The following is a 70806-nucleotide window of genomic DNA, read 5'->3' on the forward strand; positions in this document are numbered from 1 at the left end:
CACTGTGGACACCCTGCGTGGATGAGATGCGGGTGAAGGTGGCTGCATCTCTCACCTGTACCATCCCCGCAGGCTTCTCTGCTGCTGAGGGATGCCTCAGCAGGATTTGTTGTGCCTGGAGACCTCCCTGCCCTACACCAGCACCCCGGGACGTTTGCTGAGGCCTTGCATGCAATGCCTCTGCTTGGACTGATGTTCCTTGGGGCTTTAGCTCTGTGGAAGAGGTCTCCCCTTGCTCTTCTCCACCTCTTGCCAGTTTCTGTGATGAAGGGTGCTGAAACAGTGTCTGGCCAGCCATACCGACAGTGGCTTTTCTCTTGGGCAAGGTTTTGCTCCTCTGAGTCCTCCCACTGCCCGCATGCACCTCCAAGATCATCTCCAGCCCTGCCTTCAAGCTTCTGGTTGTGAGGTTGACTCCCACCCTCCTTCCTCCTTTCCTGACCATGCAGCCGTGCTGCCTTGTGCCTCCCAGCCAAGGTGCTCCCCTCCTGCCTGCACCCCAGCCTTGCCCCTGAGCTCCTTGGCACATAGCAAGGGCCCAGATTCCAGCATCGGGAGTTTCACATCAAGGAGCAGCTCGGCTGCCAGGCCAGTGAGGGGAGGCGTTGGTTTGGGAGGCTTGAGACTCTGCGAGGGGGAGGTTGATCCTGGGGTGCATGTCAGGGGCTGCTGATGCCGAGACCCCATCCCCAACTGTCCCGCGGCTGGACACCCCCACTCAGGTCTCCTGGGTGAGGTTTTCAGCCTAGTCCCCCTGCCCCACAGATGGGTGGGTGTGGGGTACAGAGGGCCAGGCACGGCCACCCCTTGGACCTGAGTATGGGCAGATGGGCTCAGCCGTCCTCAGCTCGGCACTTTTCCAGGCCACATCTGCTGGGGCAATGCCACTGGGGAGGGAAACCCTTGGATGACCGGGCACAGGGGATGGCAGCTCCCTCCCAGGACACGTGGCCCCGTCAGCTAGGAGTAAAGCAACTCTCCCAGCTCTGTTCAGGGGGTTCACTCAAAGACAGAGGAGCAACATCAACCTCCCACTTCTGAACAAATCCTTTATAACTTGCCTGCCACAGATCTTATGTCAAGATACGTGCCTCTGCCCTGGTCACCCAAGATGTCCAGTGCCCATGGAACTGCCCTTGGCTGTTGGCACCACGTCGGGTGATGGGAAGTGCTGGAGGGATGCAGGACCTGGAGGGCATGGCTGTCTGAGGCTGCAGCCATCAAACCATCCCCCTGTGTCCTCCTGCGCTGGCAGGGATGGACCTGGCAATGGAGACACTGCTTTCTGTGAGCAGGAGGGGCATCTGCAGTGTTAAACGCACCTGGGTGGATGCGAGATTCAACGGGCTTTCATCTGAGAAGAGAGCAAGGGGTGAGCCAAGGAGAGCAGAGCAATAGTAGAACATCCCTTGGGCATGCTACCCCAACTGGCCTGACCCCAAATTGGAGCTTGGGGGTGACGTGGCTCATGCTCCACTCATGGCAAAGTGGCATGGGGACAGTGGGGAGACCAGGGCAGCGAGAGCATCAGGGGGTAATGGGGACGGGGATGTCTCTAGGCTGGCTGGCCCCGCTGGCACCGTGGCTCCAGCTCTCCAGGATGAGGGTGATGATGGGGCGGATGTCAAGAGGAGCAGGGTGAGGGCAGAGTGCAGGATCCAGACCCAGAGTGGCATGGCTGGCCCTGGAAGAGAGGAGGGTCACAACATGGACAAGGCAAGTCCAGGAGGAAGGAGATGCTGGGAAGGGCTCACAAGCACTTGCTGTCCCCTGGGTGGGAGCACTGTCTGGTGCAAGAAAGAAATGCAGACCTCGTTGAGTCTCACTTTCCTGTGCTGGGACCATCCCAGACCCTGAGCAGAACCACCCCTCCAGCTAACGTCTTGCTTCATTGGACTCATGGGGAATCACCCAGCACACACAAATCTCCCCCGTTTCCCTGACTTTGGCTGGTAAAGGCAGAGGGGAGACCTCGGAGCATCCCTGGCACAGCCAGGCTCCATCAGGAGCCCCAGCTCTGCCTTTCTGTTCCTGGGCACTGCCGACACCCATGTCTGCGTCAGAGGTGGGTGCTGGAGGGACAGGGGAACCCCTTGGCAGGGGATCTCTCTCTAGAGCATACCTCGGTGGAGATGGGACGCTCAGCCGGGGTAAGGACACCAGCGCCATGCCTGGCCTGCCCCAGCACACAGCTCTGTCCTCAGCAGAGCCACGTGGTGACAAGGGCCCTGTCCCTTCTGCCCACACCACTGTGCTGTGTCTCACCTGTGACAGCCAGGTGCTATCTGCACTGAGAGCAGAACTCCTCATCCAGTTGCTCTCATTCCTGTGCTGCTACCCACACGCATACATCCCTGCGCTCCCCGGGGTGATGTTCAGCAGCACAAAGTAGCTCATCTGCCCACATTGGGCTTTCAGGCTGTGCTCCTCCACCAAATCCTTGCAGAAGACGATTCAGGTGACCCCATCAGGATGGAGCACGAGGCCAGAACTCTGTCGCCAGGCTGAGCGGAAGGTAAGTTGAGGCTCAGGTGAGGAGCAGGGAGGTTACCTGGAAGGAAGGTAGTGATGCAGGGATGCTATGGGCCAGTATTTGTGATGGCAGGGCTGCAAAGTGCTCTGGATCTGGGAGGGAAGAGTCTCTCCTCCAAGCCTTTGTACCCAGGGAACAAAACCCCTCTCCTTGCTCATCTCCACCCTGTGCACACCTTCCTTTTCTGGACCCATCCCTGTGCTCACCATCACCTGGGGAGCTGCAGATGTCCTGGGTGGTCACGCCAGCACCTGCGCCGTGGGGCAGAGAGGGTTTTCATAGAGAGGGGCAGCAACGCGCCTCATCCAGATGCCCCTGCCCAGGCTCCCACTGCTGAGTCCTTGCTGGGCGAGCACCTTCCCACCCCTGCTCCTCCATCCTCCATCTCCTCAGTCTCTTGGACACCTCGCTAAGCCCGTTTTGGGTGAGTTTGTTGTTCCGAGTGGGTCACCCAGCTCACCCACGGCCCCACAGCCTCACCGTGTCAGGCAGCGCATCTTCTGGACTCTCCCCATATTCACTAGGTGTCTTTGCTCCTTTGTCTCCACCCTCTGCCCCACCTTACCCATTTCAGAGCTCTGCACCCAGCAGCAAAGGGCCCCCAGTGGAGAGCCACCCAACGTCCCAAGTGCCACCACTCTGTCTGCACTGCTCGCAGAGCACCGCAGGCAGAAAGCTTCTGTGCACCCAACATGAGAGTCGCCACAAGGAAAGGGATTTTCATTTCAATTCAGTACGATAAAAATGACAAAGCTCTTTCCGTCCCCCCTCCCCACTCACGTGCTCAAGACCGTTTCTCTGGCTGCTCAGTAGAGAACATGAGCAGTAATTCAGTAAAAATAAGATGGAAACAAAGCAGCCGTACAGCCCCCTTCTTTTGTGTCAACGTACAGGACGTGAATACAGGATTTGCGTCTGCTAAAAGGGAACGTGGAGCTGGTGGTCTTTTCAAGCTGCTTGTCTACCCCGAAAGCTGGTTTACGCACAGCTTCTGGGCATAAAAATTAAGGTTAGGCAGGCCTGTGCACAGATCTTCCCAGAACAGCATGCAATGCAATACAATTTGAAACCTCTCTTACGACTTAAGCCAGCTCTCTGCAAAGCAAGTCCCCATGCCCCAAAGCCTGTCAGCCTCCCAGCCCTGTCCCGCAGACGTGTCCCGTTCCAACTCACCCAACAGCAGCAAGGTGACAGGGGGTATATCCGGCATGGGCACCCAACCTGCCATACCCTACAGCACCTTCCCCATCCCTGGCCGGCTGGAGCTGGCAGGCTCTGCTTTCTGAGCAGCTGAGGGAGCAGCAGAAGAGGTGTCCGCTCTGGGTTTTGCTGCACCTGGGAACAAGCTACGTGTGGCCGGACGCACCTTCCCACAAAGAGGAGCCTGAAAGTCTATTGGTGGTCCTCTGCTGACCCCTGCTCATTGTCTCGGGCTTTTCTCGCTGCCTGTCCCAGGTCGTTGGCCTGGCTGAGGGGCGGCTGAGTGCTCTGAGGTCTGCTTTTGCCATGGGATCTGGGTGGCTCACAGCAAGCATCCTCTCCTGCTCTCTCTTCCTTGGCATGGCCGACATCAGGGACCAGTCATGGACCCCGTTTCCCCATGGCTCCTCTCCCACCCAGCTCTACACATCTGACCCTGCAGATAGAGTGGACTTCTGGGTCTGGGAAGACCCAGCTCTCTAAGTTAAGAGCCTGGGAACTAGGAGGGCAGCGGAGGAACAGCATCACCAAGAGGGTTTTTTGGAGATGGAGCGCTTGGAGAACAGGTGTGATGGCCAAGTCAAGTGGTGGAGCAGGACTATGGTGGCAGCCTGTCTGTCTGCATCGAGGAGGGAGGGATTTAGCCACCGGAATGGATTTTCTGGGCCTGTGGAGACAAGCAGCAAGCCATGCGGGAGGTGCAGAGACCATCTGTAAACCCACAGTATGCCATGATGTACCAGGCTCTTACCTGTGCATTGCACATTGGCACATGTATCTGCCTAGGAGACGACAGATGGAAATTTGGGTGCCCTCTTCCAACTGAGAGGAGTTGGGAAGGAAATGACAGGCAGAAGCATGAGTGCAGAGGGACGCTCATGGCTTTTCAAGGGGTCTTCAGAATCCCAGCCTCTTGTGACTTCCCCTTAGAGGACAGTGGATCCCACCATGGAGGATGGGCTCAGCTGGGCTCAGCACCATCTCAGCTCACTCAGACCACTGCTTGCTGCAGCTGCTGGGCCTCGAGCGACCTTGCTCTAAAAAAAGCCCTCCCTTTCCCATGTCTGCTCTCTCAGCAGCGAGGTATTCACCTCCTGCTCGCTCTGCATGCTCAGAAGTTGACCACGCTACCGCTTGGCCAGACCACTCCCTTGTGCACACAGCAGTGGCTTTTGTATTTAGAAATGAGATTTCCCTCACACTCCCCAACATCAACCCAACCGCTCCTTCAGAAAGACGTGTGTCCCCATGATGCTTTGCTGGGGTTGAGCTGGGGTTGAAGCAGAATTGAAAACAGCGGCGATAGCAGCAAATCTCCAAGCCAGGGGCCATAAAAGGGTGGGGGAGGGCAGAGGGCTGGAAACTGGACCAGCTCTTTGCATGGCTATGACTCCAGTTGGCTGTGTTCTGGACTGGATGATGAAGAAGACAGGCTGCATCTTTCCACCCTTCTCAGAAAGGCATTTTCAGCACAGTCTGTGAGGCTTTGGAGTGCCAGCACCCAAACTAGCGCATCTCAAGCACCAAGCCACTGTGGACACCCTGCGTGGATGAGATGCGGGTGAAGGTGGCTGCATCTCTCACCTGTACCATCCCCGCAGGCTTCTCTGCTGCTGAGGGATGCCTCAGCAGGATTTGTTGTGCCTGGAGACCTCCCTGCCCTACACCAGCACCCTGGGACGTTTGCTGAGGCCTTGCATGCAATGCCTCTGCTTGGACTGATGTTCCTTGGGGCTTTAGCTCTGTGGAAGAGGTCTCCCCTTGCTCTTCTCCACCTCTTGCCAGTTTCTGTGATGAAGGGTGCTGAAACAGTGTCTGGCCAGCCATACCGACAGTGGCTTTTCTCTTGGGCAAGGTTTTGCTCCTCTGAGTCCTCCCACTGCCCGCATGCACCTCCAAGATCATCTCCAGCCCTGCCTTCAAGCTTCTGGTTGTGAGGTTGACTCCCACCCTCCTTCCTCCTTTCCTGACCATGCAGCCGTGCTGCCTTGTGCCTCCCAGCCAAGGTGCTCCCCTCCTGCCTGCACCCCAGCCTTGCCCCTGAGCTCCTTGGCACATAGCAAGGGCCCAGATTCCAGCATCGGGAGTTTCACATCAAGGAGCAGCTCGGCTGCCAGGCCAGTGAGGGGAGGCGTTGGTTTGGGAGGCTTGAGACTCTGCGAGGGGGAGGTTGATCCTGGGGTGCATGTCAGGGGCTGCTGATGCCGAGACCCCATCCCCAACTGTCCCGCGGCTGGACACCCCCACTCAGGTCTCCTGGGTGAGGTTTTCAGCCTAGTCCCCCTGCCCCACAGATGGGTGGGTGTGGGGTACAGAGGGCCAGGCACGGCCACCCCTTGGACCTGAGTATGGGCAGATGGGCTCAGCCGTCCTCAGCTCGGCACTTTTCCAGGCCACATCTGCTGGGGCAATGCCACTGGGGAGGGAAACCCTTGGATGACCGGGCACAGGGGATGGCAGCTCCCTCCCAGGACACGTGGCCCCGTCAGCTAGGAGTAAAGCAACTCTCCCAGCTCTGTTCAGGGGGTTCACTCAAAGACAGAGGAGCAACATCAACCTCCCACTTCTGAACAAATCCTTTATAACTTGCCTGCCACAGATCTTATGTCAAGATACGTGCCTCTGCCCTGGTCACCCAAGATGTCCAGTGCCCATGGAACTGCCCTTGGCTGTTGGCACCACGTCGGGTGATGGGAAGTGCTGGAGGGATGCAGGACCTGGAGGGCATGGCTGTCTGAGGCTGCAGCCATCAAACCATCCCCCTGTGTCCTCCTGCGCTGGCAGGGATGGACCTGGCAATGGAGACACTGCTTTCTGTGAGCAGGAGGGGCATCTGCAGTGTTAAACGCACCTGGGTGGATGCGAGATTCAACGGGCTTTCATCTGAGAAGAGAGCAAGGGGTGAGCCAAGGAGAGCAGAGCAATAGTAGAACATCCCTTGGGCATGCTACCCCAACTGGCCTGACCCCAAATTGGAGCTTGGGGGTGACGTGGCTCATGCTCCACTCATGGCAAAGTGGCATGGGGACAGTGGGGAGACCAGGGCAGCGAGAGCATCAGGGGGTAATGGGGACGGGGATGTCTCTAGGCTGGCTGGCCCCGCTGGCACAGTGGCTCCAGCTCTCCAGGATGAGGGTGATGATGGGGCGGATGTCAAGAGGAGCAGGGTGAGGGCAGAGTGCAGGATCCAGACCCAGAGTGGCATGGCTGGCCCTGGAAGAGAGGAGGGTCACAACATGGACAAGGCAAGTCCAGGAGGAAGGAGATGCTGGGAAGGGCTCACAAGCACTTGCTGTCCCCTGGGTGGGAGCATTGTCTGGTGCAAGAAAGAAATGCAGACCTCGTGAGTCTCACTTTCCTGTGCTGGGACCATCCCAGACCCTGAGCAGAACCGCCCCTCCAGCTAACGTCTTGCTTCATTGGACTCATGGGGAATCACCCAGCACACACAAATCTCCCCCGTTTCCCTGACTTTGGCTGGTAAAGGCAGAGGGGAGACCTCGGAGCATCCCTGGCACAGCCAGGCTCCATCAGGAGCCCCAGCTCTGCCTTTCTGTTCCTGGGCACTGCCGACACCCATGTCTGCGTCAGAGGTGGGTGCTGGAGGGACAGGGGAACCCCTTGGCAGGGGATCTCTCTCTAGAGCATACCTCGGTGGAGATGGGACGCTCAGCCGGGGTAAGGACACCAGCGCCATGCCTGGCCTGCCCCAGCACACAGCTCTGTCCTCAGCAGAGCCACGTGGTGACAAGGGCCCTGTCCCTTCTGCCCACACCACTGTGCTGTGTCTCACCTGTGACAGCCAGGTGCTATCTGCACTGAGAGCAGAACTCCTCATCCAGTTGCTCTCATTCCTGTGCTGCTACCCACACGCATACATCCCTGCGCTCCCCGGGGTGATGTTCAGCAGCACAAAGTAGCTCATCTGCCCACATTGGGCTTTCAGGCTGTGCTCCTCCACCAAATCCTTGCAGAAGACGATTCAGGTGACCCCATCAGGATGGAGCACGAGGCCAGAACTCTGTCGCCAGGCTGAGCGGAAGGTAAGTTGAGGCTCAGGTGAGGAGCAGGGAGGTTACCTGGAAGGAAGGTAGTGATGCAGGGATGCTATGGGCCAGTATTTGTGATGGCAGGGCTGCAAAGTGCTCTGGATCTGGGAGGGAAGAGTCTCTCCTCCAAGCCTTTGTACCCAGGGAACAAAACCCCTCTCCTTGCTCATCTCCACCCTGTGCACACCTTCCTTTTCTGGACCCATCCCTGTGCTCACCATCACCTGGGGAGCTGCAGATGTCCTGGGTGGTCACGCCAGCACCTGCGCCGTGGGGCAGAGAGGGTTTTCATAGAGAGGGGCAGCAACGCGCCTCATCCAGATGCCCCTGCCCAGGCTCCCACTGCTGAGTCCTTGCTGGGCGAGCACCCTCCCACCCCTGCGTCTCCATCCTCCATCTCCTTAGTCTCTTGGACACCTCGCTAAGCCCGTTTTGGGTGAGTTTGTTGTTCCGAGTGGGTCACCCAGCTCACCCACGGCCCCACAGCCTCACCGTGTCAGGCAGCGCATCTTCTGGACTCTCCCCATATTCACTAGGTGTCTTTGCTCCTTTGTCTCCACCCTCTGCCCCACCTTACCCATTTCAGAGCTCTGCACCCGGCAGCAAAGGGCCCCCAGTGGAGAGCCACCCAACGTCCCAAGTGCCACCACTCTGTCTGCACTGCTCGCAGAGCACCGCAGGCAGAAAGCTTCTGTGCACCCAACATGAGAGTCGCCACAAGGAAAGGGATTTTCATTTCAATTCAGTACGATAAAAATGACAAAGCTCTTTCCGTCCCCCCTCCCCACTCACGTGCTCAAGACCGTTTCTCTGGCTGCTCAGTAGAGAACATGAGCAGTAATTCAGTAAAAATAAGATGGAAACAAAGCAGCCGTACAGCCCCCTTCTTTTGTGTCAACGTACAGGACGTGAATACAGGATTTGCGTCTGCTAAAAGGGAACGTGGAGCTGGTGGTCTTTTCAAGCTGCTTGTCTACCCCGAAAGCTGGTTTACGCACAGCTGCTGGGCATAAAAATTAAGGTTAGGCAGGCCTGTGCACAGATCTTCCCAGAACAGCATGCAATGCAATACAATTTGAAACCTCTCTTACGACTTAAGCCAGCTCTCTGCAAAGCAAGTCCCCATGCCCCAAAGCCTGTCAGCCTCCCAGCCCTGTCCCGCAGACGTGTCCCGTTCCAACTCACCCAACAGCAGCAAGGTGACAGGGGGTATATCCGGCATGGGCACCCAACCTGCCATACCCTACAGCACCTTCCCCATCCCTGGCCGGCTGGAGCTGGCAGGCTCTGCTTTCTGAGCAGCTGAGGGAGCAGCAGAAGAGGTGTCCGCTCTGGGTTTTGCTGCACCTGGGAACAAGCTACGTGTGGCCGGACGCACCTTCCCACAAAGAGGAGCCTGAAAGTCTATTGGTGGTCCTCTGCTGACCCCTGCTCATTGTCTCGGGCTTTTCTCGCTGCCTGTCCCAGGTCGTTGGCCTGGCTGAGGGGCGGCTGAGTGCTCTGAGGTCTGCTTTTGCCATGGGATCTGGGTGGCTCACAGCAAGCATCCTCTCCTGCTCTCTCTTCCTCGGCATGGCCAACATCAGGGACCAGTCATGGACCCCGTTTCCCCATGGCTCCTCTCCCACCCAGCTCTACACATCTGACCCTGCAGATAGAGTGGACTTCTGGGTCTGGGAAGACCCAGCTCTCTAAGTTAAGAGCCTGGGAACTAGGAGGGCAGCGGAGGAACAGCATCACCAAGAGGGTTTTTTGGAGATGGAGCGCTTGGAGAACAGGTGTGATGGCCAAGTCAAGTGGTGGAGCAGGACTATGGTGGCAGCCTGTCTGTCTGCATCGAGGAGGGAGGGATTTAGCCACCGGAATGGATTTTCTGGGCCTGTGGAGACAAGCAGCAAGCCATGCGGGAGGTGCAGAGACCATCTGTAAACCCACAGTATGCCATGATGTACCAGGCTCTTACCTGTGCATTGCACATTGGCACATGTATCTGCCTAGGAGACGACAGATGGAAATTTGGGTGCCCTCTTCCAACTGAGAGGAGTTGGGAAGGAAATGACAGGCAGAAGCATGAGTGCAGAGGGACGCTCATGGCTTTTCAAGGGGTCTTCAGAATCCCAGCCTCTTGTGACTTCCCCTTAGAGGACAGTGGATCCCACCATGGAGGATGGGCTCAGCTGGGCTCAGCACCATCTCAGCTCACTCAGACCACTGCTTGCTGCAGCTGCTGGGCCTCAAGCGACCTTGCTCTAAAAAAAGCCCTCCCTTTCCCATGTCTGCTCTCTCAGCAGCGAGGTATTCACCTCCTGCTCGCTCTGCATGCTCAGAAGTTGACCACGCTACCGCTTGGCCAGACCACTCCCTTGTGCACACAGCAGTGGCTTTTGTATTTAGAAATGAGATTTCCCTCACACTCCCCAACATCAACCCAACCGCTCCTTCAGAAAGACGTGTGTCCCCATGATGCTTTGCTGGGGTTGAGCTGGGGTTGAAGCAGAATTGAAAACAGCGGCGATAGCAGCAAATCTCCAAGCCAGGGGCCATAAAAGGGTGGGGGAGGGCAGAGGGCTGGAAACTGGACCAGCTCTTTGCATGGCTATGACTCCAGTTGGCTGTGTTCTGGACTGGATGATGAAGAAGACAGGCTGCATCTTTCCACCCTTCTCAGAAAGGCATTTTCAGCACAGTCTGTGAGGCTTTGGAGTGCCAGCACCCAAACTAGCGCATCTCAAGCACCAAGCCACTGTGGACACCCTGCGTGGATGAGATGCGGGTGAAGGTGGCTGCATCTCTCACCTGTACCATCCCCGCAGGCTTCTCTGCTGCTGAGGGATGCCTCAGCAGGATTTGTTGTGCCTGGAGACCTCCCTGCCCTACACCAGCACCCTGGGACGTTTGCTGAGGCCTTGCATGCAATGCCTCTGCTTGGACTGATGTTCCTTGGGGCTTTAGCTCTGTGGAAGAGGTCTCCCCTTGCTCTTCTCCACCTCTTGCCAGTTTCTGTGATGAAGGGTGCTGAAACAGTGTCTGGCCAGCCATACCGACAGTGGCTTTTCTCTTGGGCAAGGTTTTGCTCCTCTGAGTCCTCCCACTGCCCGCATGCACCTCCAAGATCATCTCCAGCCCTGCCTTCAAGCTTCTGGTTGTGAGGTTGACTCCCACCCTCCTTCCTCCTTTCCTGACCATGCAGCCGTGCTGCCTTGTGCCTCCCAGCCAAGGTGCTCCCCTCCTGCCTGCACCCCAGCCTTGCCCCTGAGCTCCTTGGCACATAGCAAGGGCCCAGATTCCAGCATCGGGAGTTTCACATCAAGGAGCAGCTCGGCTGCCAGGCCAGTGAGGGGAGGCGTTGGTTTGGGAGGCTTGAGACTCTGCGAGGGGGAGGTTGATCCTGGGGTGCATGTCAGGGGCTGCTGATGCCGAGACCCCATCCCCAACTGTCCCGCGGCTGGACACCCCCACTCAGGTCTCCTGGGTGAGGTTTTCAGCCTAGTCCCCCTGCCCCACAGATGGGTGGGTGTGGGGTACAGAGGGCCAGGCACGGCCACCCCTTGGACCTGAGTATGGGCAGATGGGCTCAGCCGTCCTCAGCTCGGCACTTTTCCAGGCCACATCTGCTGGGGCAATGCCACTGGGGAGGGAAACCCTTGGATGACCGGGCACAGGGGATGGCAGCTCCCTCCCAGGACACGTGGCCCCGTCAGCTAGGAGTAAAGCAACTCTCCCAGCTCTGTTCAGGGGGTTCACTCAAAGACAGAGGAGCAACATCAACCTCCCACTTCTGAACAAATCCTTTATAACTTGCCTGCCACAGATCTTATGTCAAGATACGTGCCTCTGCCCTGGTCACCCAAGATGTCCAGTGCCCATGGAACTGCCCTTGGCTGTTGGCACCACGTCGGGTGATGGGAAGTGCTGGAGGGATGCAGGACCTGGAGGGCATGGCTGTCTGAGGCTGCAGCCATCAAACCATCCCCCTGTGTCCTCCTGCGCTGGCAGGGATGGACCTGGCAATGGAGACACTGCTTTCTGTGAGCAGGAGGGGCATCTGCAGTGTTAAACGCACCTGGGTGGATGCGAGATTCAACGGGCTTTCATCTGAGAAGAGAGCAAGGGGTGAGCCAAGGAGAGCAGAGCAATAGTAGAACATCCCTTGGGCATGCTACCCCAACTGGCCTGACCCCAAATTGGAGCTTGGGGGTGACGTGGCTCATGCTCCACTCATGGCAAAGTGGCATGGGGACAGTGGGGAGACCAGGGCAGCGAGAGCATCAGGGGGTAATGGGGACGGGGATGTCTCTAGGCTGGCTGGCCCCGCTGGCACAGTGGCTCCAGCTCTCCAGGATGAGGGTGATGATGGGGCGGATGTCAAGAGGAGCAGGGTGAGGGCAGAGTGCAGGATCCAGACCCAGAGTGGCATGGCTGGCCCTGGAAGAGAGGAGGGTCACAACATGGACAAGGCAAGTCCAGGAGGAAGGAGATGCTGGGAAGGGCTCACAAGCACTTGCTGTCCCCTGGGTGGGAGCACTGTCTGGTGCAAGAAAGAAATGCAGACCTCGTGAGTCTCACTTTCCTGTGCTGGGACCATCCCAGACCCTGAGCAGAACCGCCCCTCCAGCTAACGTCTTGCTTCATTGGACTCATGGGGAATCACCCAGCACACACAAATCTCCCCCGTTTCCCTGACTTTGGCTGGTAAAGGCAGAGGGGAGACCTCGGAGCATCCCTGGCACAGCCAGGCTCCATCAGGAGCCCCAGCTCTGCCTTTCTGTTCCTGGGCACTGCCGACACCCATGTCTGCGTCAGAGGTGGGTGCTGGAGGGACAGGGGAACCCCTTGGCAGGGGATCTCTCTCTAGAGCATACCTCGGTGGAGATGGGACGCTCAGCCGGGGTAAGGACACCAGCGCCATGCCTGGCCTGCCCCAGCACACAGCTCTGTCCTCAGCAGAGCCACGTGGTGACAAGGGCCCTGTCCCTTCTGCCCACACCACTGTGCTGTGTCTCACCTGTGACAGCCAGGTGCTATCTGCACTGAGAGCAGAACTCCTCATCCAGTTGCTCTCATTCCTGTGCTGCTACCCACACGCATACATCCCTGCGCTCCCCGGGGTGATGTTCAGCAGCACAAAGTAGCTCATCTGCCCACATTGGGCTTTCAGGCTGTGCTCCTCCACCAAATCCTTGCAGAAGACGATTCAGGTGACCCCATCAGGATGGAGCACGAGACCAGAACTCTGTCGCCAGGCTGAGCGGAAGGTAAGTTGAGGCTCAGGTGAGGAGCAGGGAGGTTACCTGGAAGGAAGGTAGTGATGCAGGGATGCTATGGGCCAGTATTCGTGATGGCAGGGCTGCAAAGTGCTCTGGATCTGGGAGGGAAGAGTCTCTCCTCCAAGCCTTTGTACCCAGGGAACAAAACCCCTCTCCTTGCTCATCTCCACCCTGTGCACACCTTCCTTTTCTGGACCCATCCCTGTGCTCACCATCACCTGGGGAGCTGCAGATGTCCTGGGTGGTCACGCCAGCACCTGCGCCGTGGGGCAGAGAGGGTTTTCATAGAGAGGGGCAGCAACGCGCCTCATCCAGATGCCCCTGCCCAGGCTCCCACTGCTGAGTCCTTGCTGGGCGAGCACCCTCCCACCCCTGCGTCTCCATCCTGCATCTCTACCTCCTGGCTTGACACCACCCCAAGCCCATTTTGGGTGGGTTTGTTGTTCCAGGTGGATGCCCCTGGCTCCCAAAAGCACTCCAGCATCTATCAAATCTCACACGATGACCCGAACCCCCTTAGAGGTGTTGTAAAAATATGCCCTTTGCTCAGAGCTGCGCCAGAGCTGGAGGAAGCAGTTGTCAAAGCAGCTCTGCCCCTCATTGCTGCACGGATGCTCTGCACACCCTTTTCCCATCCTCCCCTGGGCCCAGGACGTGCCCCGTCCTGCCCTGCTCGGCAGCCCTCCAGGCCTGAGCCCCAAGGCAAAGAAATCCCCCAACTCACCAAGCAGCAGGAGGAGGAAGGCAGGGCGAGAAGGAGACAGCCTGGCACATCCCACCTGCCACAGCATTTTTTGGGGGGCTGCGGCAACACCCTCTCCGTGAAGCATCTGTTTTCCTCTAAGCTGGGGACAGCGGGTCAAGTGTTGCCTGGCCCGTGGCTTGCAGTGCGCCTGGGACTGCTCCTGTTGCATTTCTGTGGCTAGTAGTGCTTTTCCCTCAACGAGAGGCTGTGACGAGTGGGGGCCCTGCCTCACCCCCCACTGCAGACGCTGCACCCGCAGAGGCCCCGCTTTCATTTCTGTGCGCTCAGACACTGGAGTACGAGTCGTGTTTGCCTGTCCCTTGGAGGCAGCATCCTCCCTGCAAAGCCTTCCTGACCCTTTGTCCCCTACCCTGCTTTGCATCGTCAGGGCCAGAGGTACCCCAGCTGCTGATGCCCTGGGCTGCATCCGGGGATGAAGGAAGTGTCATGCATGGGAATGACCCAAAAAGCCCCATTGGTGCAGGATGGCAGTGGGGCCGCAGACATTCAACACCTCTCCCTGCTCTCTCCACACTGCTCAGTGATGCTGGTAGTGCCAAGGACGCCTCTGCTAACAACCGGAGTTACTGTAAGTGCCAACAGGTGCTGCACCCTTTCCCTCCTGGCACCGGGTGCAATGTCCTTCTGCTTCAGCGTCCTTGCTTGCAATACAGAGCAGGTCCCATCTTCTGTGTTCTTAATAAATATTCTTTGTACTCCCGATAAATGAAATCTCAATAAATTCTACTCTCACTAAATAGTCCCAGTCCCATCCTGAGATCTACTCTTGAAACCTGGGGCTCCTCCCTTCCAGACCAGTCTTTGGATGTCTCCAGCGTCGTGCTGGTGGTTGGACACTAGCTCAGGTTCTCCCTCCAGATGCCAACACTGATGGACTGGGCAGAGTTGAGGCGAGGTCAACTCATGCAGAGGCTTTCAGGCTGTGCAAGCTCTTCTTAGCTCCAGTATGTCCTATCTTTGGGGGAGGACAAAGCCCAACCCCCAGGAGGCTGGGATTGTCCAATGACTATGATGTGGCTGTCATTGCCCTCATTCCATGGTCCCAGCCCAAGGGTCTGTGGCCATGATGGACACCAGGAGGGTGAGGCTGCTGTCTTCTGTATTTTGAAGGTCTCCAGACCAAACTGCTACGAGGCTGCACTGTATGCCAACTTATGCGAAAGTGAGAGGTGGTGCCCCCATCTTCTGGGTTATCCAACACAAGACAGGGCATTCACATGGATCCTTGCTGGCTCTCTCTCCCCTCTGTGAGGATTTGTGTTTTGGGGAAGGACCCTGGGACCCAAAACTCCATGAAGCTAGGATTTTCCCATGACCATGATGTGGCTGTCAAAAGACCTCAAACAACCCCAAGACCCCTCTCCACTAAACCACCCTGCTCCCAGCTTTGCGAAGATTATCTTGTGCAGGCAGCAGAGGCATCCACACAACTTCTCTGAGAGAGGCAGAGACAAATGGGGAAAGCACGGAAGATCTGTGAGCTGTAAATAAAAGCATGAAGTTGCACCCCAAAGAGAAAGGAGCTGCTGTCACCTTATCCCAGGAGAGATGTTGGGTGAAATACACCCCCCCACCCCGAGAGCGGCTGTCTGTCTCCAGGGGTTGTAACAGAAACCTAGTGCACGGGGCTCACACGGGGACATCAAAACCCAGCCGGCTTGGAAAGCTGCAAAGCTCTTTCTAGGTAAAGCCTCAGCATTCATGCAAAGCTGTAGCTACCAACTGATGGTAATTTTGCTGCAAGACCATGATCTGCAAGAACACACGTGACCCCATGACCTTGCCTGGTATTTTAAGTCCCCAATGGCATGGGCCATTTTGGGTACGGTGAGGGCAGGAAATTACTTTTGGCTGGGATTTCAGCTTGGGAAGGAAAGCAGGGCCAAGATGAGAAAGGAGAGGCAGTAGCAGAGTGTGAACATGAAGCTTTTAGGGTCTGGTAGCTGTCTCAGCTGAGCTCAGACAGGAGATAGCTCCCTTTTCCATCCCTGTGTATCTCTATCATCCCTTTAATTCTCTGCAGCCATCCCTTTGTATCTCTACGTTTGTCTTTGGACAGCTCAATCCCGTTCCTTAAGGGACTGTATAAAGCAGCGGTGCAATTGGGGATACAAATTCATAGATGTTTATTCTTCATTTGAGGAAACCACGTCGTCATTGCACATACTTATTAACATAGACGTACGAGCACATCAGTGCATACGTAGCTGTGTACCCATATAGCCATATGTGCATCAGTGTGGGTAGACGTCAGAGCACACCCCGTGTTGTACCACGCAGTTTATGTATACACCTGTTACACTTTACATAGTGGGAGGCAGACGTCTTCACTTGGGGTACTTGCGTATACATTTACAATATAAGTAATGGATTTAATATGCATTTATGTACCATAGATTGTAACTATACGTGCAAGTGATAGACATAGACTTTTGGTGCAAGTCATCCAGAATACATTTATGACGTGTGTGGAAAGGACTGGGCACGGTGGAAGGCTTGGGTGTGGAGATGTTGGCACGGACAGGGCTTGTGGGTAATGTTGCCCTCCCAAGCCAAGCGCTAGCAATTCCCCAGCAAGAACTGGTGAAGACGAGCAAAGGGGTTAGCACACGGCAGGTTCATGGTGACGGGGACAAACCCGCTGGCAACCTGCCGGGATGCCTGAAAAACCCCATCTGCCTGGTGGGTGGAAATGGGGCTGGAAAGGGCAAGGTGGAGACCATGGTCAGCTGAGGAGCTGGGGGAGCATCACCAAGGCTCTCAACACACAGCCCTTCCCCGTGACAGCAAAGCCCAAGTAAGCCCAACCTGGACACACCAGCCCCATTTTACCAGCGCGGGAGCTCTCTGCCAGAGGGAAAAGGCCAACGTGGCCAAGCCTCCCTGTGCCCTTGCCATGCTGGAGCGCTATCTGGGCTGGCTGCGTGAGTGGCTCACCGTGGCATACATTGTGGCGGTGTTCATCTCTTGCATGCAAGGCTTTAGAGGGAAAATTAAACCATGTTATTTCACCTGCTGGCTCTGAGCGCAGTGTACACAAGCTAGGAAAAATAATAGCAGATTTGGGGCAGTACTGTGTTTCTAGGCGGGCCCTTATTTCTTCTTTGTTGTTGTTTTCCCAAGGCTGGTTTTTTTCCTCTCAAAAAGCCCCCAAATTTTACATCAGGCATTTAGGCATGAATCATTTTTTCGGCTTGTGAGAGTAAACCTTACAATTTTGACAGCAGCAGCTGCAATTCTTCGAGATGAGGAAAAGCGTTTTCTCAAGATACTAAGGAAAAGAAATTTCTGGGTGGAAAAAAAATATCTCACTGTTGGAGAAGCGTCACCCATAAAGGGGAATCGCGTGAGGCACGATGTGGGCAGGTGACCACAGAAATAAATGTCTCTTTCTCCGAGTGCATCGCTTGGGTTCTTGGTGTGAACGGCCCTGTGGGACTCCCCAGCCCAACCCACCGGCGCAGACGCTGACCGGCACATCCCGTCCCTGGGGCCCCCACTCCCTGGTTTGGACCAAAGCTGTGCCAGGACTCACCCTGTTACGTCCAAGGTGGGCGATGGTGGAGTCTGGTGGGGGGCAAAAACCATGCTGTTAGCCCTTGCTTCCCGTTGTGGGGAGGGATGAGACCCACCCTGTCTTTGAACAGCAGATCCCCTGGGGTCAGGACTGAATCCCCTGCCCTGTTTCCTCCTCATTTTACCCCGCTCTGGGCAGCAGAGCAAGCTGCCCTTCCATCTGTGGATGCAGAGCAGGGATGCTGGGGTTTGGCTGCATTTCCCCCACCCCACGACATTGTCTCTCTTTGCCCAACCAGCAGACCTTTATCTGTCACTCGGCACCCGCATGTGAAACCAAAGTCAACCTGCAAATAGACTGAGGCGCCCGTACGGTGGGGCGATAACCCCCTTCCCCCACCCACAGCGCACCCTCTTTGCTGCAGCCTGTGGTTTCAGAGTTCGCAAGGAGCTGTTTTCCCCGCCAGCACCCATAAATGGACCCCATGTCCTCGGGTTCTGCGCTCTGCTTTGAAGCAGAAATCATGGTGAAGTGAAAGGGTAGAAGGGGAAAAACGCCAAGCCCAGAAGGGTTGGGTTGCAGCCTGGGGCCAGAGCGTGTAGGGAAAGACCCTGCCAGCAAATGGGCTTGGTCACCTTGAGCGTTGGGATGCTGTCACCTTTCTTCTGCAGGCAGAAGCTGGACTGTGCATACAAGGAAGAAGCGGGCTGCAACGCAGCTGGGAGAAATCTGCCCTTGTTCAACGGGCATTTTTTCTGCATATCCCACGGGGAAATTAATTGCTGGGACTGCACATGGAATTGGGCAAGGTCCTGCGTGGCAGTGCAATGAGGGGAGGGGATGGAGAGTGGGGAAAGTGGGTTTGGGGCACGTCCCTGCAACTCTGTGCAGCTACTGAGACCGCAGCAGGGCCAGTCGATGGGCACATGGTTGCTGGCGGTGCCGGAGGGCAGCCAGCCCACAAGAAGAGGGTCCCCACAGAGAGAGGAGTCCATGGCTCAACAGGAGGGAGAAGGTGGTACTCACACTGTATTGCGTTGTAGTCGGTTGCCTCGTGGCTGGGAGCGTGCTGCTGCCTGGAGAGGAGGGAGGAAGGGTTTTGGGGTCTGTATCCAGTTGTGATGGGGCCATTTGGGTCATTTCCCTGGATGATGCTTTCTTGCATCAGGTCCACAGCTGGAGTCAAGCCCAGGGCAAGCCCTGGTCCTCCCTGCCTCCACCCCGGGGGAATCCAGCCACGGACACAGACCACCCTGCCCCTGGCCAAGGACCACCCCAGGGTGCCCAGGATGCCCCTGTCTCCATCATCCCCCAACCCCACAGCCAGGAGGGATTGCTGCTCATCTTTGGCATCTCCCTCTGCAGGCTGCTGCAAGGAAAAGAAAGGGAGAGGCGGGGAGGCAGAGTCACTGCCCAGCCCTGCCTTTCCATGCTCTGGGCTGCACAATGATGATGGGCTGAACCTCCACAGCTCACTCAGGAAGGGACGTTTCCAGGCCAGCCTATGGAACTGTGCGTCCCTTTTCCCAGACTGGCTTCTCCCAAGCTGTCAGCAGCTGTGGACAGCCCAAGTGTTGAGGAGCTGTGCTTGCTCCGCGCAGGCCAGCTCAGAGACTCCCTTCTTGTGCCCAGAGGGCTGGGAGCAAATGTCTGCCTGGTGTAGGGATGCATTTGGTCTTCCCCATGTCAGCGTCTTTGCCCTGCCCCCCCCTCCACCCCCTCCCAGGTGATAAAGGAAAGGCCTGAGAGGCTCAGCTTCCTGTGAAATGGGGGTAAGGAACCGGCCATCCTAAACTGGCACTGATTGTTTTAACTCGCCTCTGGGTTTCACCTCGTGTTTTACCCTCAGTTCCCCAAATTGCTCACCTTTCTTCATGACACAGTAGCTGGCTGCAGCCAGGAGGAGGAGGAGGGAGATGGCTGCCACTCCCAGCACCGTTCCTGTGAGGAAGTGGTGGATATGGGGACGGGGAGCTGGGGGGACAGAAGCTATTGGGAAAAGGGGGGCATCATGGGGAGAATCAGAGAGCAGGACATGCCCTTAAAGCCAGGCCAGATCCTGGCTGCTGAACCTCCCTGTGTCCTGGTGTCAGCAGCCCAGCATCCCTTGGCCTGATGCTGGGTGACACTGGGTGTGCGGGGAGGGAATCACTCACCTGTGGTCGATGGCCCTGCCTGGGAGCTGGACTTGCTGCCTGGGAGGAAAAAGGGACAGGGTGAGAGTCTCCAGCTCTCCCAGGTACTGCACAGACTAAGGAACTGTGGGGACCCCCTGATCCACCACCTGTCAATCTTTGTGATAAATAAAATCAATGCATTGCACAGCTGTGGCTCTGGATTAGAGCTGGCACCACCACACTCCCCTTTCCATGGTGCTGGGGCAGGAGAGGACCAGGATGCTTTCCTGTGACTGGGAGGAGTTGCCCTGGTGGCAAAGGCTGAGCTGAAATTCACGTTGACCCCAGCATCCCAACCGCCCAGGGACATGTCATGGGGCACGGCAGGGTTCCCAACCTCCTCTGGGGTCTGTGGGGTTCTGGAGCGGTGGCTGCTCATGCCCCAGTGCCATGTCTCACCTGTGACAGTCAGATTCCGAGGAGTACTGAGGGCAGAGTTCCTCGCTTGGTTGAACTCATTCCTGTGCTGGTATCCACACGTGTATGTTCCTGCCCTCCCCATTGTCATGGTCAAGGGGTAGTCCAGCTGTCCCGAGCCTGCTTTTTGGCTGAACACCTCCACCCCATCCTTGCAGAAGACGATTCGGGTAGCAGGGGACTGCCTGTCAGTGCAGCAGTAAAACAAAACCTCTTCTCCTTCCTGAGCGTTGTAGGTGTTCAGGAAGAGCTGAGGAGCTGGGAGGTCACCTGGGAACATGGCACAGGATTGCCCCGGGCCAGCGTTAGTGTTGTCGGAGCTGCAAAACTCCTTGGATCTGGGAGAGGAAGAGTCTCCTCTCCAGGGGTTCACACATGGGGAACAACACCCCCCACCCCAATTCCCATCTGCACCCCCGCACACCTCCCTTGTCTGGCCCATGCCTGTGCTCACCAATACCTGGGGAGCTGCAGATGTCCTGAGCGGTCATGCCAGCACCTGCGCCGTGGGGCAGAGAGGGTTTTGGTTAAAGGGGCAGCGAACCGGCTCTTCCGTATACCCCTGCCCAGATCTCCACTGCTGAGTCCTTGCTGGGCGAGCACCCTCCCACCCCTGCGTCTCCATCCTGCATCTCCATTGTCTCCTGGCTTGACACCACCCCAAGCCCATTTTGGGTGGGTTTGTTGTTCCAGGTGGATGCCCCTGGCTCCCAAAAGCACTCCAGCCTCTATCAAATCTCACACGATGACCCGAACCCCCTTAGAGGTGTTGGAAAAATACGCCCTTTGCTCAGAGCTGCGCCAGAGCTGGAGGAAGCAATCGTCTTCCTCCCCTCATCAGAGCAACTCTGCCCCTCATTGCTGCATGGTTGCTCTGCACACCCTTTTCCCATCTTCCCCTGGGCCCAGGACGTGCCCCGTCCTGCCCTGCTCGGCAGCCCTCCAGGCCTGAGCCCCAAGGCAAAGAAATCCCCCAACTCACCAAGCAGCAGGAGGAGGAAGGCAGGGCGAGGAGACAGCCTGGCACATCCCACCTGCCACAGCATTTTTTGGGGGGCTGCGGCAACACCCTCTCCATGAAGCATCTGCTTTGGTCTGAGCTGGGGACAGCAGGTCAAGTGTTGCCTGGCCTGTGGCTTGCAGTGTGCCTAGGACTGCTCCTGTTGCATTTCTGTGGCTAGCAGTGCCTTTCCCTCAACGAGAGGCTGTGACGAGTGGGGGCCCCGCCTCAGCCCCCACTGTGGACGCTGCACCTGCAGAGTCCCCGCTTTCATTTCTGTGCGCTCAGACACCGGAGCACGAGCCGTGTTTGCCTGTCCCTTGGAGGCAGCATCCTCCCTGCAAAGCCCTCCTGCCCCTTGTCCCCAACTCTTCTTTACCCTTTTCTGACTGCTACTCCCAGCTGTTCTTCCATGTGGATGCAGGTGATTCTGCCAGGGGAAACCCGGGCATGGTCAAAAGTGACTACAGAGCTCTGGGTGTGGTAGTCAAGGGCAAGGGGGACCAGGTGGTGTTCTCCTCAATCCTGCTGTTGAGGTCTGAAAGGGTATGAGGAGGAGGGTACTGATACTATAGGTCAATAATTGGCTGTGAAGCTGGTTTTAGCAACAGGGTTTTGGGACCTATGACCAATGGACCCTATTTGCAGATTGTACTCCACTGGGGAGAGATGGGACCAACCTCACCAAGCAGGGCAAAGCTGCTTTTGCCAATGGGACGGCTGACCTCGTAAGGAGGCCTCTAAACGGAGAATGATGGGGGAAGGCGAGACTATCTGGCAGTCCTGTGAGGGAGTGAGACAGGGTTGATGAGCAAAGGCCATGGGGTGATGTGACAGAAATGGAACACAAACTCAGCAAAATGGGGCTTAAGCACGGTCACCTCCAGCACTTGCATTTCAACAAGGAAGTGTCTACAAGGCATCATTATGGAGAAGTTCCCCAGCCCCTTTCTAGGCAGTCAACGTGCTGAGGTGCTTCTGTGAAGTGCCTGTCCACTAATACAGGCCATATGGGGAATAAACATGATGATTTAGAGACCTGGGTGCAGTTTCAGGGCTATGATCTTGTTGGGATCAAGAAGACGTGGTGGGATGGCTCCCATGACTGGAGTGTTGCAATGGAGGCACACAGGGTCTTTAGGAAGGACAGGCTGGGAAGACAAGGAGGGGGAGTTGCCCGTTATGTGAGAGAGCAGCTGGAGTGCACAGAGCTCACCTGGGGGTAGGTGAGGAGCCAATGGAGAGCTCATGGGTTAGGATGAAAGAGAGGAGAGAGATAGGTGACATTAGAGTGGAAGTCTGCTACAGGCCATCTGACCAGGAAGAACAAGTGGATGAGGCCCTTCACAGACAGACAGGAGTAGCTTCACTTTCTCAGATCCTAGTCCTTGTGGGGGGCTTCAACAACCCCGATACCTGCTGGAGGGACAACATGGCAGGACATAAGCAATCCAGGAGGTTCATGGAGTGTATTGTTGATAACTGCCTCCTCCAAGTGATAGAGGAGCCAACGAGGAGAGGGGCTCTGCTGGACCTCCTACTCTCCAACCACAAGGACCTTGCAGGAAATGTGAAGGTCAAAGGCAGCCTTGACTGCAGTGACTGTGAGATGGTGGCATTCAGGATCCTGAGGGGAGGGAGTAAGCTAAAGAGCAAGCTCACAGCCCTGGACTTCAGGAGAGCAGACTTTGGCCTCCTCAAAGATCTGCTTGGAAGAGTCCTGTGGGATAAGGCCCTGGAGGGATGAGGGGCCCAAGAAAGATGGTTAATATTCAAGGATCACCACCTCCAAGCTCAACAACAGTCCATTCCTGTGAATAGGAAGACAGGCAAAAATGCCAGGACATGTCTCTCTTGTATGCTTCCCAGTACGAAAGAGACATGGACATACTGGAGAGAGTCCAGAGAAGGACCACGAAGATGATGAAGGGACTGGAGCATCTCTCACATGAGGAAAGGTTGCGAGAATTGTGACTGTTCAGCCTGGAGAGGAGATGGCTCAGGGTGGATCTTATCAATGTGTATAAATACCTGATGGGAGGGTGCAAAGAGGATGGAGCCAGGCTCTTCTCAGTGGTGCTGGTGACAGGACAAGAGGCAATGGACACCAGCTGAAACACAGGATGGTTCCTCTGATCATCAGGAAACACTTTTTCACTGTGAGGGTGACAAGCACTGACACAGATTGCCCAGGGAGGTTGTGGAGTCTCTATCCTTAGAGATATTCAAAAGCCATCTGGACAAGGTCCTGGGCAACCGGCTCTGTGTGGCCCTACTTGAGCATGGGTGTGGGGTATAGAGGGCCAGGCATGGCCACCCCTTGGACCTGAGTATGGGAAGATGGACTCAGCCATCTTCTGCTCAGCACTTCTCCAGGACACATCTGCCATGGTGATGCCAGCGGGGAGGGAAACCCTCGGATCACCGGGTGCAAGGAACGATAGCTCCCTCCCAGGACACATGGCCCTGCAAGCCAGGAGTAAATCAGCTCTCCCAGCTCTGTTCAGGGGGTTCACTCAAAGACAGAGGAGCAACATCAACCTCCCACTTCTGAACAAATCCTTTAAAACTTGCTTCCCACAGACCCTCTGCCGACCAAGATGCCTCTACAAGGGACACTGTAATGAGCTGTCTGGTGCCCAGGGACCTACCCTTGGTTGCCAGCATATCAAGCCTAGCTTTTTTTATGTGCAACACTTTGCTCCTCTGAGTCCCGCAGCTGCCCATTTGGACCTCCAAGATGAAGGCAGGAGGCTGGTTATTGAGAAGGAGAGGGGGCTTTGTTGTGTCACCCTGCTGAGAGGTTTAGTGTACATAAGTGGAGACACACCTTTGCTGCAGATCTTGCATAGCCTGGAGCCGCAGATCGTGCACGTGTGTGTCACAGATGGGACATGAGAGTCCAGGTCTGCAGGAGCACCCTGTAGTGATTGCACTGGGAGAAGAAAGCCAGATTTGGTGCAGCCTGCGCCCATCCTTGGGGCACGAAACGGACACAGTTCAGAGCCTAGTTGCAAGTTAGTTATTGCATGGCATAGATGACCAGAGAGCAAAAGTGGCGGTGTAAAACATGGTGCAGACAGTGTTCAAAGCACCTATAATCAAAACCTGAAAGCAATTATGGGAGCTTTCGTCAGAAACGGCCTTGACTTTTTATACCTTCAGCTAGTGCAGAGATCTTCCATCTGATAACTAATCTTACACGGCGGTTTTAGAACACTTCCTCACATATTGCTATATTGTACATCCTTTACCTCCAGGCAAAATAGCTGCTTATTATTAGTCTGAGTTCAGAGGTCAGGAATATTCGTGGTTTGTAATTGATACTGTGACTTTTAACAACCAAATTAACATTAGAGCAGACTTCCCTAACCTGTCTACAGGGCGTCTCAAGCTGGATAAGCAAATCCCATTTTACATCCTGGGTTAACCACCTAAAACTGTATCAGCACACCATGACTTTATTTTTCTTTCTCTAGGCATCTCTCATTGCATCCCACTCAGTTTCCCGTTTTATTGAAAAACTTAATTTTCAGATTTGAGCACTATCTGCACTCCTCCTCTAATTTGTTTAATTTTATACCTCTCTATTTTGGGGTCTCAGTCTGTAGAAGTACAGCTGGAACTTGGTTTCAGCTCTCATAATCTTGGCAAAATTTATGGCATGACACTGATTATGGCAATAATGCAATGGCAAAAAGCAATGGCTTCTCATTTTTATTTACATTCTGCTCTTTACCCTGTAGCAACAAGGAAAAAAAAAAAACCAACAAGGAAACACAAAATAATTTAGGTTGGAAGGGACCTCTGGAGGTCATCTAGTCCAACACCCTGGTCAAAGCAGGTTTAGTTAGATAAGGATGCTCGAGCCTTGAACTCCTCCAAGGATGGAGTTTCCTCAGCTTCTTCTAATATTTGACCACCCTCATGGTAAAAAGCTGCCAAAATTTTTTTCCTTCATTTAATTGGAATTTCTCATGTTGCAGCTTGTGCCAGTTGACTCTTAGCTGACCAAAGTGCATCTCCAAGAAGATGTCATGTGGACAGAAAAATATAGCAATGACATTGAGCCCCAAACTTGTCCCTGAGACTTACAGACAATGTTACCCAGGGAGGCTGTGGAGTCTCCATCCTTGGAGATATTCAAAAGCTGTCTGGACAAGGTCCTGGGCAACCGGCTCCAGGTGGCCCTGCTTGAGCAGGGGGGTTGGACCAGAGGTCCCTTCCAACCTCAACTACTCCGTGTTTCTGTGATTCTGCACAGAGCACGTGACATCTGAAACCACAAGTTTCAAAATCTACAAAGTCAGATCGTAGCCATATATGTACCCAATTACTGTGTGTGTTTTAATTTTCACTTCCTCTCTGCTGTTTAATCATTTGCAGACATGGTGATAGAGAGTGTGTAAAAAGACGAGCTGCATGCTATAGAGGCATAGAAGACTTCCTTAGTCCTCTGAGTTGGTGAAGTATTGACCACCGAACAAAATGTCTGTCAAAAAGCAATTCTTGAGTTTTTGGAAAAAACATTATAATGTGTTGTCTGTATCACTTTATTCCATAATTCTGATTGTGGTCGAAGAAATAATGGAGATTGAATTTAGATGTCCTCAGCAGAAGTTGTTAAAGGAATTGTATGTTGCTTCCTACTTTTTCTGTCCAGCATTCATTACATTTTTCCTGAGCTTGACCTCCCACCCTGCCTGCATTCCCTGCGCTCGCCGCATTGGGAAATGCTCGTGCTGCCAGAAGAGTGAGATAATTTTTAAGGCATTACTACCTCCTCTGATTTGGTGTGTGATCCTACTGTGTGATGGCAGATACATAGACTGTGTGGCTTCAACAAATGAAGGAAACAACAATCAAAATGCAAACCAAAGAAGAGCAGCAGAATTACCTAGTGAATTCTACATAAAATCTCAGGTAAGAGGCCTAGGAATCTAGGATTTTAGGTATTTTAATATCACCTATTTTGTGTGTGTGAAGAATCTGGAATGTATAGCAATATGGAAAAAATTTCATCTGGAGAATGAAGTGTTAAGTTGCAATTATGATTTTTATTCGATATGTTTACTACATTTGCATTACCTTTTTCTTTTTTTCTGCTTCTGTTTTTAATTAATGTATATCAATACGAGTTTATAATTAGCATGTTCTTTCTGAGGCTAAAACCTGAACTTTGAACATCTTACTCCATGGTTATTCTGGAAGTTTACGCATGTGTTTTGCGTCTGGTTCTTAAAGCAAGTTTTATGAAAAGGAATTATCTTATTAGGAAATAAGATAATGTTTGAGAAAGAGACTGGTATTCCTTGTTTCAGTGAGTGTATCTCTTACCATCAGTTGTCATCCAGCCATGGCAGGAGCAAGGAATGTATTTTATAAGAAGAACTATGTGGCTCAATAACAATGCAAGGGTTTTAATATGGTAAAGTACTCCTTTCACTCAGGTGCAAAACATTCCAGGGACATCATTAGTTTTAATATTTTCTCTTCCAGGTTGCAGGGCTGTTTGTTCTTACTGCTGTCGTCATTCTTTATGGCCTGTACCACATGTACCCCTTCTGGTTCTGCTGTAACTATGAAGAAGGACATCAGAGAGAGGAGCTGGAGAGCCTATTAGAGGAAGAAGCAAGGAAACATATTGAAGTAATGAAGAAAGAGGGCACAGAGCAGATAATGGAACAGAAAGTGAAACCTTCTCTCCAGCATGGTAATACTAATTTCTGGGAAACACACACAGACAAAAAAATAAAGGAAGTTGTAGAGTCTGCTGTTACAGCTATATGGGCACCGAGACAACAGGCAGTTGAAGGGGTGCCTCTCACCTCCTGCATTGACATGACCACAGCACAACTGACTCCAGCAAGTAACACTTCGTTCTGAAGAGGTGGGCAGCTACTGTTGCCGAAAGGGCCAGAGCAGGTGCCAATGCGGCAACACCAGGATGTTCGATCTGCCCATCCTGGGCTTGCTAGGAAAAGAACCCGCCCTGCTCCCACCTCAGTCCTCCTCACCACTGAAGCAGGTCTGGCTCTTACAGTGTAGTCAGAAGAGTAAGTTGGGTTTATCGTCCTGCTCCAGCTATGGTTGTCAAGCCCACAGGTACCATCAGACAGCACCACTCACCTTATTATCCCTCTTCCTATTTCTTGGCCCTTGTTTTGTTGCTTTTTTACCTCTCTTTCTTCACCCCAGTGTCAAGTTTCTGGTCCCAATTTTGCTGTATCTGTACCCAAAACTGGTAGTTCTAATCCTGTTACTTGGACGATCTTGAGTACTCAGGCTTTGCCTTTTCATAAAGCGAGGAAGAAATAAGCAAAGAAGGAAGAAGCATCTTCAGGTCTTAAAGGGCTGAAGCAAAGTGAGCTGGTCCTTCCTGAACATTGTGCTGGTTTGCACCATTCCTGCTTGCAAGGAATTAGCTAGTGCCTAATCGCAATAAAAATTCCTGAGCACAAGTCAAGTGTCCGTACCTATATCACCATCAAAGGGTGACCGCATAAATTAAGATGCTCCATTTATCCTCAGGTGAATCAGCTTTCTGGGAGGTATGGTAGCCAGCTTTCTTGAAGGAAAAAAGCAAGTCTGGCATGTTGCTCAAAAGAGGGGAAATAGGAAATGAGCATTAACCAGCACTATGCACACTTGGCCTCTGGGTTCAGAATTCGAAACTCAATCCCATTGTGTTTTTTCCACCCCAGCGGAGCTCTGCTCCCTTCGTTGCGTGCCAGGAATTTGGAAGCTGTTGTTGTTCTTTCAAAGTTGATGAAGTCCTACAGGATGGTGGAGGGACAGTGAGCTTCCCCACCTGCTTTTTACAAAGACAGTCCATGGGTGAGGATCAATGGGACCCATGGCCTAGCATGGACATGGCTGTAATGGAACTTGAGATCAACACACCTATAACATAGGTCAGACAGGGATTCAAGGCCCAAGCCTGAGCTTAAATGGAGTTCCTGGAGCCTAAATAGAGCTCCTGAAGCTTAAATGGAGTTCCAAGGTATGTGGATGGAGGCCCCAGCCTAGGAAAGTTGCTCACTGGTCAGTTGTCAACCAGTCCTCAATCCTGCAGGATCAGAGACCACAGACTTTCCAGTGAAAACATTTTAGAGAGAGACAGTATAGCCCAAGTTCATGCTTTAGCTGCATTTCCTCGAGCACTTCTGCTCCCATCTTATTTACCAGAATGACCAAAATCTGGAACCTGGCTCAAAAATGAAGAACACTGATTGAACAGCACAGATCAGGGCATGCTTTTTACCTAAAGCCAAAATGGAAAGAGAGGCTCTTGTTGGACACACAGATGTTTCCCTTGAGGGAAGTGCTGATGCTTGCACATCTCTGGCTGGGGCCCATCCTCACTTCTGTAGTTTAGCTCTCTTGAACATGCAGACTACATGAGCACTCTCTTGGGACAGAAATCTGCCAAAAAGACAAAAGAAGAGCAGACAGGGGGTTTGCACTCTTTAGCTACCTGCTGTTGGAGGACAAGGTGGGATGGGGGCCATTACTATTTCTCTTGCACTTTGTGCTGCTGAGGATGCCGAAGCCAGAACTGCCAGACTGAGACGTGCTTCTCAAAGGTAGATGGCTCTTGTATGGGTGAAGCCCCAGAAAACCTGGGATCCGTTGTTCCTCTCCTTTTAGAGAATGTCCTAACTACACCACCAGACCTTTTCTGAGACAGAAAAGGGCTGAAGGGGGGATAACTCATACAAACCACGAGAAGAAAACTGGGAGCCAACCACAGGAAAAGAAAAGGTGTGAAGATTGAGATCTCAGGTGTGGATCGAGAGTACACTGGAGAGACAAGCAGATCAGAGGATCCCCAGCAGCACTCCCAGATGTCCAGGAGACCAGAAGTGCTCTCCTTGGAGTTGTCTGAGATGAGATCCCACCGTCTCTGGGATCTCTCCCATTAATCTTTGTCCTCTTGGTGATGTGGGTAGCCAGCTTGACCAGGGCTGAAGACCTCCTGCAACTTGTTGTGGCTTGGATGGGGACATGTAGAAAGAAGCAGGAGCTGGAGGTGAGGAGAGGGTACTCAGAGAGTATGCAGAGGGCACAGGAAGGTTTAGAGGTAAGATTCACACCAGAGCTGGTGGCAGCTGAATGACAGGGCACTTGCTTGGATACGTTTTGCATGGACGTATTTTGGCTTTACCTAATCTGGCTAATGCACTGTTTCTAATAATAAAGAGACTTTCCAGGCTGTCTCTTGGACAGCCGTCTCACCCAGTGTGCCTGCTTGTCACAGAAAGAGAAGTCCCAAGGACCACTGAGCAAACAGGAGATTCCAGTGCCGTGTCCTGGTTCTTGCCCAGCACCACATCCCTGTTCTCATCAACTGTTCTCATTCCTCTATTCCTCTGCAGCCTGCGAGGTGCCTGCAGAGCTACCAGTTGCTCTGTTAGCATGACTAATGGTGGATGGCCGAGAGCACTATCTACTGGGTGCAAAAAGTGAGAGCAGAGAAGGAGGGAAAATTGCTCCTGCTCTTTAAGGAGGGAAATACTTCAAAACAGCAGCTTTTGGATAATACCTAAACACTGTTCCTTGTCATTTCCTTGGTCAGAGCAGAGTCTCCTGGACATGGTGAGCAACAACGGTTTCTTTTCTTCCCTGCTCTGCTCCCGTCATTTGAATGCAGGGACTCAGAAACCAGTTGTGCACCAGAAGTAACCCACCAAGGGAACTTTCGGTTTCTCTGAAAGCAGTCTGCCAGCTGTTGGTTGGAGGCACTTGCTGTGGCTTCATTCTTTCCCACGCTTGCAGTAACTGCTGGGGCATGACCTTCAGCAAAGTGAGCTATGCCACAGAGAGACTGCCAGGGTCGGATGAAGACCCTGCAGAAATATTCTGGCACTTCACGGCTGCTGTGATAACTTGCTCAGCCTACAAATGCCAATCTGGAGAGGCCCAGGTCACTACCAGGATGTGTGTCATATCTGCTTGATCTGCATAAGTGTCTAAATTCAGATGTCATCATATGGCAACGTGCAGGCAACTTTATCATGTATTATACCTCTGACTAAATTGGAGTTAAAAAACCTGGCTTCAACGTAGGCAGCCATGTGACTCCTACCCTAAAAAACCCCAGTCCTGTACACGAGATTTCTAGTGGCACTTGGGTTGTCCGTGGGCGTCCAAGAGATCTGCCTAGGTCTGATAGGCATGACACAAGGCTTACAGGAGACATGCACTTTTCTGCAGCAGCTAAACATTGTGCTTGAAGCAGGAAAAGCCCTAAAGCAAGGAGGAGGGATTGACAAGATCTTGGCCAAGCCAAACAGCACAGGATTTTTCAGCTTTGTATTAATAATGCAGAGAGAGTGGATGTCCACTGCAGGCAGTAATGAGTGCCTGCTGTATCAAACGGGAGCCCTCTGCTCTACAAAGCACTTGGGGTTGCGATGAAGTTGGTCTTGGGGAACTGGAAGGAATCACTGGTCCAGTTGCCCCTCTTCTTTTGGCTTATTAGGGGAGCTGTGAGATGTGAGGCTTTCAGAAAGGAGGAGCAGAGTTGTGCGTGGGTCACCTGTAACACTAGAGGATCTGCTGCTTTCTTAGCTGAGGACATCATATACTGGGTGCAAGTGACTGGGGCAGAGAAGAGGAGGAGAGCAAGCTTTGTTGCTCACCATGGCCAGGAAGCTCTGCTCTGAGAAAGGAGATGGCAAGGAAGAGTGTTCAGGTATTACCTGAAGGCTGATGTCTTGGAGGATTTCCCTTTCACATACTCATGCCCACTTGTTCAATAACTTCCAGCAAGACCATCCGCTGTTCTCCTGATTCCTAGCAAACCAAGCATGAGGACTGACAAGGAGAGCAAAGGTGAGCAAAGTTCATACCAAATGGAGCTGCATGCCTCGGGAACCCTTGCCCCAGGGACCTGAGCCTGCCTGTCCCTCTGTCCTGACACCAGCTGAGAACAAAATGGGGAGACCAGCTGAAATTTCAAGCACACACGATTGGGCAGGGAGATTTCTAGGGGGGAGTGTGGGAAAGGCAGAACACAAGCTGATAACTGATGCAGGATCGAGATGTGAGGGTGGTGGGCAAAGAAGGAACGACCCAAAGCAATGGTGCAAGTACTTGGCGTGGCCATGACAGAGCTCCAGGAGTGCCGGTGTGCGGAGAAGTACTCCTTCCCCTCCTCTGTGAGTGCCTGAAGATCAGGGAGGAGATGCTCTGGTCTCAGCCACAGCCCCTCTGCTTCCACAGGCCTTGAACACCCATTCATGACCATGGGAACCCTTGTGCCTCTAGGGCTTGTTTCCCACAGAGCTGGCCCAGTTTCATCACGTGGAAATGCTTTGTTGTCCCTCCTTGCTTCCTGCTGTGCTGCTGAACAGCATAGAACATAGAACATAGAACATAGAACAGCAAAGACCCTCCAAGCTGCTACTGTTACCTCTGCAGACCAGAAGATGCAGAATTTTTTTTTTTTTTTTTTGTCTCTTTGATTCTTTTGCAGAAATCCCTGATCCACTGAGCTGAGTGTGCATGGTGCAGGCAAAAGGGATGTGGGAATTGCAAGGTGAAGCGTGAGGCGCCAGGTGTGTAGGACTGCTCACCTGTCCCACCCTTCTTGAATATGGGGACAGGGTCCTGCCTGCAAGAACATTACCCATGGGGACAAAGTCCACAAGAGGCAGCAGGGAGATGGGCTGGGGCACATGTCTGCTTCTGGTTGCAATGCTGCTTCTGCGGCTGCTGCAGGCAGGGAAGACGGTGGAGAGTATGCCATGTTGGCCACTTTGGAGCAATGCTAACACGGCGAAGTGGACATTGGTGTTGTTTTCTTTTCCTGTGAATCATCTGATCCTCTGTCATCACTAGTTGCAACCAGTGTCTGGACCACTGCTTGGCTGTAGTTCTCACTCTCATTGCCTCCTGATGGTGAAGAAGCTGACTCCGTAACAGATGCAAAAATGTTCTGCATTTCTTTAGTTATGCCTTCATCTTCCATAACATTTTGGAAAAAGTTTTGGAGCTGAGAAAGTAATTCTCCCTGCAGTTTCTCCTCCACTATCTCATCCTTCTTTGTTTTAATGAAGTTTTTCCATTTCTTTCTCTAGGTGGATCTTCATGGGTTTCATCTCATAATTTTTTTAGAAATATAGCCTTTTCCTTATGACTGCACCAACGTGAAAAAACAGCGTACATGAAATAAATGCCAACCGTTAATGAGGTGGTGTCCTGGTTTTGGCTGGGATAGGGTTAATTTTCTTCCTAGTAGCTGGTATAGTGCTGTGTTTTGGATTTAGGATGAGAATAATGTGGATAACACACTGATGTTTTAGTTCTTGCTAAGCAATGCTTACACTAGTCAAGGACTTTTCAGCTTCTCATGCCCTGCCAGCGAGAAGCTGGGAGGGGGCACAGCCAGGACAGCTCACCCAAACTGGCCAAAGGGATATTCCATACCATATGACATCATGCTCAGTATATAAACTGGGGGGAGTTGGCCGGGGGAGGTGGCGGCTGCTCGGGAACTGGCTGGGCTTCGGTCGGTGGGTGGTGAGCAATTGCATTGTTCATAATTTATTTTGTATATTCTTTATCATTATTATTATTTTCTCTTCCTTTTCTGTCCTATTAAACTGTCTTGATCTCAACCCACAAATTTTACTTTTTTTTTCCTGATTCTCTCTCCCCCATTCCACTGGGCGGGGGCGGGGGGAGTGAGCAAACGGCTGTGTGGTGTTTAGCTGCCTGCTGGGTTAAACCACAACAGGTGGAACACAATGCAAAAACCTAAAGAGGAAGCGATTATAAGTGGTCACTATTGATGGAATTCTTTAAAATTTCATTGCACCTACTGAAAGATAGGGGAACTTTTAAAATTTCACAATGACTGAGGTCTATTTACAAACTAAGATATCCTCAGTAATCATTGTCATGATGGGATTTTGTAATGAAGATGTAAACCCATGCTTAACACATGAGCGCCTCAGTAATTTTCTCTGATATTGACCTAAAAATGATTTTTGGAAACTCTTTTTTGGGAGTAAATCTCAAGATTTCAGAACTGAAGCAGGAGAGGTTCTGCCTGCATTGAAGGAAAAATTTTATGAGGCCAGTGAAGCAGGAACAGGACACTGGGAAACAGGTAGCCAGTGAAACTGTGCAGTCATTGCTAGGGACAGAAGCAGAAGAAAAGTCACACCTTGGCCTCTTAACCGTATCTTTCCATTCTGTGGGTTTGTTGATTGTGCACCACACAATTGAAAAAAACCCCGAACTTGACAGGGCTCTATGAGGAGTGTTTTGCTCAAAGCAAAACCAGAGACAAACAAGGCCATTCCCTTTCAGGAAGCACTGCTTGCAAGCTGCTGAGCAGAGCACTTCCTCACTTACGTGGTTTTCCTCCCCCACGCACACGGCCTGAACAATCACAGTGAAGCAGAAAGGAAACATCTGCAAGGTGCTCATCCTCCCCGCCCCCCTCTCCCCCAAGGCAGTTGCTGCAGTCACAGACTAGTCACAGACTAGTTCAGGTTGGAGGTACCTCTGGAGATCATCTGCTCCAATGCCACTGCTCAAGTAGGGCCAATTGGAGCTGGTTGCCTAGAACCATGTAAGCCCAATGCAGCTACCTAGGCCAAAAATAAAGTTCTGGGTATGCATCTGTCAATCAGAGATGCTGGAAGACATCAGCAAATCCCCATCATCCCTAGGAGCTAGGTCTGTTCTCGCGTCAGAAAGATGAGGGTGAAGTGATGAGCCAACTGGACATGGGTCTGCTTTGACCTGAAGAGCTTTGGCTCACACATTTAGCAAAGTCATCATAGCAAGAAGTTCCTGTGAGCATGCAAACTCTATGCCTCAATTTGCTGCTGAATCTCTCAACCTCCTTGAAATCTTCCCAGCGTAGATAAAAAATATGATTTCATTGGAACATGCTCACCCTAAGGGAAGTTTCCAAGGGCTTGATTTGATTCTCCAAATGTGCCTTAGGGCGATTCATCTGACCTATAATTTGTGCTCCAAAATGCTTGCAGGGCAATTTAGCATCTTAAAGTAGAAATGTCCTGGCTAACCAACCTGAAAAACATCTTAAACTCCAGTGACCGCAAACACGTGGGTGGGGCAGGTTTCATGTGGAGGAGACCTGTACCCTTCTGGGGGTGCATGGAGTGGCAGCCCGGGGCATTGGTAATGTCACTAGAGGTTTGCATGTGAGCAGCTGAGTCAAGACCCTGGTGTCCTTGTCATAAACTCAGTACCAGCACAGAAGATTAGGGTTAGGATTAAAACATCTTAACATTTTCACTTTCAGGTTAAACCACACTTACTCAACACATTTATTTTTTGGGGTGGTTTTCCCCTCCCATGATGTTCCCCTTATCAGCTGTGCACTGGGGATAGAGGAAAGGCTCTGGTCATTGTTAGTTGCAGCAGAATGGCTTTTCACTTGAAACACAAAAATTATTATAGCTGGGCTATGATCAGAGCTGTTTGGCACTCCCATGATGTTTGGTCCTTCCCCCTGAGAGAGCCTAATCTGATCTCACAGTTTGGAGAAGCTACACCGATGAGAAAATAAGCCATGCAAACCACAACTCTTCCAAGAATACAAGCTCATACAGCTGTGGTTAAACTGCACAGCCATATAACTTCCTCCCTGAGGACACTTGCTGAAAAAACCTGTGAGAACACAGCAGGATGTTCATTCATGGCCTGAGCAGCCAGATAGGTCCAGTAGCCATCTCAAACCTCCCACAAAGTGGCACCCTGGTTTGACCTAATGGCTGCATGTCCCCCAAAGTGGTACAGCGGGAACAACCCAAGGGGTCCGTCCGTCCTTCCCGTGTGTCTCCAGTACCTCCCATGGTGCACAGCAGGGCGGGAAGGACAGTTCAGAGCCATGGGACAAGTGCAAATCCAAATAATCTCCCTAAGAGACTGCTCCACGGTGGCTTTATTGCCAGCATTTGCACTCATGTCTGCATTGTGCTTGCATTGTGCTTGCCAGAACTGGGGTTGGCACCTGATATGAGGAAGTGCACTTGCATTTGTGCTGCAGAGAAATAGCAACTTCTTTTTTTTTTGTGCTGAAGATAAACAGGCACGTCAAGGGAGGAACAGGCACCCTCAAGGGAAGAACCTCAAGAGAAAAAGCAAGCAGCACATTTTTGGGGATCAGGGATCTCTAGTAAGACTGGCTCGTATGTCAAAAAGCACCAGCTAAATGCATGCAAAGGACATGGGGAGCCCCAAACACCTGCAGTCACCTTTCAGAGAAACTTTGGTATCTGGGAGTCTAAGGCAATCTGAGCAGGAAAGGATTTGGATCCCCCTACATCAGCATTTAAAATGTTACCCGCAGGCCCCAGAAGGTGAAAGTCAGCACAACATCCGAGCACTTGGCACCACAAGAAAAACTCTTTCCTATTTTATTGTCGATTTAATGAAGAGAAACATGGAGTACAAACTTGCGGGAGTGGTGAAACCAAGGAAATGGTAGCTGCAGAAGCTACGGGTACATCTCCTTCGTCCAGGTTGATAGCTCCTGGTGGCTCCCCTGGGGAGGGGATGGAGCACGTGGCATTGCAAATGTCATGCACAGGCATGCTTCTTGGTCTTGGTGAATTTCCCAGTCCAGACTTGTCTGACTCTCACTGTCAGAGTCTGGATGGAGCCAAGCAGGGCTGGCACTGCCCAGCTCTGCTGCTCTGCTGCTCTCTCCCTTCTCCCTCTCCACGGAGTCCATAAGATTTACTACAGCTCAGGTCAGTTTTTCCTGTATTGTTTAACACAAGACTGTCTGGGGGAAGTTAAAGTCTGTGTTGTGGTTGATGGTGAGGGGTTTCCCCTTCTCTCCTGCCTCACCAAGGCCTGGCCTGAGGAATGGCTACAGCTTTGTTGACCCTTCGATGCAGAATTCCAGGACATGGTCTGAAGCCCCAACGTTGTAGAAGGAGGGTGTGCTCTGCTCTAAGTCCAAGTGCAGCCCAACCACTGATAGTTGGACAGCATGACTCAGCATCTTGGCGTTGGCCTCCTCAGGCCAATACTCTCCATTCACCCTTTTCAGCGGCCAGACCCCATCCTCAGGGAGGTCCTCCCAGCTCTTCTCTTTCACCGTCCCTCTCACGGTCTCCGTCAGCACCCCCAGCTCCCAGTCTAGCCCGTCCCACACCTGTACCTCCCAGTAATGGTGCCCAGAGGCAAAGCCTTCCCTCCCCACCACAATGGGGAGCTGGTGCTCGATGACGGGCTGCTGGGCAGAGGGCTTGTGCTCGACTGTTCTCTGGTCAGAGGACACGGCAAGCTCAGAGTGTTTCCACACTTCATCCAGGGTGATGGGCACTGGGGAGAGAGAGAAGGAGCCGTTAGTGATAACCAGGTGAGAGGGCCAGGAGCAGAGATCCTCATGAGAAGAGGGACAAGGTGCCTTTTAGAGAAAACACTGAAAGGAGAGCTCCTGCTCCAGATCAGCCTGGAGTTCAAGAATGGCTTCTGTCCTGAGGGTGATGTCACTTTCCTGGCAGGCAAGGAAGGACACCTTCATTCCCAAGTGTGCTGCTCCCAGGTCTGTAGGTCTGCACTGTGGGACCTCGGCCATGGGTGTAGCAAGACCCAAGGGAGCATCCAGCCCACTTCCGTATGCCACTGCTCAGCAGAGAGCAACGTTTTGGCCAGCTTGATCCAGAAGGAACAGAGGAAACTTGCTCCCAGTGCCAATACCTTTCCTTTTCTTCCACCCCTCTGGTCTGATTCCACCTCCACAAACTTACCCATGTGGCTTCGAGCTCTTCTGAACTCTGGTAAAAAAGAAAACCCAAATCAAAAGCAAATACACTGTGTTCAGAAGCCAAAGCACCCACGCTGGGTCCACGACCCTTCCATGCTGCTGGTGCAGTGCCCCTGTGGTGCTCTAGCCTCCAAGGATGTGCATCACATGCCCCCAGCTGCACCACGGGGAAATCACAAAGCTTAGAGACAAGCTCTCTGACCCTGCAGTACTCACTTTGCTATGGGAGAAGCTGGGTCACAGTTCATGCCCATCTGGAGCCACTGATCTCTCCTCCAGCAGGAGCGAACCCAAGTTCCCCATGAGGATGGGGCAGAAGGTCATGTCTGGACTGTGCTTTGCTAGGACTGTGGGGTCAAGGGAAGACGCTGCTCCCAACCACAGACAGACTTGTATATAACGAGGCAGAGGAAAGGAAGATGCCTTGACTTACCTAGCTCTCTGGACAGTGCACCTGAAACAGAAACAGGGAGTGTTGTGGGCTGCTGTTTGGTCAGTGAGAGGGTGCTACCACTGCTGGATACAGACAGATACCCAGGGAGAAGAATAATGACCACAGAGCAGGATAGCTGGTCACAATCTATCACTAACTCCTGGATACAGCATCAGAGGAGGCTTGCACCTCTGCACTTCTGCAAAGGGCAATGCGGTTCTGTCTGTTTTCCACAATGGCAACACCCTTTCCATTTTCCACTGTAAATGGTCTCTTACCGCATCGAGTCTTCAGCTCATCATAACCTGCAACAGAAAGAGGAGAAAAACATCTTTGCTTTCCCTGTTGAGGATTTGAAGAAGGAATTTCAATGTCCCTGCATCAGATCCACATGGCAGTGTGGCAGGGCTTGAAGGGACTGTGGAGTGGTTTCCCATCTGAGGATGGTGCCCTGGAGGAGCCAGACAAGCCTGTGCCCTCTCCATTTGTGTGAGGTGAGTGCTGCTGATGGCTGCAGGTGTGGATTTTGGTCTGCAGACACCTTGTACTCAATTTCGTCAGTGTGACCTGGTTATGTGAATGAAAAAGAGGATGTGAAAGGAGAGGGCACCTTGGATGAGGGCAAGAACAATGAAGAGGAGATGCCTGGGGTGGGCGGAAGGTTACACATGACGATGGCTACAAGTGCTTGGAAGAACCCAAGTGGGACTTGCTCAATGTGGAAAGATTCATTTTACTGTACCTGTATCCAGAGTGTTTTTCTCAACTCCTGTTGAAAAAACACAAGAATTAGCCAGCCAGTAATGGCTTGGCATCCACAACACGCCCCGCAGAACCCTCTGGAGGATCGCAGCTGGTGGGAGATAGGTGGTCACAGCCCTGGCTGAGATCTGCCTTCAGGTTGCTCAATCCTTTGGTCCTGGAGACTGATAGGGTTGTTCTTAAGTCCTCACCTGACGCCCGCCCTGTCTCTTCTGTTCTGCACTAATGCAAGGAGGTGGTGGGTTCCCTCCGTGATTTTGGATGTGGTGAACTAATATGTCCTTCCCCGAACAGCTGGGTTCCTGGGAAAAGGGCACTGAGCTCTCCAGAGGGTCATGCTCCTGCAGCTTGTGATAGATGAAGGGATGAGAGCAGAGGGGATTTGAAACCACTTCACAGACGTCTCCAGGGGAAGGAATTGGCATCTTCCCTTGCTGGAGGCTAGTGAGCCAAAGGGGCTCTTAGGACTGTGTGTTTTTTCACATCTTCATAAACTCTTCAGCTGAGATAAGAGGATGAGTATCTTAGCTTTGCTCTGTGAATGCAAGGAAAGCTCTCTCCAGCTGAAGGAGGGAAGGTGCTTGTGAGTGGGCACCAAAGTGGGTACTCGGAGAAAGAGATCTGCCTTACCGTGCTCCTGTAAAGTCTTTTCTTCATGGGATTTTTTTTTTCTTAGAAGCCCTCTGTTTTGCTGTAATGATCAAAGAACCAAATGAAATAAGTACTGGAGCACAAAGAAAATACCAGGAAGGGGATACTGATGCCATATGTGGATTGGATGGGAAAAAGCATCTGAATTCAGCCGGGGCATGCCATAGCAAGTTGGGTGGTCAAGGGAAGGCTGTGAGCACCTCATGCTGGGATGGGACAGAAGATAAGAAGAACTTGTATTTAGCCCAGTCATGTTGCATTGTATGAAAAAGATGAGCTCTTTGTCCAGGCTTTGCCACTCTATCGTTGCTCCTATTGTATCACCAGCTTAGTTACTGAGTGGTGTAAGGGATATTGGACATAACCTCTTTAAATCTTGCCGTTCATGTTACATCAGTAATCTCCATTCCTCTCCTTGAACCCTGACTGGTCTGAACCCTCTAGGGTGATGGGATTGGGTTGGAGCATCCGCGACAGAGGCCACTTTGCACAGCAGTGGGACTGTGACCACGCTGACAGCTGAGTGCAGACTTCCTGCAGGTCTTGTGTCATATCTCCCCACCCTGTGTGGATATGTCCACCCCCACAGGTGGCTAGCATGGTGTGGAAGGAGGTTTGAGCTCTTTTGTCTTGTTCATTGACTCTTTCTCCTTCACGGGTAGGTTTCAATGAGGCAGATAACAAAGTCCCCTTACCTCTAAATACCATAAAAACACCAGTAGCCAATGTGAGAAGAAATAGAGTGAATAGTATCCAGAAGGCAGGGAGCCACAGAGATGCACATGGAAAAACAGCACCTTTGAAAAGAAAATATCTGAGTGTCATCTGTCAATATGCAATCTTTCCTCCAAATCTGAGTACCCACCCAAAGAGTTCCTGTAGAGACGAATGGAAAAACAGTCACAGCCCTACTTTGTCGAGCAGAGCCTGCCTTCTCTAGGGATGTGTGCAGCATCTAGGGTGTGGGGATGGGAATCTCACTAATAGACATTCCTGAGTTTGATTTTAATGAGCAAACACTGCACCACCTGGCATGACAAGGCACTTAAGCAGAAAACAATGGAGAAAGGAATGTGCAGCTGGAAGGAGAAAAACAAGATAAAGACCATGAGGGCATTTCGCATGATCAGAAAGAACGGGCCAATCTGCTAGAGCATAGATGCGCGTGAACACAAGGCTATAACCTATCTGCAAGCTGCAGGTAGCGCGTGTGTACTTCTGCTTGCTATAAAAGATGCTAACAAAGAGCAATAAAGGTCTTTGGTTGCCGTGTCTGCCGGAGTCCGTGCCGCTTTTCACCCCCACAAATGGCGCCCAACGTGGGGCGAAAATGCTGGAACAGAGCACCGGTGGGGAGCCAGCTGAACGAGTCACAGCCAGCGGGAGACAGAGCAGTCTCAGGAAAGAGCTGGAGCCGGAACTTTGAATCATCGCCTCGTCGGAGCAGAGGTGAGCAGCTGGGAAACTTAAAATGGGATCGCAACTAACTAAGGAGGAGGAATCTATACTATGTATTATTAAGAAACTGTTAGAAAAGCGTGGAGTTAAGTATGATGACCATACCCTCCGTCTATTACTTTCATGGCTAAAACGAAAGGGAATTCCCCTTGATTCGGCTACTGCTTTTAACGGCGAGCGGGAGACCCGCTACGGGGCACAGGACTTGCTCAGTTAATGGGGGAGGACCCTGTCAATACGCCGCAACTGCAGGCACGGCTGGTGCCTGAAATTTTAAGACAATCAGCAGACCTTGCGTTTCAAGCAATGGTAAAGGTCCCTGATACAGGACGACCGGTAAAATCTTTTACTAGCATTAAGCAAGGGACCAACGAACCTTATATGGATTTTATCGACAAGCTCCAAGAAGCTATTCAAAAACAAATACAAAATCCTGAAGCCAAAGAGGTATTGCTTATGAAATTGGCTATAGAGAATGCCAATGAGGACTGTAAAAGAGTCTTACAGACATTGCGAAATCCGACCATAATAGACATGCTTGACGCGTGCAATCATGTGGGTTCAATTACACATAAGAATGAGGTTTTTGCAGCCTGTTTAGCCGCTGCCTTGCGTCCCGGTAACAAAGCGTGTTTCCACTGTGGAAACTCGGGGCATTTTAAACGGCAATGTCCTGAGCATCCTGTACAGAAGGGAGGATCGGAAGGAATTCAGCAGCCCCCTGGTATTTGCCCGTGCTGCTGCAAGGGGAGGCACTATGTTAATCAATGCCGGTCGAAATACGATCTCCGCGGTCGACCCTTGTCGGGAAACGGGAAGTCGAGCGCGAGGTGGGGGCGCGCACCGACACAAATGCCACCCCAAAATCCCCAACCCCAAAACCCCATGAGACCGCTGTCTCAGCAGGCCTGGATCACCTCAAGGCCAGAACCATCGGCAGTGCCGGAGTGGATGTCTCCACAGCCACCAATCTCTCTATAAACGATCAGACTGTGCACAGGGTGCCCCTCAATGTGAGAGGCCCCCTTGGCCAGGGGCTGAGTGCCCTATTGGTGGGAAGGTCCAGTGCTACTATGCAGGGTTTGTTTGTGTTACCTGGGGTTATCGACTCTGATTATACGGGACAGCTGCAAGCGTTGCTATGGACCCCCTCTCCTCCAGTATTTATTCCAGCTGGAAGTAGGATTGCACAGCTAGTTCCTTTTAAGAGTATGGTTCGTAATCGGGATCCTATTTCCCGGGGAGCTGGTGGATTTGGGTCCACAGGTGAACCAAATATTTTTTGGACTCAGCTTGTCCAAAGAACTCAGCCCACTTTGACCTGCACTCTAAAGAATAAAGGCAGCAAACCGGAACAACTGGTAGTGAAGGGAATGATAGATACAGGGGCAGACGTTACTATCATCAGTACTGCAAAGTGGCCTGGATCATGGGAAACCATCCCGGTCAACACAGGGCTAGTGGGAATCGGAGGCCTGTCGACGTCCAGGCAGAGTGCCAACTTAATACAGATTGTAAGCCCGGAAGGACAGGTTGCAACTATTCGACCTTTTGTGGTTCCTGTGCCGTTAAACCTGTGGGGACGAGATGTCTTGAGCCCTTGGGGACTAGTGATTGGCACTGCTGATTCGCATCAACATTTTTAGTGGGGGTCACTGGCGCTCGGCCCACCGTTCGACTCACATGGCTCACCGATCAGCCAGTGTGGGTGGATCAGTGGCCCCTATCACAGGAAAAGGCCGACGCACTGCAAACGTTGGTGGACGAGCAAGTGAGTCAAGGACATCTGGTTCCCACCACCAGCGCCTGGAACACCCCAGTGTTTGTTATAAAAAAGAAAAGTGGTAAATGGAGACTTCTACATGATTTACGGCAAGTAAATGCCGTGATTCAAGATATGGGGACATTGCAGCCAGGTATGCCTTCACCGACATTGATACCTCGTCAATGGGACATTGTGATTATCGATTTGAAAGACTGCTTTTTCACGATTCCCTTAGCGCCGGAAGATGCTCCCAGATTTGCCTTCTCTCTCCCAGTTGTAAACCATCAAGGGCCTAGGTTGCGATATCATCGGACGGTGTTGCCCCAGGGCATGAAAAACAGTCCCACAATATGTCAAATGTATGTTGCGCGTGCGTTGTCGCCCATAAGAAACAAATATCCTGACTTAATTTGTTATCACTACATGGACGATATTTTAATCGCCGGACGAGACCCAAAGGAACTCGTCACAGTTATGAAAGATATGTTGCAGGGGTTAAAGACATACGGCTTGCAAATAGCTCCTGAAAAGGTGCAAGTGCAAGCCCCGTGGAAGTACTTGGGGTGGAAGATTTTAGAACATACAATACAGCCCCAACCCATAACCTTGCAATCTAACATTAAAACACTGAATGACTTGCAAAAACTAGTAGGGACTATCAATTGGGTACGCCCATTGCTGGGAATAGATAATGACATGTTAAACCCACTGTTCAAGTTGTTAAAGGGTAATCCTGAGTTGACATCTCCACGAGAATTAACGACAGAGGCCAAACAAGCGCTACAAAAAATATCACAGGCGCTTACCGAAAGGCAAGCACAACGCGTAATTGAAGGATTGGGAGTTAACTTGTATGTCCTGAATCAGTCCCGACAAGCAGTGGGCCTCTTAGGCCAATGGGACACCAAGGGTACCCAGGATCCCTTAGCCATCATTGAGTGGGTATTCCTGCTGCATCAAGCACCAAAAATGATAGTGACAAGGGTGGAAATGTTTTCGATGCTTGTGCGAAAGGGACGCGCGCGATGTTTGGAATTAACGGGCACAGATCTTAAAACAATTTATCTCCCACTGACTAAAGACCACCTTAATTGGTGTGAGGCTAATAGCCTAGAACTACAGATAGCGCTGGAAAACTTTAAGGGACAAATTCTAATTCACTATCCATCTCACAAATTATTCTCCCTTAATGAGGAAATTAGTATAATTCCTGAATCGTTGAGTAAGGAGGTACCTGTCGAAGGACCCACCTTATTCACCGATGGATCAGGACGAACAGGTAAGGCAGTTATAGTGTGGTGTGAAAAAGGGGAATGGAAACATCAAGTTCACCATGTTGTAGGAAGTCCTCAGCTGGTGGAAATATACGCAGTAATTCAGGTCTTTCGCCAATGGGAGATGCCATTAAATTTGGTTACTGATTCTCAGTACGTCGCCAACGTTGTCAGGCGCTTGGAAAAGGCTTGGCTCAAAGAAGTTGATAACGAACCAGTGTTTTTAATGTTCAAACAGGTATGGGACTTGTTGAATCGCCGTGTAAACCCGTATTACGTGCTCCACGTGAGGAGTCATACCTCCCTCCCAGGGTTTATATCAGAAGGGAATGAGTGAGCTGATCGTCTCGCTGCCCCCGTATGGACAGTCCCTGTACCAGACATTTCTACACAAGCCCGATTGTCGCATGAGTTTTTCCATCAATCTGCCCGAATGCTGCGTTGACAATTTGGGTTGACTTGGGACACGGCACGAAGTATCGTACAAATGTGTCCTGACTGTCGGCAATTAGTTCCCATACCCCAAACAGGGGTAAATCCCCGAGGAGAAAAGGCCCTACAGATTTGGTAATCCGATGTTACTCATATCGGAGAATTTGGCAAACAAAAATATGTGCATGTTTCCATCGATACATTCTCCGGAGCTCTATGGGCGACCGCAGAGACTGGAGAAAAAAGCAAAGATATTTTACGGCACTGGAAAGGGGCCTTTGCTGCTCTAGGGGTTCCACACCAGATCAAAACGGACAATGGGCCCGGGTACATAAGCGCAAAAACGCAGGCCTTTTTGGCACAATGGGGCATTCGACATATCACTGGTATCCCTTATTCCCCTCAGAGCCAGGGTATCGTTGAGCGGGCTCATCTCACTCTCAAGCAGCTACTACAAAAACAAAACGGGGGAATGCTAGGGGAATCACCGCAAGCCCGCCTCCATTAAGCAATATATGTGTTAAATCATCTTGCAATAAGGGAAGACAGGACAGCAGTTGGCAGCCCTAACACAGTAATAGCGAGACACTTTACATCTTGTAACTCGGCTTCTCCAGCAGGAGAAAGGGCTCGGGTGTGGGTCAAGTCATTGGAAAATAGCCAATGGGAAGGCCCTTATGATCTTATAACATGGGGGAGAGGATATGCTTGTGTTTCCACAGATCGTGGACCCCGGTGGATACCTGCCCGCTGCGTTCGACCGTATCTGGACAAGGAGCCCAAGGAGCCCACGGATGCATCAATGGTTTGAAGTAGATTACTGGGACTTACACAAAGTATCTCATTCGATATTTGGGGAACTACCTAGTGGACCAGGCCGTGCTGGGGTATATAGGGGACCAAGTGGGTTGCCATTAGCCGTGGACTGGGAACACCAGGCGGCAGAGAACAGTCAACTGGATAATCGAGAGGTGACAGGAATTCCCTGCCTCCAGTGTCCCGGATCAACACATCACGCATGGACTTTGTGCAAATGTGATAATTGCGAAAGAAACCGGTATTGTCACTCTCAGTTCCAGGCAGGAAGGTGCACAAGGTGTAAAGGGAATACCACCGGGAACGCCGAACCACAGAATCTACAGCTAGTGTGTGGGAGATCACATTGTGTCCCCCAGCTGTGGACTGTGTGGGAAACGGACTGGGAAAGTACCAAACGACAGTGTGACAAACGACTTGGGTGGAAACGGAACAAAAAGAGAACGTAAACCATGACGCCAGCATGGGGGGGTGTCTTGTGGCTAGTATCACTGTGTGCGGTTGCTGCGTTATGGGCACCCTCACAGCCGAAGGAAAATGTTTGGGTAACTCTGGCCAATCAGACAGGACAGGATTCCATCTGCCTGTCGATATCTTCCCCCGGAACCCCTTTTCTACCTGCCTAGTGGGGCTTCCTTTAGATAATTGGGACTTGGGCCTGATTAGTCCTTTCAAGGAGGCCTGCGGGGGGGGACGACACGCCACTGACAATTGGGATGGATGCCTACCACATCTTAATCACTTGCCAATAGAACCTCAGGAACTCGAGCTATTAGGGTCCATAAAAATGGATTGGTGTTTGTATTTCAATTATTCAGGGGCCAATGTTTCCTGAGCCTGGCCTGGCATTCCCTCTCATATTAAAGGTGGGCCGTGTTCGTTGGGAAGATTAACTCTACTAATGCCAAACACATCTATGATCCTAGACCACAGAAGGAGCACCCCTAAGACGCGCAGTAAGCGCAGAGCACATGCCTACACTTCACAATGTGATGATGCTGTCGACCTATGGAACCGGAACACTATAGCTGCGGTTGCAATCTTGGCTCCAGGTGTCGCAGCAGCAAAGAGTTTGGTCACATTAAATAAATTAGGATGTTGGCTAGCGAAACAATCAAATGCAACCTCTGAAGCACTAACGGGATTACTAATGGATGTAGATTCTATACGACATGCTACTTTGCAAAATAGAGCAGTGATAGATTTTTTGCTTTTAGCGCAAGGCCATGGGTGTGAAGAGTTGGAGGGAATGTGTTGTATGAACCTATCTGATCATTCGGAATCAATTCACCGCAGCATTCAGATGTTGAAGGAAGGAGTACAGAAGCTAAGAGTGGAAGACCCCTGGGACTGGTTGGATAAATTATTTGGGAAATGGGGTCTAAGTGGCTGGTTAAAAGGACTAGACAAGCTAGGAGGGCTATGCTTAGTAATGTTCCTTTGCATCCTGGTCTGTGTGCCGTGTCTGTTACAAGGGATGCGAAAAATGATTGAAAGATCTGTTTCAGCAGTGTTTCTAGTAAAACAAAAAGGGGGAGATGTGGGGATGGGAATCTCACTAATGGACATTCCTGAGTTTGATTTTAATGAGCAAACACTGCACCACCTGGCATGACAAGGCACTTAAGCAGAAAACAATGGAGAAAGGAATGTGCAGCTGGAAGGAGAAAAACAAGATAAAGACCATGAGGGCATTTCGCATGATCAGAAAGAACGGGCCAATCTGCTAGAGCATAGATGCGCGTGAACACAAGGCTATAACCTATCTGCAAGCTGCAGGTAGCGCGTGTACACTTCTGCTTGCTATAAAAGATGCTAACAAAGAGCAATAAAGGTCTTTGGTTGCCGTGTCTGCCGGAGTCCGTGCCGCTTTTCACCCACACACTAGGGCAGGAAGGACCCTTCTCATTTCTCACTGCAACCTGTCCTGCCTGCAGCTACACATGGTGGTCTGGGATCCACCTAGCTGGACTGGACAGCTATTGTCTTCCCTGTCACTGGAAAGGGCCTTACGGGGCTTCTAGGACAATGAGTCTACAACAAAGACTTCTTGGGACGATGTGACTCACTTGAGAGGCGTACAGTAGCTTTCTTCTCAATCTGCACCAGGGGGTTCAGGATTTGACAGGTGACTTCTCCCACTTCCTCTCCTGTAACTGTGACTCGACTCAGCACACTGAAGAGTTGCTTGCTGTCCTGGTGTACTGCAGTATCCGGAGGCAGCCTCTGCTTATTCTGAGTAACCCACTGCACAGTAGGTTTGGGGAACCATCCATGAGATCTGCAGGCAGGCTCGAGCCCTTGCCCTTGGGGGCCCAGTATTTCAAAGAATACTTCACTGCTACCTTAAAGGAAAGAGAGTTTGTTACTGGGAGAAGTGTGTTTCCACAAAAGCAGCATTCCTAAGTCAGACTCCTGAGTCCGAGCTGGATTTCATAGGAATTTTTCCTGGTCAATAGTAGGAAATGGGCACCAGCTGGAAGTTTTTTCTCTCTCCTATCCCAAAAGCTTGTCTAATCTCCTTCGGATGAGGGGATGCTGTTTTCCATCAGCGAATCCAGGCTGACCAGCTCCACCTGACATTGTAGATACCTGTACACAAATGATGCCTACTGTCCAGCTGGGAGGTGAACGGGCAGCCCAGAACATCTCCTTAGCCCAGTTGAGAAGTCACAAGAGTGAAGATAGGGCAATCACTCTCATCAGTACAACAGTCAGGGATCCTAAGTACTTGTAAGTCTATCAGGTGGTCTTACACCTACCCAGCAGTGATTAGTGCAGCTAGCCAGCCCCACGCATGTTGTAACAGGGCTCAGGCTAGGGATAAAGCCTGCAGAACATCTTTTGGCATAGGAACTCATCCCAGTCTCTTGGCAGCTTTAGCAAGCTGTTCCTGCACGTTCCTTTTCACGATGCAATGCAACGGCCTTTGAACACGCATGCTGAAATCCAGGCCCTGTCTCTCCCGGAAGATTCAGGTTTAAAGCTCCTTCCTTGCCTAAAACTACAAGGGCTACCATGACCCTCATGGGGCTGGTCAGATCACCAGTTCCCCGGGTTCCCTCCTGGGTGGTGGCATATGGATTGAGCTTTTCTTGGCTCCTCGCAGACCTCTCAATGACTTAGAATTAATGTATCACAGCCGATCAAAAGGCAGGTGCCATGTGGCCCACTGGCTGATGTGAGTGGGGAGGTGATGTGTTGGGGTCATATGAGGGGGGCATCAGCTGGGGGACAGTGCACTTTCAGATAGCTTTTTTCCCCTCTGTAAAAACTTCACCCTTCACCACCTAGACCATGAAATCTCCAACCTGCAATGCCGCGCACAGTGGCTGTATCAGCACTCCAGTCCCCGGACTTCACCAAGCAGCTGTATGTTCCTTCATCTGCTGGCTGGATGTTCTTCAATGTTAGGGACACATTCCCAGTGGCAAATCCATCTGTTGTCAATGATGTCCGCCCAAAGTATTTCTGTGTTGGTTTGCCACCAAACTGCCTGTGCATGTGGATATCCTCTATATGCCCATCTGTGATTTTCTTCCATTGTACTTCAATGTTGTCTAGTGGCTTTGTGGAAGAGACGTGGCAAGGAAGGATTGTGTCCTGGCCGACAACCCCCACTACATTCTGGGGAGAGGTGACCTCAAAATTTTCTGTGGAAACCAAACTTGAGTCAGCATCTGGCTGAAATCAATCAGAAAATGTACTAGCGTGAAGGAGACAGAGGACTGGGACAAACATTCATCCCTGTCCCAGAGAATGGGGAACAATTGAAAGTTGTAAATAGTCACTAATGACGTTGGTCCCTTCTGTTAATGCACCTGCAGGCCATGAGACAATAGATCACAACAGAAATATGCCAAACAATGAAAAAAAAAGCCCAGGAGATCTTTTGGGGAAATTGTTGGTTTGGAAAAAACTTAGGAAAGCATAATTGATGATGTGATGAAAATGGTTAACATGTTTTCTTTAGGTTTTATAAAAGATAAATTCATTTCAGTTTGGAGCATTCACTCACTCACTTTCTCCTTTTTTCTTTTCTCTGTGGCAAAATGGGAACTGGGGAAATGTTGACTGACTTGCCTGACTCGCAGAGGTGATCAGCTCTGGTGCAACCGCGTCCCGCAGAGGAGCGGCGGATTGTGGCGTACAGGGGGGTTTCCTGAGCCGGGGAAGCCACAGGGGAGTGCAGAGACCTGCCGGAAGCCGGCAGCTCTCACGAGGGCGGCTGACGAGGTGTGGGCAGGGCCAGGAGTAACGGTCTGCCACCCCCCACTCCCACTAAAGGCAGCCCCAGGGAGCGCTAGCGACCAGGAGCGCTGCGACCAGGATGGGCAAGCAGGGTGTGGCACATCAGCTAGGGCGTGGCACGGCAGTTTGCGTGGTAGATTGCGAGGGAGGGCGCGCAGGGAGGGCGCCTCTTTGAAGGAGGGGCATTCCACGGGCCGAGTGGGAGACTCGGCATGCACATAACCCAACAACTGGGCACAGGTCAAGGGAACTCATCCGACACGACCCTCAAGGCAGAATGCCGGGCACTCGTCTGAGGGTAAAGGCCGCGGCTCCAGCTGGGGGGTCTGCACCATCTACCCCAGCGGCAGCCGATGCCTCCACGCAGATGGAACTGCTGAAGGGAGAGGCTGCAGTGCAGACCTCAGGCTGCAGGAAGTGCCTGGACCTCTCTCCTGGGGTAGGGACAGGCAGCAGACCTGCCTGCAAAAGGTGTGCCCACGTCGAGGACCTCCTGCAGCGGGTGGCTGAGCTGCAGGAGGCGGTGAGAAGAAGGCGTAACATCAGGGAGGCGGAGAAGCAGCTAGATAGCTGGTTCCAAGCACAGTCTGTAGCAGACCAACAGCCCACGGCCAAACAACCAATAACTCCCCCACTGGCACGTGCAGAAGGGAGCATGGGGGCCAATAATGCAGAAGAATGGATGGTTGCAAAGGCAAGGACCAGCAGGAGGAAGAGTCTTCCCCCACCGCCTGAGGTGCCCTTGCAGAACCACTTCGCCACTCTGCAGGCCAAAGAGGAAAGTCCTGTCACACCAGGAGAAGCGCTGGAGCTGAGTAATGCAGCCCAATCTGCCCCCCGGATAACAACCAGCGCCATGAAGAAAAGGCAACAGGTGACAGCAGTAGGTGACTCTGTTCTGAGAGGTACGGAGGCACCCATTTGCTGACCGGACGCACTCTCTAGGGAGGTGTGCTGCTTACCGGGGGCTTGTGTCAGGGATGCCACCGAGAGGCTACCAAGCCTCGTAAAGTCCACTGACTATTATCCACTGCTACTGCTTCACGTGGGGACCAGTGACACAGCCAGAAGAAGTCTGAGGACTATCAAGAACGACCACAGAGCCCTGGGAGTGGTGATAAGGGACTCGGGAGTGCAGGTAGTTTTTTCCTCAATCCTGCTGGCCAAAGGGAAAGGATTTGAAAGGGCCAGTTGAATCTGGTGACATGTGAGCATAAGTTTTACGCTCCAGTTACAGACAGTAGAGAATAGGATATCAGTCTCACCTCTGTGCCTGGGAAGATCATGGAACAGATCGTCCTTTAAGCTATCCTAAGGCACATGGAGGACAGGGAGGTGATTCGACACAGCCAGCATGGCTTCACCAAGGGCAAGTCCTGCCTGACTAACCTAGTGGCCTTCTATGATGGAGTGACTACATCAGTGGACACGGGAAGGGCTACAGATGTCGTCTATCTGGACCTCTGTAGGGCCTTTGACACGGTCCCCCACAACATCCTTCTCTCTAAACTGGAGAGGTATGGATTTGATGGGTGGACTGTCCGGTGGGTGAGGAATTGGTTAGATGGTCGCATCCAGAGGGTAGTGGTCAACAGCTCAATGTCCAGATGGAGATTGGTGATGAGTGGCATCCCGCAGGGATCCATATTGGGACCAGTACTGTTTAATATCTTCATCAATGACATAGTGGGATCGAGTGCATGCTCAGCAAGTTTGCAGGTGACACCAAGCTGAGTGGTGCAGTTGACATGCCAGAGGGACGGGATGCTGTCCAGAGGGACCTGGACAAGCTCCAGAAGTGGGCCCGTGTGAACCTCATGAGGTTCAACAAGGCCAAGTGCAAGGTCCTGCACCTGGGTCGGGGCAACCCCCGGTATCAATACAGGCTGGGGGATGAAGGGATTGAAAGCAGCCCTGCCGAGAAGGACTTGGGGGTACTGGTGGATGAAAAGCTGCACATGAGCCAGCAATGCGCACTCGCAGCCCATAAGGCCAATCGTATCCTGGGCTGCATCAAAAGCAGCGTGGCCAGCAGGTCGAGGGAGGGGATTCTGCCCCTCTACTCTGCTCTGGTGAGACCCCACCTGGAGCACTGTTTCCAGCTCTGGAGCCCTCAGCATAAGAAAGACACGGATGTGTTGGAGCGGGTCCAGAAGAGGGCCACAAAAATGATCAGTGGGATAGAACAGCTCTCCTATGAAGAAAGGCTGAGAGAGTTGGGGTTGTTCAGCCTGGAGAAGAGAAGGCTTTGGGGAGACCTTATTGCAGCCCTTCAGTACTTCAAGGGGGCTTATAAAAAAGATAGTGGCAGACTTTTTAGCAGGGCCTGTTGTGACAGGACAAGGGGGAATGGCTTTAAACTAAAGGGGGAAAGATTTAGACTAGATATAAGGAAGAAATTTTTTACGCTGAGGGTGTTGAAACACTGGAAGAGGTTGCCCAGAGAGGTGGTGGATGCCCCATCCCTGGAAACATTCAAGGTCAGGTTGGACGGGGCTCTGAGCAACCTGATCTAGTTGAAGATGTCCCTGCCCACGGCAGGGGGCTTGGACTAGATGACCTTTAAAGGTCCCTTCCAACCCAAACTATTCTATTATTCTATGATTCTATGAACATCTGGCATGCAATGTGTCATTGCAAAGGGAAGCAGGGTTTTGGAGGTCTATCCCTCTGAACAAGTTATCTGCAGAACCACTTGCAGTTCATAGCAGAAGGCATGGCCTTCAGGGTGGGGTGAGTTTAGTTAGGGGGTGTACCTCTTTGACAAGAGTCACATCCTAGCCTAGCACAGGGTATTGCTCATGGTTGATAGAGGAAGGCTTTCCAAGGACAGGCTCAGGTGAAGCTGCTGAGGGATTAGGACATCACTTCTGGGATTCCTTTTCACTCTTTGACTGCCAGGGGCGATTTGTCACCCTCTTGTGGGATTACTGTCTGAGTAGTAGGGCAAAACACCAAGTGGGTTCTGACTCTGGCCCACGGAAGGAATAAACATTCTTCACTCTGAATTCTGTTGCAGGCAGTAGCTTTTCATCTCCTCAGCAGTCATCCACAGGCAGAAGGGAGATTCCTCCCCATGCAGGTTAGAGCCTGGTTTGACCATGCCATGATGGCTGACTAACACTCAAGGAACGACCACCATGAACATCCAAGGGAAGGAAGAACTCTAGCTCATGAAGCTGTGGCAGATGGGGTCGGGGTTCAGACATCGGCTTAGACAGGTGTACTCTGGCTTAGACAGGTGTACTCTTTGCTGGGTCAAAAACTGGCTGGACAGCCGGGCCCAGAGAGTTGTGGTGAATGGAGTTACATCCAGTTAGTGGCCGGTCACGAGCAGTGTTCCCCAGGGCTCAGTTTTGGGGCCGGTCTTGCTCAGTATCTTTATCAATGATCTGGATGAGGGGATCGAGTGCACCCTCAGTACAGACGACACCAAGTTGGGCGGGAGTATTGATCTGCTCGAGGGTAGGAAGACTCTGCAGAGGGACCTGGACAGGCTGGATCGATGGGCCCAGGCCAACTGTATGAGATTCAACAAGGCCAAGTGCCGGGTCCTGCACTTCGGCCACAACAACCCCATACAGCGCTACAGGCTTGGGTAAGAGTGGCTGGAAAGCTGCCTGTCGGAAAAGGACCTGGGGGTGTTGGTTGACAGCCGGCTGAACATGAGCCGGCAGTGTGCCCAGGCGGCCAAGAAGGCCAATGGCATCCTGGCCTGTATCAGAAAGAGTGTGGCCAGCAGGAGCAGGGAAGTGATCGTGCCCCTGTACTCGGCACTGGTGAGGCCGCACCTCGAATACTGTGTTCAGTTTTGGGCCCCTCACTACAAGAAGGACGTCGAGGTGCTGGAGCGTGTCCAGAGAAGGGCAACGAGGCTGGTGAAGGGTCTGGAGAACAAGTCTTCTGAGGAGCAGCTGAGGGAACTGGGGTTGTTCAGCCTGGAGAAAAGGAGGCTGAGGGGAGACCTCATCGCTCTCTACAACTACCTGCAAGGAGGTTGTAGCGAGGTGGGTGTTGGTCTCTTCTCCCAAGGAACAAGCAATAGGACGAGAGGAAATGGCCTCAAGTTGTGCCAGGGCAGGTTTAGATTGGACATGGGGAAAAATTTCTTTACTGAAAGAGTGGTTAAACATTGGACCAGGCTGCCCAGGGAAGTGGTGGAGTCCCCATCCCTGGAAGTATTTAAAAGACATGTAGATGTGGCACTTAGGGACATGGTTTAGTGGGCATGGGGGTGTTGGGTTGACGGTTGGACTCGATGATCTTAGAGGTCTTTTCCAACCTCAATGATTCTATGATTCTATGATTCTATGCCCGGGGCCCTCGTCTATGGCCATGCCTTTGGCTAGTGAGGAGGCAACGGGGGTTAATTTCAATTTTGCTGCGGCTCACCAGCCACACAGAAGAGCCACGCCTTTGTGGATAAGGGCTTACAATGGTGCTTTGACTTCTTTCAACATAATGTTTGTGGGGTAAAATCCTATTTCCCAGAGATGAGCGAAAGCTAAGAAAAGGTTGGGCATTAGCTACCTGACTGTGGGTCATATTCTTGCTCCAGCTGAAGCAAACAAAAATATGGCAACGACCAGCCAAGAGGAGTCAAGACAAAACCTTTGAATTCCTGATGGCACAAGCTATTGTGATAAAAATTAGGCCGGTGGCCCATTTATATCAAAGCTGAAGCCATATTTATTGAACTACAGCAAGACCCAATTAATGGCTTATAGGTGATGAAAATCTGGTCTGAGTTTCTTGGCCTCTGCCCGTGTAAAGGCAGAGGGCAAAGTGAAAACCATTTCCAGATTCCACCTTAAACACAACGTTGAATTCCTATGAGGTGAGGACTTCTGAGGGGGAAAGAAGAAGGAATGTAACACACCCCTTGGAGAGTCCTAAGAAGAGACCTTCTGGAATGGAGTTTAAATCAGACCTTTTTGGTGATATCATTGCAGGTAGGTGGTCTCCCTTTCAAGGAGGCAACGTCAGTGTCCCAGTGACAGCAGACTTTGTTCACAGAAAGGAGAGTGGAGGAAAATACCACAGGGGTCATGGAATCCTTGCAGGAGAAAGACCTCCAGAAAGTCTCCCAACAAATTCAAGCTCTGCAGAAAGCTTTGCAGACCATGCTGGAGTCCACACAGCATGACCTTCAGATCCTCAGAGCACACCTGGAGGGCAGCGTCTCCAAAGAAGAGCACACAGCCAAGAAGTCCTTCTCTGAGGATCACCTGGCAGAACTGGAGAATAAACTAGGTGAGTAGGGCCATTCCCAAGCAGGCCTTCATCTCTCTGAAGGCAAATGCTGGTCTACAGACAAACCGTCCTGTGAGCTAGTCCTCCACACCTCCTCAAAGTTGATGGAGAAGGACAGTCCTTTCTTGGGGAGTAGCTTTTATGTTCCACGCCACTGAGACACCTGCATGCTGAGATGGACACTGCAGGTGGTCAAGGTCCCTCTTCTCTCCCTCGTTTTTGAAGGGAGTGTGTAGCCTAGGCTCTCTATGACCCCGATATGTGGTGAAGGTCCTGGCTGGGGCTCAGGAACGTCCACCTCCACGTTCTGCTACCGTCTTTCCCACAGCCCACAGATGCTGGCTGGAGAGATGGAGAGGGAGATGCCTACCCTCTGTCCTGCCCAGTAGGCCTTTGTCAAGCCTTCAGGAAGGCTCACAGGGCCTGGGGGAGATGCCTACCCTCTGTCCTGCCCAGTAGGCCTTTGTCAAGCCTTCAGGAAGGCTCACAGGGCCTGGTCTCTTTCCCCATCCCTCCAACAGTCAATCCATCCAAACCAATTCAAAGGAGGTGGAAGGATCTTCCTACGTCTCTTCTCATCCTTCAAGAACCCATGTGCCCTTGGACCCTGGGAGGTGGACACGTCAGGGAGGGAAGGACCATGAGAGTGGGAAAGCCCCAGAGGGAGAGCTTAAGGGGGGAAGCTTGGGTTCAGGCCTTGGGCAAGCCCTGCTCCCCTTCCACTTTCTCCGGAGTGCCCAATCAGTCCTGGTGTGGCTTCTGTCCTGCCAACACCATCTCACCCTGAACAGCGTCCCTTTCCTGGAAGAAACAGCTCATGAGCTGCACTGTTCATGCTCCACTATGCTCTGGGGCTGGGTCCTGCTTGGCCGTGAAAGAAGACCGGTGTCTTCTTGGTCCTTTCCAGAGGAAAGGCCCCGTGCCATTACAGGGACAAGGCAACACCATTGTCCCAGTGACACCGGTCTTTCTTCACAGAAAGGACAGTGGAGGCAAATACCACAAGGGCCCTGGAATCCATACGGGAGAAGGTGGAGAGGATTCTGAGTGAGAAGCTGGCTGTCTTACAGAGCCAAAAGGAATTGGCCCACTCTGCAACCCCAGCTCTGGAGGAACTGACCGACAGCCGGCCTTCCCTCCTGAGGCTTTCTGAAAACACTGCTGCTCTGCAGGGATCTTTGGAGAACGTGCAGGCATTATCCGGTGTTGATGTAGTATTACCTTCCCTCTCCACAGAGGACTCTGGGACCCCCTTGCAGAGTTATAGCATTGAAAGGGAGTGGAGAAGTGGTTGAAGTGTGAATGCGTGAGGGCCTGCCAACTGTCTCCAGGGATAACTGGTGCTGGAAAGTAGCCTTTCTTTCCTGGGAGGTTCTTCTCTGTGAAAGGGGATCTCCTTTTTAGTCCATGGTCTGGCCGTTCCTCTGGCCTCTCTTTCCCATCTGAAAAGGAATGAGAGGCTGAGCTCATCTCACAGCAGCTTTTAGTCCTCCATGGACTTCAGAGGGAGCAAGTTGGAGCCATGTGCCCCATGTCTGGGAAGCAAAAACATCACCCACACTGATTTGCTGTTTTCTCTTGAAGACTGACGAAACGAGAATAGAACTAGTTAAGATAACAGCATGTGTGTGTGGTGGGGGAGTAGGGGAGCGTGGGGGATGGGGGTGGCCTCAGTGTCACCTAGGGCAGGTAGTTGGAAAATTGTGTTTGGAACCCCCTCCACTGTTTATTAGGGGACACGAGAAGAATCAGAAGCTGGAAACTATAATGGACAATGAGCAGATTTTAAGGCACTATAGGAGAAGTATTGCACTGGGGAAGGTTCAGTTGCCACTAGGAGACACTCAGGCAGTGGCTGGGCTGCTGGTGAGGAAGCATCCCTGCGTGCAGATGGGTCCAGTGAAGAGCCCTGCAGCTAGAACTCCTCCCATTTTATGGCAAACCAGAGAGGCCTCCTTGGGAGAAATTCATCTGCCTTGTTCCCTATCCCTTCTCCCCTGCCACCAGCATGACATCTTCTTTTTTCTCCTCAAGAATTCCTGCCTAGATTTCAGGTCTGGTTAGAGTCTTTATTGCTAAAAAGACCAAGCATCCCATTGCCCTCAGGCTTTGCTCTCTTTGGAGGATGGCACAGGGCCTTTTGATGTGTTTTCCAACTAATAGAACAAGCATGCTACTACAGGAGGACACAGTCTCTTTGGTCAGCAGCATGGGCTGTGTCTTAGCACACTGGAGACCGGCATGCCTTGACTAATCCACTTATTGCCTGTTTTTTTCTTTTTCCCACGGAGCTTTTCAAAATACAGCACTGCAAAGTAAGAGCAGTTGGGAGAACAACACGCTCAGAGGAAAATTATTTGATAACTTTCTTCTTCGTCATGTGCTGCCAAAAGACCCTGCGTATGCTTGACAGGAGCCATTTTGGCTGTGGCGAGCAGGGATGGCCAGCTTGCATTGGCCACTTCAGCCCCCGCTTCCACTCCTTGGTTTTGCCCTCGTTGGCATTTCAGGAAAAGTATCTTGAGCTGATCTTGCTCCACTAGGGGTGCAACTTCTTATTCTTTAAATCTGCGTTGAGCTAGAGGACCTTAGTTCGTGACATTGCACCTTGCCAGATTCCTGTCAGGTACACTGATGAGCTGGGTAAACTGAGGAAAGAAACATTTCCTTATCATTGTGGCAGTGAAGATCGCTCTTCCATTCTAACCCGTGTGGAAGAAGTACCCTAGACTGGTGCTAGCCTTTTACTGAGGAGAAACTACTTAAAGTTTGAAAATCACCTACAGACTTTGCTAAGGACTTAATCATGACACCCAAACCAAATTCCAGCTGATGTACCTACATTTCCATATACATTGTACTTGTATGCACCACAGGCAACACCATTGTTGCCCATTCCTCCACCATTATTCCTAATAGGCTCTCTTCCCACACATGAGTTTTTAAGCACAATTTCAGAAAACTTTGGATCTATATTTCAGCATTTATTGCTGACCAGTGAGTGTCTGCATTGATTTCCAGGTGGGTTTCAGCTGCCTGCAGGGATGATCAGCTATCTCACCAACTTCCTCTTCTGTTTCTGTCATAGAGAACTTTCTTTGGCCATTATGATTTCACCCCAATAGCCTTGTAAAAGTCAACTGTGATTCTGTCATTGCCCAAAGAGGAGCCATATGGTCAACTCCTGGTCCTTTTCCTCAGGCCATCCCCACAGCAACTCAAAGATGGAGGGAGAGGGTATTCAGCCCCACACCCTCCTCCTTGGTGCTGAACGCTGGAGTGACAGGAACATTGGATGAGTGCCTTGCATTTGATGTATGCAGGCTGGCCACTCTCTCAGTCAGCAGCCCAAGGATGGCAATGGAGGGATATGGAAGTTATGGGAGGGCAGAAGCTAGAGGTCCCCTGAGGCAAGAGGCTGCCTAGTGCACCTGAGCGTGGAGGTGGTGAAAGGAGAAGTAACAGATGGATGAGGACACAGAAGAGAAAGCCTCAGAAAAGCAGACCTTGTGTTTTCTGCTCCTTATGGCGTGACTTGAACATTGCAGTTGATGTCACCCTGGACGCTGACACAGCTCACCCCAGACTGGAAATCTCTGATGATTTGGGAAGAGTGTGAAAGATACTGGCACCATCAGAAAGGTGCCCAGCAAGGAGAAGAGGTTTGATTCCCACACTTTTGTGCTGGCAAAGGAAGGATACGCATGTGGGAGACACTACTGGGAAGTGGATGTTGGCAAGAGAAGAAGCTGGACCTTGGGTATTGCCCGGGAATCTGTGACTCGCAAAGGGACAGTGACTCTGTCCCCTAAGAATGGCTTCTGGGTCATAGGGTTTGCAGATGGGTGAGAGTATTGGGCCCACTCCGATCCTTGGACCCGTTTGAGTGTGAGTGGGAAGCTGCAAAAGGTTGGGATCTTCCTGGACATCTCAGCCAAGCAGCTGTCATTTTGCAACATCCGTAAGAAAGCAGTTCTGTACACTTTCACCTTGGGAGGTGACAGCAGCTCGGAAGGGAAATTCTTTCCCTTATTCTCAACAGGCCCTGCTGCTGCAAAGCCTGACACTGAGCCTCTGAAAATAGTGCAGGGGTTTGATGACGATGAATAGTTACTCTAGATTGTGAAGGCCTATAATGTACAGCCAGCGATCAGACCGTGGTGTTATCAGGCTGCTGCCTAATTTGTGTCTCCTGAACAAAGCTAAGTAAGGAGAGGACAGATCACTGTGGCCGCCTCTGAGGTTTTTTTTAACTATGCATCAGAATGAAAAAACTTCTTGAGGGAAATTTTAGGTGCTCAAGAAAAACAAACGTTCTTTCATGATAGTATGGAATAAACACTTTCTAGGTAAGGTGAGTTTTCCTGACAAATTACTGTCCTTTTCTGATATTTTGTGGTTTGGGGTTTTGTTGAGGAGGGAGAGTGATAGAGTGGCTCGGCAGGCACCTGGCAGCCAGCCAAGATCAACCCACCACACATGTCTAGATGGCTTTTGAACTTCTCCAAGGACAGAGACTGCACAGCCTCTCTGGGCAACTTGTACTTGTGCTTGTTCACTCTCACAGTAATAAAGTGTTTCCTGATGTTCAGAGGGAACCTCCTGTGTTTCAGTTTGTGCCCATTGCCTCGTGTCCTGTCACTGGCACCACTGGCAAGAGCCTGGCTCTGTCCTCTTTGCACCCTTCCTTCAGGAATTGCTATACATTGATAAGATCGCCCTCAAGCCTTCTCTTCTCCAGGCTGAACAGTCCCAGCTCCCTCAGCCTTTCCTCATGTGAGAGATGCTCCGATCCCTTAACCATCTGTGTGGCCCTTCCCTGGACTCTCCAGTATGTCCATGTCTCTCTTGTACTGGGGAGCCCAGAACAGCAGATGTGGCCACTCCAGTGCTGAGGAGAGGGGAAGGATCACCTCCCTCGACCTGCTGGCAACGCTCCTCCTAATGCAACCTAGGATACCATTAGCCCACTTTGTGGCAGGGGCATATCATGTTCAACTTGATGCCCACCAGGACCCTGAGGTCTCTTTCTGCCAAGCTACCTTGCAGCTGGGCGGCCCCCAGCGTGTGCTGGTGCCTGGGGTTTTTCCTCCCCAGGGCAGGACTTTGCACTACTCTTTTTTGAACATCAAGAGGTTACTGTCTGCCCATTTTTCCAGCCTGTTGAGGTCCCTCTGGATGGCAGCATGACGATCCATGACTACGGTGTATCAGCCACTGCTCCCAGTTTGATGTCATCAGCAAACTTGCTGAGGGTGCACTGCCCCATCACTGAGATCATTAATGAAGATGTTGAACAGGACTGGAAGCAGTATTGACCCCTGGGCTACACCGCTGGTTACTGGCCTCCAACTAGACTTTGTGCCACTGATCAGGACCCTCTGGGACCGGCCGTTCAGGCATGTTTCAGTCGAGGACCCTGTCTACTCATCCATCCCATACTAGGCTTCTTTTTCACTAGCACTTTTTTACTAGTATTTTCCTGAGTATCAATTAATTCAGTATCTAAAACTGAGCTTTACATTTAAGTCATGAATTGCCACTGAAATAAAAGGGTTTCTATTATTTGTTTTTCTTAGAGATGTTATAAAATTTACAGAAGTTGTTTATCACTAGAATAATGTGGACCATTTAAGTCTGCCTGTCATGTAATTGAATCAATGCACAGTTATTTGCATGGTGTGTTGGGTGGAAAAATTCTCAAAGCTGTGCAACCAGTGCTCAGCAATAGCCAAGACACTGGTGTGTTATCAATACAGTTTCAACCACAAATGCAAAGCACAGCACCATATGGGCTTCTATGAAGAAAATGAGCTCCATCCCAGCCAGACCCAGCGCACATGGTCAAGACACATTGTTTGCTTTTGAAAGATACTGAAATAGCCCTCTGATATCCTTGTTTAGAAATCAGCTGCATTTTTACCATGCATAGAAAGATTCAAATCCTATTCACAATGGAGTTTTGTGAAATGTGTGCAGTAAACATTTCTGTGAAAGCTGGGAAGATGCCTCACACTCTTACAGAGAAGGTAAAACTGCTCTGCGCACCAATGCCTTTGTTCATTTGTGTCACTTGGTTTCAAGAAGGTCACTTCTCTCTTGAGTTCAGAAGAGCCTATCTCAGGGTAGGATTCAGCGCACAGACCAAGGGAACTCGATTTTAGAGTAGGGGTCCATTGCACAAAGCTTGTCATCAGTTCAAAACAGTTTGTGTGCCACACCTGCCAACCTCATACAGATGTTCCAGATGCTGCTGGGAATCTATAGAGCCACTAATCACCTTCATGTTTAAGTGAGATAATATAAATGCGTTGACTTACACACTGATCTCCAGTACCTTTTAGATGGACTGTCTTCAAACTGGCCCTGCAAAGACGCTGTGCAGACTGCACTCATCCTGGTGGCTCCCACATATTCCTGGTACAGTTATCCCTGCGTGTATGGGGTAAGGGGATGGAAACTCTGACCCACCAGAACCTGCGTGCTGGTGAGGTTCACTGAGGTCAGTGGAGTTGGCCAATACTTCTCTTTCTCATCTGCACAAGAGTTACAATAAACCTGAGTCTTTCATCCACTTTAAAAAAAAAAAAAAGGAGAAATCCATCAAACAGGAAAAAAAAAGCCATATTTACTTCTACTTAAAATCCTGATTACATGAATAACATTCCAAAATGATTATCTCGGTTGGATTTGTACAATAGCAAAATCTGAAAGAAGAGCAAGACATAATACTTCATCTAACGGCTCTGCACTGTAACTTCCCATCCGCTTATAGAATCATAAGATCATTTAGGTTGGAAAAAACCCTTAAGATCAAGAGCAAGCGTAGATCGTCAAGTCCAACCGTAATGCCATCCTTAGCTAGCCAGAGAATACCTCAGGCTGCAACTACCTTGAATCAAAAGTTAAATTGTTTATTACTACTTGCAAAAGCCTTTCCAATCAAACTAGCTTTCCTTGACAGTATTTCATATTTATGAGTTTTACCAGAACTTGTAATCCAATGCTTCCCAACGTCCTCGTTGCAGACGTCTTTGGTTCCTTGCTTGCCATCATACACGTATGTGTCTTCTTTTCTTTGATCCTGACTGGAAGATTAACTTTCATAACAGTAAGCATTTATTCCAAGCATGGTTCTTCCATGTCATGAAAATAGTGGGATTTGAAATGCTTAGTGAGAGAGGTGATTTCTGGCCACTTTGCCATCGCTACCTGCCAGGAGCTGGGGGTGAGCGCAACATCCTGGCGTCTGGCCATGTGTCTGGTGCCTCCTGGGCTGATTAAGATATTGCCAGCACCTTGGGATCTGGTGTCCTAGCAGGGGTAGGCCCCAACAGAGGTGAAGGGAAAGACATTCTCATTCTGCCAGAGCTTATTCTGAAAACCATACAAGAGACAGTTTGTGTGGGTATTGTAAAATGACAGTGTTCTTGAGGATGTGTCCAAATGTCCTGCTGTCTTGCTTGCTTCCCCTCTCACAGTCCACGATGTGGTTCACCTTGTATTGCCAGGATCTTGGGTCAGTGTCCAGTGGTGATTCAATAAGGAGAGAAAAGGCATTTGCCTGACTATATGGAATCCAGAAATGGCAGGACAGGCAGGAGAGTTTGACAGTGAATTAATTGACATGGAAAGCTCAGCTACCTTGATTTTCATGTACCAGTTCTGTCCCTAGTCTCGAGAAAGGGGAAGATGTTCATACTTTGAACATCCCCCCGAACGTTGTTCAGACTGCATACCAAAAGCGGGAGGATAGGACTGGATTTCACACCTTTCCAAATGGAAAGGTCTGCTGCAGCTCCACAAGCAACACTGATGACAAGTCAGGCACGTTACCTCCAGGAGGCACCTGCTTCTTCCAGTTGACATAGAAGTACCTGTGATGAGTGGTGAACATGTAGAAACAGGAGTGGGAGGTATTTTTGGGAAGTGTGGTTTAAGCTCATCAGAGAGCTTTACCATCCTAGAACAGCGATCCACTTTTGCACAAACACATCATGAATGTTTACTGGGATCTTCAGTGACTGGCACAGAAAATCTTTTCATGCTCATGTTGACATTTGATGTAAGCTTCTGTATGCAAAACCCACAGTTGTTTTCACTTCCTGGGTTGAGGATCCATTCCTTTCTGTGAGTGCTTAGAAGAACTGAAGGTCCCCTCTACCCAGTGACTAGTGGCCTGAAGTCTAGGTCTTCTCCTTCTTGACTGGCTCACGGAAGGATTAGCAAGCAATGGTGGAAGCTTCTTATATGAAAGAACTGTTCAGCTTTGATTTGGTTGCACAAACCACGGGTCTGAAAAGAGTGCAGTGTGATCTCAGGCTCTGTGTTTCGGTCAGACATTAACCATGCATTCTCAATTCATCCATTCACTCATCATCATCATCAAACCCCTGCACTATTTTCAGAGGCTCAGTGTCAGGCTTTGCAGCAGCAGGGCCTGTTGAGAATAAGGGAAAGAATTTCCCTTCCGGGCTGCTGTCACCTCCCAAGGTGAAAGTGTACAGAACTGCTTTCTTACGGATGTTGCAAAATGACAGCTGCTTGGCTGAGATGTCCAGGAAGATCCCAACCTTTTGCAGCTTCCCACTCACACTCAAACGGGTCCAAGGATCGGAGTGGGCCCAATACTCTCGCCCATCTGCAAACCCTATGACCCAGAAGCCATTCTTAGGGGACAGAGTCACTGTCCCTTTGCGAGTCACAGATTCCCGGGCAATACCCAAGGTCCAGCTTCTTCTCTTGCCAACATCCACTTCCCAGTAGTGTCTCCCACATGCGTATCCTTCCTTTGCCAGCACAAAAGTGTGGGAATCAAACCTCTTCTCCTTGCTGGGCACCTTTCTGATGGTGCCAGTATCTTTCACACTCTTCCCATCGTCAGAGATTTCCAGTCTGGGGTGAGCTGTGTCAGCGTCCAGGGTGACATCAACTGCAACAATCAAGTCACTTAAGAAGTAAAAAGCATAAAGGCTGCTGCTGTGAAACTTTCTATTATGTGTCCCCTCCCATTGGTTCCCTTGCCATCCCTTGTTCTCCACTCTGATGCATCCTGGGCAGCCTCTTTGCCCAGGATACCTCTAGCTTCTGCTGTCCCAAATCTCCCATGTCCCTTGTCTCTCATCTATGGCATGCTGAGAGAGTGGTCGGCATGCACCAAATGCAAAGCAAGTCAAAGACACTCCCTTGAAGATGTCATGTAGCTCCAGGGAGGAATGTAAGGAGATTGCAAGCCTCTGCCTTCATCGTGGCAACTCTGTAGAGGTGACCAGAGGATAAGAACCATGTCTTGGCACACACCTCCTCTTTGGCCAAAACCAGAATCACAGAATCCGCTTGCATGAGAGTATGGGGAGAAATTCCATTGACCAAGACTGTATGACCCAAATACACCAGGTTTGCATATCCTCAGCAGTAGAAATGCTCCAAAAACACTCTGAAATGAGCCTCTCCTTGCTAAAACCCACCCTTTTCTTCTGAGAATCAATAATGCTGCTTTAAATGCCAGAAACACTAACACTGACTTGTGAAGTTTCTTGGGCAGCAAATGAATACGAAAAAGATTTAGAAACAATTCTTGCTGTTAAGTAGTCATCTGAATCATTCTCTGAGAAGGAGGAACGTGTTGTCCAGAGCTGCATTCAGGTTCCAAAAGATGGGACTCAGCATGGGTTCCTTTCTTACCTTTCTGTCGTTGTGCCTGCAGAAATTCTGTAGGAAAACGAATAAAGGAGGCATTGAGTGGAATTAACAAGAAGACCATGGGTCCAGCAAGCTCATACACAGTCTATGATGGTGGCAGATGAGCATGCTCTTCTGCAGTAGCATGTCTTGTCTACAGGTCAGAAAGCACATCACAAGCCCATCTCATCCTCCAGAGAGGAAAAGGCAGTGGGCCACTCAAGTGATTGGTCTCACAGAAATGTTTTAAACACACCATGAATACAGAGTGGAAAACGGACATGGTCCCTGGTAGGAAACAGAGGGGACTGGTAAAAAGGCCAAAGACCTTATGTCTGCAGAGGTATCTCACAGCTGTCATGAAAGGGGGAATCCCAGTGCCTTCCAGACACTTGACAATGCCTCATTGCAAAACTGCTTTCTAATCCCATCCCTAAGTGTTTTAGAGTCCAGGATTTATCCCATGTGATCCTTTAGCCTAATTCCCTCTCCCGTACAAAGGTATTCCTTAGCATTACATGATGTTTCCCAACAAAACTGAGTGAGGCCAGAGCACTTTCCTGAGCTGAGCGGGTTTTCAAAGGACATCTCAGCAGTTCTGCGTTTTGTAAGGAGCACCAGTAACGAGATGTCACTTACTCTTTTCTCTCAACAGTTGCTCTGCAATGACAAAGAGAAGGGCAATCAAACACAGAAAAAAAAAAGCATTTGCACAAGAAGCCCTTGAAAAGCATGGAAGCTCTTCTGCTATCTCTCAAAAAAAGGCCCATGACTGCATCCCCACCAGCTACCACAAAGCAAGCCTTGCCCGCGCTGGTCCCTCTTGGAAGGAGCTTCTCCCTCCGGAACGGCAACACCCCATGCAGCAGAGACCACTTACCCTTCTCCTCTTGCGCCCGGGCTACAAAAGGAAGGGGAAAGGCAGTTAGCAAAGAGAGATGGCGGGGCTCAGAGCCCACCTGGGCTGCAGACTTGGGCGATTGGCTGCGCCTGCGTTTCCTTTGCCTGAGTTCATGGTTACTGGGGGGAAAGGGGTCTGCAGGAATGGGGACACCGTGGCATGGACCCAGCATGGAGCCCAGAGGCTCTGCAGAAGAGCCAACCACGGGCTCTCAGCAGCTGCAAGGCAAGATGCTGCAGGAGTTTCTGGAAGCACGGCCAACGGATGCATGGAGAGAGGCTGGGAAGACCACACCTGGCATCGAGTACTCAGCTGTGGGCTGCCGAGCTCACAAGGGATAGGGAGAAGCTGGGGAGGCTTTAGCAGAAAGCTCCCCAGCTGTGCGGGCAGTGGAGGTCCTGCAGGGCCTGGCCTGGCAGGGGAGGCCACGGGCTCCTTCCGTGTGGCCAAGAGGAGATGAAGGGAACCACCTCCAAGGAGCCTGTAGCTCCAGGAAGGGCATTGCCCAAGAGGATGGTGAGAAGCATGGATAGGTGGGGGTGGACTCTTTAGCAGGGAGCCATTGCCATGAAATGGAGCTGGGGAGGGTGAAGCTAGGCATATGGGGAACGTCCCCCTTGGCAAGGGTGGACTCCCACTTTGAAGGACGGGACCCCTTGACAAAGCCCGTGTCTTCCCCCTGTGCGTTCCTGTTGAAGCCGTCGTGCCGGAGCAGCGGTGCCTGGTGAGGGAAGGAGGGCAAGGGGCAGAGAGGGAGGCAAGCAGCCTCTTGTGAACTCTGTTGCTGGCTGGCAGGGAGGAGGGCTGGGCCCAGGGACACAGGGCGCTCCCCATTCCCACCCTGCACTCTAGGGACAAGCAGCCTCCCGCATGCCAGGCAGTACTCACCTATCTCCTCTTGAAGTTGTCCTACAAGGGAGAGGAGAAAGGCTGTTACAGCCGGTGGAGGATGCATCGCATGAAGCCCCGGGGAAGGTGTTTGCTGGAGTTGGGATCCTCCCGAGAAGTCAAGTGCGTTCATGGACTAGTGCAAGTGTGTGCTGAGGCCAAGTCCTGCCCCTGGCAACCTTGAGGGTGCTGGTGCCTCACAGCAGAACAAAGGCAACTTGCCAAGGCCACCCAGCTGGACTTAAAAGACCTCACACAGCGTGACTTCTGTCCACGCTGAAAATCATATTCCTCCACCCCACCGGTGTTTCCTTCCTTCTCTCCTTCCCTCCCTCTCTTTGTCATTCCTCCCCTCTTCCCTCCTTCCCACGTGAGCTTTTTCCAGGGGCAAGCCCTTTACGCAGAGTCCAGCCACACCTGAAGGCCTCAGCTGGGTAGCCTGAACATGGGTACCTGCTGCAGGGACCCCAAGGACACCGCGCTCGTGGCCCACATGGAGAGGCCCTTGTCCCACAGACACCAGCATGTCCCTCTTGGAAGGAGACTCTCCCTCCGGAACGGCAACACCCCATGCAGCAGAGACCACTTACCCTTCTCCTCTTGCACCCGGGCTACAAAAGGAAGGGGAAAGGCAGTTAGCAAAGAGAGATGGCGGGGCTCAGAGCCCACCTGGGCTGCAGACTTGGGCGATTGGCTGCGCCTGCGTTTCCTTTGCCTGAGTTCATGGTTACTGGGGGGAAAGGGGTCTGCAGGAATGGGGACACCATGGCATGGACCCAGCATGGAGCCCAGAGGCTCTGCAGAAGAGCCAACCACGGGCTCTCAGCAGCTGCAAGGCAAGATGCTGCAGGAGTTTCTGGAAGCACGGCCAACGGATGCATGGAGAGAGGCTGGGAAGACCACACCTGGCATCGAGTACTCAGCTGTGGGCTGCCGAGCTCACAAGGGATAGGGAGAAGCTGGGGAGGCTTTAGCAGAAAGCTCCCCAGCTGTGCGGGCAGTGGAGGTCCTGCCGGGCCTGGCCTGGCAGGGGAGGCCACGGGCTCCTTCCGTGTGGCCAAGAGGAGATGAAGGGAACCACCTCCAAGGAGCCTGTAGCTCCAGGAAGGGCATTGCCCAAGAGGATGGTGAGAAGCATGGATAGGTGGGGGTGGACTCTTTAGCAGGGAGCCATTGCCATGAAATGGAGCTGGGGAGGGTGAAGCTAGGCATATGGGGAACGTCCCCCTTGGCAAGGGTGGACTCCCACTTTGAAGGATGGGACCCCTTGACAAAGCCCGTGTCTTCCCCCTGTGCGTTCCTGTTGAAGCCGTCGTGCCGGAGCAGCGGTGCCTGGCGAGGGAAGGAGGGCAAGGGGCAGAGAGGGAGGCAAGCAGCCTCTTGTGAACTCTGTTGCTGGCTGGCAGGGAGGAGGGCTGGGCCCAGGGACACAGGGCGCTCCCCATTCCCACCCTGCACTCTAGGGACAAGCAGCCTCCCGCATGCCAGGCAGTACTCACCTATCTCCTCTTGAAGTTGTCCTACAAGGGAGAGGAGAAAGGCTGTTACAGCCGGTGGAGGATGCATCGCATGAAGCCCCGGGGAAGGTGTTTGCTGGAGTTGGGATCCTCCCGAGAAGTCAAGTGCGTTCATGGACTAGTGCAAGTGTGTGCTGAGGCCAAGTCCTGCCCCTGGCAACCTTGAGGGTGCTGGTGCCTCACAGCAGAACAAAGGCAACTTGCCAAGGCCACCCAGCTGGACTTAAAAGACCTCACACAGCGTGACTTCTGTCCACGCTGAAAATCATATTCCTCCACCCCACCGGTGTTTCCTTCCTTCTCTCCTTCCCTCCCTCTCTTTGTCATTCCTCCCCTCTTCCCTCCTTCCCACGTGAGCTTTTTCCAGGGGCAAGCCCTTTACGCAGAGTCCAGCCACACCTGAAGGCCTCAGCTGGGTAGCCTGAACATGGGCACCTGCTGCAGGGACCCCAAGGACACCGCGCTCGTGGCCCACATGGAGAGGCCCTTGTCCCACAGACACCAGCATGTCCCTCTTGGAAGGAGCTTCTCCCTCCGGAACGGCAACACCCCATGCAGCAGAGACCACTTACCCTTCTCCTCTTGCGCCCGGGCTACAAAAGGAAGGGGAAAGGCAGTTAGCAAAGAGAGATGGCGGGGCTCAGAGCCCACCTGGGCTGCAGACTGGGGCGATTGGCTGCGCCTGCGTTTCCTTTGCCTGAGTTCATGGTTACTGGGGGGAAAGGGGTCTGCAGGAATGGGGACACCGTGGCATGGACACAGCATGGAGCCCAGAGGCTCTGCAGAAGAGCCAACCACGGGCTCTCAGCAGCTGCAAGGCAAGATGCTGCAGGAGTTTCTGGAAGCACGGCCAACGGATGCATGGAGAGAGGCTGGGAAGACCACACCTGGCATCGAGTACTCAGCTGTGGGCTGCCGAGCTCACAAGGGATAGGGAGAAGCTGGGGAGGCTTTAGCAGAAAGCTCCCCAGCTGTGCGGGCAGTGGAGGTCCTGCAGGGCCTGGCCTGGCAGGGGAGGCCACGGGCTCCTTCCGTGTGGCCAAGAGGAGATGAAGGGAACCACCTCCAAGGAGCCTGTAGCTCCAGGAAGGGCATTGCCCAAGAGGATGGTGAGAAGCATGGATAGGTGGGGGTGGACTCTTTAGCAGGGAGCCATTGCCATGAAATGGAGCTGGGGAGGGTGAAGCTAGGCATATGGGGAACGTCCCCCTTGGCAAGGGTGGACTCCCACTTTGAAGGACGGGACCCCTTGACAAAGCCCGTGTCTTCCCCCTGTGCGTTCCTGTTGAAGCCGTCGTGCCGGAGCAGCGGTGCCTGGCGAGGGAAGGAGGGCAAGGGGCAGAGAGGGAGGCAAGCAGCCTCTTGTGAACTCTGTTGCTGGCTGGCAGGGAGGAGGGCTGGGCCCAGGGACACAGGGCGCTCCCCATTCCCACCCTGCACTCTAGGGACAAGCAGCCTCCCGCATGCCAGGCAGTACTCACCTATCTCCTCTTGAAGTTGTCCTACAAGGGAGAGGAGAAAGGCTGTTACAGCCGGTGGAGGATGCATCGCATGAAGCCCCGGGGAAGGTGTTTGCTGGAGTTGGGATCCTCCCGAGAAGTCAAGTGCGTTCATGGACTAGTGCAAGTGTGTGCTGAGGCCAAGTCCTGCCCCTGGCAACCTTGAGGGTGCTGGTGCCTCACAGCAGAACAAAGGCAACTTGCCAAGGCCACCCAGCTGGACTTAAAAGACCTCACACAGCGTGACTTCTGTCCACGCTGAAAATCATATTCCTCCACCCCACCGGTGTTTCCTTCCTTCTCTCCTTCCCTCCCTCTCTTTGTCATTCCTCCCCTCTTCCCTCCTTCCCACGTGAGCTTTTTCCAGGGGCAAGCCCTTTACGCAGAGTCCAGCCACACCTGAAGGCCTCAGCTGGGTAGCCTGAACATGGGCACCTGCTGCAGGGACCCCAAGGACACCGCGCTCGTGGCCCACATGGAGAGGCCCTTGTCCCACAGACACCAGCATGTCCCTCTTGGAAGGAGACTCTCCCTCCGGAACGGCAACACCCCATGCAGCAGAGACCACTTACCCTTCTCCTCTTGCGCCCGGGCTACAAAAGGAAGGGGAAAGGCAGTTAGCAAAGAGAGATGGCGGGGCTCAGAGCCCACCTGGGCTGCAGACTGGGGCGATTGGCTGCGCCTGCGTTTCCTTTGCCTGAGTTCATGGTTACTGGGGGGAAAGGGGTCTGCAGGAATGGGGACACCGTGGCATGGACCCAGCATGGAGCCCAGAGGCTCTGCAGAAGAGCCAACCACGGGCTCTCAGCAGCTGCAAGGCAAGATGCTGCAGGAGTTTCTGGAAGCACGGCCAACGGATGCATGGAGAGAGGCTGGGAAGACCACACCTGGCATCGAGTACTCAGCTGTGGGCTGCCGAGCTCACAAGGGATAGGGAGAAGCTGGGGAGGCTTTAGCAGAAAGCTCCCCAGCTGTGCGGGCAGTGGAGGTCCTGCAGGGCCTGGCCTGGCAGGGGAGGCCACGGGCTCCTTCCGTGTGGCCAAGAGGAGATGAAGGGAACCACCTCCAAGGAGCCTGTAGCTCCAGGAAGGGCATTGCCCAAGAGGATGGTGAGAAGCATGGATAGGTGGGGGTGGACTCTTTAGCAGGGAGCCATTGCCATGAAATGGAGCTGGGGAGGGTGAAGCTAGGCATATGGGGAACGTCCCCCTTGGCAAGGGTGGACTCCCACTTTGAAGGACGGGACCCCTTGACAAAGCCCGTGTCTTCCCCCTGTGCGTTCCTGTTGAAGCCGTCGTGCCGGAGCAGCGGTGCCTGGCGAGGGAAGGAGGGCAAGGGGCAGAGAGGGAGGCAAGCAGCCTCTTGTGAACTCTGTTGCTGGCTGGCAGGGAGGAGGGCTGGGCCCAGGGACACAGGGCGCTCCCCATTCCCACCCTGCACTCTAGGGACAAGCAGCCTCCCGCATGCCAGGCAGTACTCACCTATCTCCTCTTGAAGTTGTCCTACAAGGGAGAGGAGAAAGGCTGTTACAGCCGGTGGAGGATGCATCGCATGAAGCCCCGGGGAAGGTGTTTGCTGGAGTTGGGATCCTCCCGAGAAGTCAAGTGCGTTCATGGACTAGTGCAAGTGTGTGCTGAGGCCAAGTCCTGCCCCTGGCAACCTTGAGGGTGCTGGTGCCTCACAGCAGAACAAAGGCAACTTGCCAAGGCCACCCAGATGGACTTAAAAGACCTCACACAGCGTGACTTCTGTCCACGCTGAAAATCATATTCCTCCACCCCACCGGTGTTTCCTTCCTTCTCTCCTTCCCTCCCTCTCTTTGTCATTCCTCCCCTCTTCCCTCCTTCCCACGTGAGCTTTTTCCAGGGGCAAGCCCTTTACGCAGAGTCCAGCCACACCTGAAGGCCTCAGCTGGGTAGCCTGAACATGGGCACCTGCTGCAGGGACCCCAAGGACACCGCGCTCGTGGCCCACATGGAGAGGCCCTTGTCCCACAGACACCAGCATGTCCCTCTTGGAAGGAGACTCTCCCTCCGGAACGGCAACACCCCATGCAGCAGAGACCACTTACCCTTCTCCTCTTGCACCCGGGCTACAAAAGGAAGGGGAAAGGCAGTTAGCAAAGAGAGATGGCGGGGCTCAGAGCCCACCTGGGCTGCAGACTTGGGCAATTGGCTGCGCCTGCGTTTCCTTTGCCTGAGTTCATGGTTACTGGGGGGAAAGGGGTCTGCAGGAATGGGGACACCGTGGCATGGACCCAGCATGGAGCCCGGAGGCTCTGCAGAAGAGCCAACCACGGGCTCTCAGCAGCTGCAAGGCAAGATGCTGCAGGAGTTTCTGGAAGCACGGCCAACGGATGCATGGAGAGAGGCTGGGAAGACCACACCTGGCATCGAGTACTCAGCTGTGGGCTGCCGAGCTCACAAGGGATAGGGAGAAGCTGGGGAGGCTTTAGCAGAAAGCTCCCCAGCTGTGCGGGCAGTGGAGGTCCTGCAGGGCCTGGCCTGGCAGGGGAGGCCACGGGCTCCTTCCG

At 52.2% G+C, this 70806-nt stretch overlaps 1 protein-coding gene across 1 annotated transcript; it reads right to left on the reverse strand.

Annotated features, from left to right (window-relative positions):
• Nucleotides 1-35789: 35789 nt before the first annotated feature.
• On the reverse strand, nt 35790-49820 carry LOC143169241 (butyrophilin subfamily 1 member A1-like). The gene is made up of 8 exons (XM_076356515.1): nt 49800-49820; nt 47595-47967; nt 46353-46628; nt 37868-37894; nt 37404-37430; nt 37126-37146; nt 36676-36702; nt 35790-36247 (listed from the first exon to the last, which is right to left on the reverse strand). Exons 1-8 carry the CDS (start codon nt 49818-49820, stop codon nt 35790-35792), a joined length of 1230 nt encoding a protein of 409 aa, XP_076212630.1.
• Between the last annotated feature and the right edge of the window lie 20986 nt (nt 49821-70806).

The sequence above is a fragment of the Aptenodytes patagonicus genome, chromosome 20, assembly GCF_965638725.1.
Source record: "Aptenodytes patagonicus chromosome 20, bAptPat1.pri.cur, whole genome shotgun sequence".
NCBI classification, from domain to species: domain Eukaryota; kingdom Metazoa; phylum Chordata; class Aves; order Sphenisciformes; family Spheniscidae; genus Aptenodytes; species Aptenodytes patagonicus.

Coding starts and splice junctions, on each gene's coding strand:
- LOC143169241 (XM_076356515.1), bottom strand. CDS start 49,820: ATGATCTTCCCAGGCACAGAG. Junction 37,147..37,403: donor TGAGCTGAAGACTCGATGCG/GTAAGAGACCAT, acceptor TTTCTGTTTCAG/GTGCACTGTCCAGAGAGCTA. Junction 36,248..36,675: donor AAGAGCTCGAAGCCACATGG/GTAAGTTTGTGG, acceptor CTCTCTCCCCAG/TGCCCATCACCCTGGATGAA.